This window comes from Agelaius tricolor, unplaced genomic scaffold (assembly GCF_023055355.1).
Source record: "Agelaius tricolor isolate 1412-34295 unplaced genomic scaffold, bAgeTri1.0.p SCAF_7, whole genome shotgun sequence".
Taxonomy (NCBI): Eukaryota; Metazoa; Chordata; class Aves; order Passeriformes; family Icteridae; genus Agelaius; species Agelaius tricolor.
Genome location: NW_027269267.1, coordinates 232,260 through 298,524, shown reverse-complemented (window position 1 = coordinate 298,524; position 66,265 = coordinate 232,260). Strand labels below are relative to the sequence as shown.

General features: G+C 56.2%; 7 protein-coding genes and 1 long non-coding RNA gene across 15 annotated transcripts; 4 read left to right on the top strand and 4 right to left on the bottom strand.

The window, feature by feature from the left end:
* Window positions 1-1,869: 1,869 nt before the first annotated feature.
* Window positions 1,870-2,996, top strand: LOC139591449 (olfactory receptor 51G2-like). The gene has a single exon (XM_071430002.1). It carries the CDS (start codon window positions 1,892-1,894, stop codon window positions 2,864-2,866), a length of 975 nt encoding a protein of 324 aa, XP_071286103.1. The 5' UTR covers window positions 1,870-1,891; the 3' UTR covers window positions 2,867-2,996.
* Window positions 2,997-7,082: 4,086 nt separating this feature from the next.
* On the top strand, window positions 7,083-10,456 carry LOC139591458 (olfactory receptor 51E2-like). The gene has a single exon (XM_071430031.1). It carries the CDS (start codon window positions 7,083-7,085, stop codon window positions 8,031-8,033), a length of 951 nt encoding a protein of 316 aa, XP_071286132.1. The 3' UTR covers window positions 8,034-10,456.
* Window positions 10,457-10,509: 53 nt separating this feature from the next.
* LOC139591459 (hemoglobin subunit epsilon-like) lies at window positions 10,510-27,404 on the bottom strand. 4 transcript variants are annotated; one of them, XM_071430032.1, is made up of 4 exons: window positions 27,387-27,404; window positions 25,775-25,871; window positions 25,472-25,694; window positions 10,510-11,387 (listed from the first exon to the last, which is right to left on the bottom strand). In XM_071430032.1, the coding sequence occupies exons 2-4, from the start codon at window positions 25,864-25,866 to the stop codon at window positions 11,202-11,204; spliced, it is 501 nt and encodes a 166-aa protein (XP_071286133.1). In that variant the 5' UTR covers window positions 25,867-25,871; window positions 27,387-27,404; the 3' UTR covers window positions 10,510-11,201. The 4 variants fall into 4 exon arrangements, with proteins under 4 accessions (XP_071286133.1, XP_071286134.1, XP_071286136.1 ...); XM_071430033.1 differs by having other exon boundaries at window positions 10,510-11,384; XM_071430035.1 differs by lacking the exon at window positions 10,510-11,387 and adding an exon at window positions 15,011-15,094.
* A 1,925-nt stretch (window positions 27,405-29,329) lies between these two features.
* LOC139591463 (hemoglobin subunit beta) lies at window positions 29,330-30,838 on the bottom strand. Its single transcript, XM_071430044.1, has 3 exons — window positions 30,670-30,838; window positions 30,354-30,576; window positions 29,330-29,529 (listed from the first exon to the last, which is right to left on the bottom strand). Exons 1-3 carry the CDS (start codon window positions 30,759-30,761, stop codon window positions 29,401-29,403), a joined length of 444 nt encoding a protein of 147 aa, XP_071286145.1. The 5' UTR covers window positions 30,762-30,838; the 3' UTR covers window positions 29,330-29,400.
* A 112-nt stretch (window positions 30,839-30,950) lies between these two features.
* Window positions 30,951-37,135, top strand: LOC139591465 (uncharacterized). The gene is made up of 2 exons (XR_011679651.1): window positions 30,951-31,834; window positions 37,024-37,135. It is a non-coding gene; the product is annotated as an uncharacterized lncRNA (long non-coding RNA).
* Window positions 32,548-34,573, bottom strand: LOC139591464 (hemoglobin subunit beta-like). The gene is made up of 3 exons (XM_071430045.1): window positions 34,432-34,573; window positions 34,065-34,287; window positions 32,548-32,774 (listed from the first exon to the last, which is right to left on the bottom strand). The coding sequence occupies exons 1-3, from the start codon at window positions 34,521-34,523 to the stop codon at window positions 32,646-32,648; spliced, it is 444 nt and encodes a 147-aa protein (XP_071286146.1). The 5' UTR covers window positions 34,524-34,573; the 3' UTR covers window positions 32,548-32,645.
* Window positions 37,136-37,396: 261 nt separating the features above from the next.
* LOC139591461 (hemoglobin subunit rho) lies at window positions 37,397-47,174 on the bottom strand. 5 transcript variants are annotated; one of them, XM_071430038.1, is made up of 5 exons: window positions 45,385-45,449; window positions 41,757-41,964; window positions 38,501-38,597; window positions 38,198-38,420; window positions 37,397-37,579 (listed from the first exon to the last, which is right to left on the bottom strand). In XM_071430038.1, exons 1-5 carry the CDS (start codon window positions 45,388-45,390, stop codon window positions 37,451-37,453), a joined length of 663 nt encoding a protein of 220 aa, XP_071286139.1. In that variant the 5' UTR covers window positions 45,391-45,449; the 3' UTR covers window positions 37,397-37,450. The 5 variants fall into 5 exon arrangements, with proteins under 5 accessions (XP_071286139.1, XP_071286140.1, XP_071286143.1 ...); XM_071430039.1 differs by having other exon boundaries at window positions 41,757-41,961; window positions 45,385-45,405; XM_071430042.1 differs by lacking the exon at window positions 45,385-45,449 and adding an exon at window positions 42,632-42,724.
* A 13,936-nt stretch (window positions 47,175-61,110) lies between these two features.
* LOC139591448 (folate receptor gamma-like) lies at window positions 61,111-64,474 on the top strand. The gene is made up of 4 exons (XM_071430001.1): window positions 61,111-61,638; window positions 62,203-62,391; window positions 62,820-62,955; window positions 63,818-64,474. Exons 1-4 carry the CDS (start codon window positions 61,471-61,473, stop codon window positions 64,183-64,185), a joined length of 861 nt encoding a protein of 286 aa, XP_071286102.1. The 5' UTR covers window positions 61,111-61,470; the 3' UTR covers window positions 64,186-64,474.
* Window positions 64,475-66,265: the final 1,791 nt, after the last annotated feature.

Sequence of the window (66,265 nt, the reverse complement as noted above, 5' to 3'; positions counted from 1 at the left end):
AAACCTTCCCTTCTCAGGGCTGGACTCGCCTCTTTCCTGGATCATTCCCGGGCATTCTCCACCCCACCTGTGTCACTGACATCCTGCTGAGCTGGAGCAGACACTGCCAGATCTCTGCCAATCCCCTCTGCTCTGGATCCCTGTGTAAAACACCCCCACATTCCTCCCCTCCAGTTCATCCCCAGAGACTTTCCCAGGGTCCTCCCAGGGCTCTGAGCCTGGAACATCTTGGGCTTTGCCTTGTGCTTTGCCTTGTGCTTGCCTGTTCCCAACAGGCGTCCCAGGGGTTGGGGAAGATGAAACAGGAAAGCCTTATAAATGTGATTGCCTGGCAAAAGATTGTAAGAATATGGAAACTATCAGCGAGATTGAAATGAAAGCAAGCTGTGAGATCCCTCAGTTACTGAACAACTGGAAAACAATGGTGTAGCTGGCTGAAGGTGATCCCCTTTTGATGGAACAACACCCTCTGCTTGCAGACAGCTCCAGGGGTCAGAGCAGACCCTGCAGCTTGGCAGAGGGGGGCCAAAGAGGAGTTTGTAGGGTTTAAAATGTAACACAGTGTGGTAATGTAATGATTCTTATAGGCTGTATGTAAATGCTATAGGATTTGTATATTGTACTAGATTGGTTAGTGAGAATCAGAATATTCAACACAGAAGAAGATTTATTGTATTGGAATGGGAACCTCGCCCTCTTACCCCTTTTTACTCTCTCACCCTCTCTCCCCCTCTCTTCTCTCAGGCCTGCTCTGAGCTGTGTCTGGCAGCTCCAGCAGGGCCCTGTCCCCAGGCCCTTTGCAATGAACCCCAAGTTCCAGCCCTGGCTGCAGGGATCTCTCATCTCCATCCGTCCCAGCTGTCCTATCCCCCAATGCTCCTACACCAGGCCCCACACAGAGCCTGTGTCCGTGTGGGGTTTGCTCATTTATTCCCCTCCACCAGGGAGGAAGGCTGTGAAAAGAGCAGGGCTTGGCTGTGAGTACCTCTGAAAATCCACCTTGCCCTGGGAACCATCTTCTGAGCTGAGAGCAGGAGGCTCTGAGTGGCTGGTTCTCTGTTCTGCTGGAAATCGTGGAATCCCAGGCTGGTTCAGGCAGGGAGGGGCATTAAAGACCATCCTGTTCCACCCCTGCCACGGGCAGGGACCTTCCACTGGCCCAGCTGCTCCAATCTGGCAGTGAACACTTGCAGGGATGGGGCAGCTGCAGCTTCTCTGGGCAGCCACAGCCAGTGCCAACAAATTTTGCATTTGTTTCCAGTGTTGATTTCCTAAATAAGAAGTGTCAGGGTTAATCTTTCACAATTTTCACACCCTTTGATCTTCAGTTGGCATAAAAAAGCAGCCTTGGCTTAGCAGCTTGGCCGTGGTTGGATGAGCATGGAAAAGGCATTTGCTCACTCCACAGAGCATCTCAAACCCTGGAATTTGGAGGTGACTCTGAAATAGTGGAATGCTTTCCTTTTCATTCTGAAGCATTGCAAGTATTTCTTTTTTTCCCCCTCCTTATCAACAAAATCTATCCATCCTTTTCCTTCAGTTTGGGGTTTAATGGGTGAACAGAAGTGCAGCTCTGTGTTTGGGGTTTAATGGATGAACAGGAGCTGTGTGTTTGGGGTTTAATGGGTGTGCAGGAGCTCTGTGTTTGGGGTTTAATGGATGAACAGGAGCTGTCTGTTTGGGGTTTAATGGATGAGCAGGAGCTGTGTGTTTGGGGTTTAATGGGTGAGCAGGAGCTGTGTGTGGCACCGCTCCCAGCCAGCTCAGGGATCCCTGCAGAGGCTGGTGGGCAGCTGAGGGATGTGCAGCTCCTCTGCTCAGCACAGAGTCCAGCTGTGTGGGGTTTGTGTTGGTTTGTTTTAGGTCTAGGCCATGTGAGAGCTGAGCTGGGATGGAGCATGACTCACGCACCCCGTGGGAATTCAATGGCTCCTTCTATCAGCCTTCAGCTTTCCTCATGATGGGCATCCCGGGCCTGGAGGCCCTTCACCCCTGGATCTCCATCCCCTTCTGTGCCCTGTACCTCTCTGCTCTGCTGGGGAACTGCGTGATCCTGTTCATCGTCAGGAGGACCCCGAGCCTGCACGAGCCCATGTACTATTTCCTGTGCATGCTGGCCCTCACGGACCTGGGGCTGGCCCTGTGCACCCTGCCCACCACCCTGGGCCTCTTCTGGTTCGGCGCGCGCCGCATCGGCTTCGACGCCTGCCTCACGCAGATGTACTTCATCCACATCCTGTCCTTCATCGAGTCCTCCGTGCTGCTGGCCATGGCCTTCGACCGCTTCATGGCCATCTCGCACCCGCTGCGGCACCCGGCCATCCTCACCAGGAGCACCGTGCTGAAGATAGGCCTGGCCATCGTGCTCAGGGGCATGCTCTCGCTGCTGCCCATCCCCTTCCTGCTCAAGAGGCTGACCTACTGCGGCAGGACCGAGCTGTCCCACTCCTTCTGCTTCCACCCCGACATCATGAACCTGGCCTGCGCAGACATAAAGGTCAACGTCTTCTACGGCATGATCATCCTCCTGTCCACGGTGGGCACGGACTTCATCTTCATCGTGCTGTCCTACATCCTCATCCTCAGAACCGTCGTCAGCCTCACCACCAGGGAGGAGTGCCTGAAGGCTCTGAACACCTTAGTGTCCCACATCTGTGCTGTCCTCGTGTTCTTCATCCCCATGATCGGGCTGTCCATGATCCATCGCTTCGGGAAGAACGTTCCTCCCCTGGTGAACACCTTGGTGGCCTACACCTACCTCATCATCCCCCCTGCCCTCAACCCTGTCATCTACAGCATCAAATCCACCCACATCCGGGAGGCTCTGCTCAGGGCCCTGTGCAGAAAGCGGGGCTCTCACTGGTAGCTTCCTCCTCCAGAGGTTCTGCCAGAAGGTGCTGATGGACTGCGCTGTGTGTCAGAGCTTTGGGCTGGGCTGTGTGTCTGTCAGAGCTCTGGGATGGGCTGTGTGTCTGTCAGAGCTCTGGGATGGGCTGTGTGTCTGTCAGAGCTCTGGGATGGGCTGTGTGTCAGAGCTCTGGGATGGACTCTCTGTCTGTCAGACCCCTGGGACTGGGCTGTGTGTCAGACCTCTGGGATGGGCTGTCTGTCTGTCTGTCTGTCAGAGCTCTGGCTCTGGGCTCTGTCAGACCCCTGGCTCTGGGCTCTCTCTCAGAGCTCTGGGACTGGGCTGTCTGTCTGTCTGTCTGTCAGACCCCTGGCACTGGGCTCTCTGTCAGAGCTTTGGGACTGGTTCCTTGTTCAGAGCTCTTGGCCTGGTTTCCCAGCCAGAGCTGGTGGACTGCTCTCTTGGTGCTCCATCCATGCAGTCACTGCCAGAGGAAAGAGCTGCAGATCCACTGGGGTGCTGTCCCCCAGCCCAGAGCTGTGAGCTTTCATGTTATGCCCTGGCATGGTGCTTTCCTCCCTTCCTTGCACAGAGCATTGCTCATTAGGCCTTGTTGGGGGGCCCAGAGCACTCTCAGCCCCTCTGAAAAACGTGCTCAGCCATCATCCATGTGTTCAGAGTGCTGTGCCCATCCCCAGTGAGAAAACAGCTGCTTGTGCATCTCTTTTGGAAGCCTTTGAGTCTTACCAGTGTGCCAAGTCTAATTAATGTCCCATTCATTGTTCTGCATTGAGTGTCATGTATGTGCAGCATCTGCAATAAAATCCATCTACTCCTTGTGAAAGGTCATAAGATTTGAGGAAGCCTTTTTTTGTTTCTATAAGATGCAGAAAGATGAGGTTGGAGTTGCCTGAAATCTTCAGGGTGTGCTGCAGGTGAGCAGGACTGGATGAGCCAGGTGTGCCTCTGGATGAGCTGCGGGGTTTGCTGGGGCTGGAAGCTCTCTTGCAAAAAAAAGAGAGGAGTTCAAAAACATTGTAGGAATGGCTAAACTTCCTGACAGTCAGGCCTACATGGTGCTGCTGCCTTCCCTCTGAGCTCTGCTGGTGCTGGCTGTGCCCCTCAGGGATGGGAGCAGATCCCCAGGGACAGCCTCAGGTGGGAGATGACAGCATGCCCAGCTCCTCCTTGCTCTGCTGGAGGCTGGGTCTGACCAGGCAGGCAGAGGTTTCATGGCTCTTCATGGTTCTCCTGGCTCCCACAGACAGAACAAAGTGTCTCAAAATCACAGAACAGAATCACAGAACCACCAGGGCTGGAAAAGTCCTCCCAGACCTGTGACTGATCCCCCACCTTGTCACTCAGACCAGAGCACTGAGAGCCACGTCCAGCTGTAAATATTTCACTCTCCAAATGGCAGAGCTGTAGTTCTGTTAGTCTCAAACCACCTTTTGGCCAGTCTGGAGCACGGTGGAGAAGAAGCAGCAGCAGGCAGTGTTTGCCTGGGAGGGATGAAGCTGCAAAGGCACCAGGACAGGATCCCAGCCCTGGACTGTCCTGGTTTTGCCTGGCACTGAGCACTTCACCAGCCCAGATCAAACTTTCTGTTCTGCTCCACATGTGCAGTAGCTGGAGAGAAAAAAATGGAGAGAAAAAAATGATGCGGAAACAGCTCCATAAAAAAGCAGAAAGAGGGCAGGGAGGATTCCTGAGGGGAGGATTCCCAGGCCACTGCCTGCTCTGTGTTGTGCTCATTATCTCGCTGTGTCCCAGGCTCCCTGCCCAGGGTGAGACACCAACAGCCCCCAGGAGCTCAGCTTGGGGAGCAGCTCCCACTGGCACTGGGAAGGGGAGAGCTCTGCTCAAATACCTCTGACCTAAACTGGAGCTTGCACGAAAAATTTACAGAACAACAACCAGGAGAAGAGAGCTTTGCTGTGGAGAGGCCTGGCTTGCAGCATCCTCACAGGAGATTCTGAAATTGAGACTTCTAAGAAGATTCTGAGTCTGCTCCCATTCTGAAAACTTCCAGAGTTCATCCCTGGATGTCCGTGTTTCCTGGCTGCTGCTGTTCTCCAAAACAGCTCTGAAACAAAAACCCTGAGGAGCCTCTGCCACAGTAAGGATATGTTTGTGGGGGAGTTGGAGAGCAAAGTGTGGGGCATTTATCAGCACATCTGTCAGCACAGCTGGAGAGCAGGGTGGAGGGGCAATGAAAAAGGAAGAGATAAAGGTTGGAGGGGAGAGGAAGGGGAAGAAGGAGAAGGCAGAGAAGGAGAAAGAAGGAGAAGAAAGATGGGAGAGCTGGGCTGGTTCAGCCTGGAGAGGAGAAGCTCCAGGGAGAGCTCAGAGCCCCTGGCAGGGCCTGAAGGGGCTCCAGGAGAGCTGCAGAGGGACTGGGGACAAGGCCTGCAGGGACAGCACCCAGGGAATGGCAGCCAGTGCCAGAGGGCAGGGCTGGATGGGATCTTGGCAATGAGGAATTGTTCCCTGGCAGGGTGGGCAGGCCCTGGCACAGGGTGCCCAGAGCAGCTGGGGCTGCCCCTGCATCCCTGGCAGTGCCCAAGGCCAGGCTGGGCACTGGGGACAGTGGGAGGTGTCCCTGCCATGGCACAGGTGGGATGGGATGAGGTTTAAGGTTCCTCCCAACCCAAACCATTCCATGGTTCTTCAGTGAGGTGGGGATTGGTCAAAGGTTGGACTCAATGATCCTGGATTTCCAGCCTCAGTGATTCTGTGAGTTACTGCTGGGGGTGCTGCTTGGGTCCCCCTAAGAAAATGAATCTGCATTTAGTGGTGTTTCAAAGACATGGATGCAGTCTCCATCTCTGCAGAAATCCAGGCCCTCACAGCACCCGCTCAGCAATCCCAAATCCTGAGCCACTGATGGAAACCTGACTGCATCTATCAGTGCCAGAGAATTAGAGATGAGCTGAAGCACCAGGGGTTGTTTCAGTGCCTGTCTCACAGCCCCACTCCCTCAGGGAAATGATCAGGAGGGCGGGATTTTCCAGTGGGACTCAGGTAATTCCGTCAGGGCTGGCAGCTGAGGTGCCTCAGTACCTGCTGGTGATCACTGAGGCTCCTTGTTCGTTCCATTTGTGTCTAAATCCAAGTGCTTGGCTGACAGCGTCATCCCTGGAATAGATTTTGGGCACAGTGACAGCAGCAGTCCTCCCACACTGTGTGTAAATCGGGTATAAAAAGCTACAATGTGAGTGCTCCTTGTTGTACATCCGAGATGGAAAAGCCCCACATCAGGAGAATAAAGCCTGATGCTATTTTAGTCCTTCAGCACAGATGTGCAGTAAAAACCCCATGTTTCCCAACCCAACATTACTTATAAAATAACTCCATTAATAACCTGCCGAGCTTGCCATAAAGCCACTTTGCATTGTTGATTTGCGCAGATTGGGCACAAAGGAATAACCAGAAAGTCCAGGTTGAGCTTGACCTTGTGCTGCCCATCCAGGGCAGGAGGGATGGTGGGTTTATTTCAGCACAGGTACTGGCTTGCTGCCTGAAAATAGAAAGGTACCTAAAGCAAAGCTTTTTCTGTATCTTCAGGCCATCATCCTTGGAGCACAGCACTCCTGGAAAATCTACAAACACAGAATAAGGTAAATAATCTGATTATTTTTTTCTACAGATATTCTGTTTTTTCCATACATGTTTTTCATTGGATGAAAATCCAATTTGTATGTGAAAAACATTTGAAAGATCCATGTCTTCCTGTGCCTGTGAGCTGTTCTGGGGAGGGCTGGGTCGTGGGAGGCAGCACTGCCAGCTCCAGCCTCACTGAGCACATTTCTGACAGGCCACCACAGCACATATGGAAAAAATCAGGCAGCACTGAAGTATTACAGAAAGCACTAAAAATCTGCCGGGTTTCTTTGTTATAATTTTAATTTTGTCCTTTAAAAAGAAAAGCAAACAAGTTCAGCTGATGGGTTTGTTATTCAAAAGGTTGATTTTACGGTGGTCTGCCTTTTAGAGAATTCAGGCAATTCTTGAATTCAAATGTCAGCATTTTGTCACCGCATATGTTGTTGCACAGAGCCATAACGGGGTAAAAAACCCAGAGAGGAGCTGCTCCATCAGCGTGGCAGCTCTGAGAATCCCCGGAATGGCCCTGTGGGATCCCGAGCCATGGGAAAGGGCTCATAAAAAATCCCCTTTGTGTTTCCCTCGCAGCAGGAAGCGCCCGGGCCTGGCATGAGTGTCCCTGGGGGCCATGCCCTTCTCCAACAGCTCTGAGCTCAGCCCGTCCTTCCTGCTGGCCGGGCTGCCGGGGCTGGAGGGAGCCCACTCCTGGCTGGCCACGGCGCTGTGCTTGGCCTACGTGCTGGCCGTGCTGGCCAACGGCGCCGTGCTGCTGGCCGTGCGCGCCGAGCCGGGCCTGCACGCGCCCATGTACCTCTTCCTGTGCATGCTGGCCGCCATCGACCTGGCGCTGGCCTCGGCCACTGTGCCGCGCACCCTCTGCCTCTACTGGCTGGGCAGCCGCCGCATCGGCTTCGGCGCCTGCCTCACGCAGATGTTCCTGATCCACGCGCTCTCGGCCGCCGAGTCCACCGTGCTGCTGGCCATGGCGGCCGACCGCTACGTGGCCATCTGCCACCCGCTGCGCCACGCCGCCGTGCTCGGCGGCCGCGCCACGGCCAAGGTGGGCCTGCTGGCCCTGGCCCGCGGCGTGCTCTTCTTCCTGCCGCTGCCCCTGCTGCTCCTGCCGCTGCCCTTCTGCGGGCCCCGCCGCCTGTCCCACTCCTTCTGCCTGCACCAGGACGTGATGAACCTGGCCTGCGCCAACACCACCCCCAGCGTGGTGTACGGGCTCACCGCCATCCTGCTGGTCATGGGGCTGGACGCCGTGCTCATCTGCCTCTCCTACCTGCTCATCCTCAGGGCCGTGCTGCGCCTGGCGGCCTGGAGGGAGCGCCTCAAGGTGTTCAGCACCTGCGTCGCCCACATCTGCGTGGTGCTGGCCTTCTACGTGCCCCTGATCGGGCTCTCCGTGGTGCACAGGTTCGGCAAGGACCTGGCTCCGCTGGTCCACATCATCATGGGCAACGTCTACATCCTGGTGCCCGCTGTGCTCAACCCCATCATCTATGGGGTGAGGACCAAGCAGATCCAGAGGACGATCCTGAGCTTGATCCGCGTCACTGACAGAGCTCCCCAGTGACCCGAGCCCAGCTGCTGCCCCGTGCCCTCACCCTGGCTCACCTCATTTTACACTCAGAGCCTTTGGTGCCAGACTGTCCTCTGCGTGTGCTCTGAGGTGCTGCCAGCAGGCTTGTAAACTCCTCCCAAGAGTGTTTGCCCTCACCAAACTCAGAGAGAAATGGCTGCAATGATCTAAACCCAATCCCACTCTCACCAAACTCAGAGAAATGGCTGCAATGATCTAAACCCAATCCCAGTCTCACCAAACTCAGAGAGAAATGGCTGCAATGATCTAAACTCAGTCCCAATCTCAGCAAACTCAGAAAAATGGCTGCAATGATCTAAACCCAATCCCACTCTCACCAAACTCACAGAGAAATGACTGCAATGATCTAAACCCAATCCCAATCTCACCAAACTCACAGAGAAATGGCTGCAATGATCTAAACCCAGTCCCAATCTCACCAAACTCAGAAATGGCTTCAATGATCTAAACCCAATCTCACTCTCACCAAACTCAGAGAAATGGTTGCAATGATCTAAACCCAATCCTATTCTCACCAAACTCACAGAGAAATGACTGCAATGATCTAAATCCAAGCCCAACCTGGCAGGATCCACAAGAAGGGAAAAGTGACTCAGCAAACTTACACAGATGTCCCAACATTGCTCCTCTGGGTTCCCTTCTCACCTCTAACTGTGGCAGAGCAGAGGAAATGCAGGATGGTTTGGGATGATTTAGTTAATTCCTGTTTTCACATGGGGCACAGTCACATTCCAGAAGTTTTGCCAGAAAGTTTGCATATAGCATCATTCTTTAAGTAAAATAATTCCAGGACACCTGTCCAAAGTGACATTACAGATGCAGAAATGCATTTCAGAGAAAGAACATCCACTTCTGTGGTCTTGTTCTGACCTGCTGGGTGGGGCAGGTCTTGACAGAAAGTCTTGACCTTCTGTCAAGACCCCTCAACCTCCTCATAGCAGATGCTGTGGAAAAACTTCAGACTCAGAGTTACTGGTAGAACTTGTAAAACTAATTTAAATTAGTAATTGCATTCAATAAAATGAAAACTTCTCAAGGGAAAAAAATAAGCAAGCTGTAAATGTCAGTGATGATTCCAAGCTGAAGGAAGTCTCATTGCCAAGCCAAAGGTGTTCCACACTGGGAACTCCTGAAACATCCTGTCACTAGCACCACTGAGCAGAGTGCGGCACCATCCTTGGGCACTTGGAGAGGAGTGGATGGATTGATGGGAGCCCTCTCAGTGCTCTCATTACCATGAACTGTGGTTTCACACTCGAGGTGAAATCAGGGATGTTCCCACTGGGGCAGACACAGAGATCCCTCAGGGAGGGGCTGCAGGGCTGAGCTCCCCTTTGGTCACCGTGAGTTTGGCTGTCCCAGGGGTGGCACAAGGCCCTGCCCAGACCTTTCTGGGGAGCTGCACAGCCCTGGTTTGACCTGCACTCCATCAAACCCCAGTGTCTCCGTTAGCATCCCAGAATCCCCAAATCCCTGGGGCTGGCCCAGCCCTGCCAGCCCATGCAGTGCCAGCTGTGCCCCATGGGCACCTTGTCCCCAGCCCAGAGCACTCAGTGCCACCTGCAGGGGACACCTGCAGGGCTGGGCACTGCAAAGCTCCCTGGGCAGCCCCTGCCAAGGCCTGAGCTCCCTTGCCATGGGCAAATTGCTGCTGCTGTCCAAGCTGAGCCTGCCCTGGCCCAGCCTGAGGCCGTTCCCTCTGCTCCTGTCCCTGTGCCCTGGGAGCAGAGCCCGACCCCCCCGGCTGTGCCCTCCTGGCAGGGACTTGTGCAGAGCCACAAGGGCCCCTGAGCCTCCTTTGCTCCAGCCCCAGCCCCTGCCCAGCTCCCTCAGGGATTCTGCAGCCCCTGCCCAGCTCCCTCAGCCATTCCCCATGGTCTGGCTCTCCAGGACAGAGGCCAGCTCCCAGAGCCCAGAGTCCTTGTCCATCTCTAGGTGGGAGATGTCACCAAAAGCTCTGCCAGGCCCCCAGTGCTGCAGTGTTTGTGCTGTTTGGTGCAGTTTCTTCCCAGTTCCAATGAATGCTGAGAGTAAAAGAAGCCTCATTTTTGTAGTCTGTGCTGGTACAGCTTCAGTCTTGGCATAACCTTTTCTGCTAAATCAAACCCCAATTTATTTCAAAATAAATTCTTTCATTTAGGTGAGCTGCAAACGGTTCTCATCTGGGACTTCAAGGCAATTCTGTCTCCTGTCATTTTTGGCATATTCTGGTTTAATAGATCTTGGAAGGGTAAAAAAATCCGTAAAAATGAAAACAATCTGTACCTGCCTAATGTGATTTGGGAAATGTGAATGAATTTTTCAGAGGCATTATGGGTCTAAACCCTTTTCAGGTGGCCATGGCACTGAGAAATGGCTCCTGCTCATTCCCCATATGTTCCTTTTTTTCCTCTTGTGCTGAGAAAAAAATTAATAAAGAAAAATGAATGAACTACCCCGGAATGCTGTATTGTATTTTCTAGTCATTTATTTCTCAGAGAGTTAATAGAGGCTCGGAGCAGGAAGGCATGCTGGATTGATTTCTCCTGGGTGCAGATAAAACTCACTCACATCTTGTTTTCCAAAGTTCAGTCCTGGACTGTTGCTTTGCTGGGGAACAGAACATGCTGGAACGTGGCACTTGTCTCTGCCAAAGAACACAGCAGCCACCTTGCTCCTGGAATGTCCAGTGCTGAGGGCCCAGGGCACCTCTCCTGCAGCAGAAGGAGAACCTCAGCCACACCATGGGGACACCCAGCCCACATCTCCTCTGTGAGCAGGGCCAGAGCCAGAGCTGGGGCTGGCCCAGCTCAGCTGGGAAGGGTTGGGATCATTGACTGGAAAGGGAAGGGTTGGTGGGAAGGAGGGAGGAGAAAGGAGGATGGGAGAGGTGGGATGAGGACTGGGAGTCACAGGAGACTGGAGGTGGCAATAGAGGCAACAAGGACACACACAGGGCTGTAGCAGTTGGAGATCTCCTGGTATCCTAGCTTCTCCTAGAAGATCTCCTCTGACCTCCAAGTCTTCTCTTCTCTTCTCTTCTCTTCTCTTCTCTTCTCTTCTCTTCTCTTCTCTTCTCTTCTCTTCTCTTCTCTTCTCTTCTCTTCTCTTCTCTTCTCTTCTCTTCTCTCCTCTCCTCTCCTCTCCTCTCCTCTCCTCTCCTCAGCCCAGGGGGTGCAGGATGACACCCAGCACCAAGTGAACTGAACAAGCACGGTTCAGGTTCCCAAATCTGCCTCCTTGCATCATCATCCTCCATCTGTGCCATGTGTCTGGTGCTCTGACTTCCCTCTCCACGCCTGGATTAGAGCTGGGGATGAGAAGCAGCCGGGCAGGGGTAGATTGCTGCTGTTTGGAAAGGATCATTAGTACATACTGCAACAGTCTTAATTGCAAACCCAGCAATTAAACCTTCAATTAACCTTGAACCGCCCAGAGAAGGGCAATGGAGCTGGGGAAGGGTAGGGTGGGGATCAGGCTCTGCTCCCAGGGCACAGGGACAGGAGCAGAGGGAACGGCCTCAGGCTGGGCCAGGGCAGGCTCAGCTTGGACAGCAGCAGCAATTTGCCCATGGCAAGGGAGCTCAGGCCTTGGCAGGGGCTGCCCAGGGAGCTTTGCAGTGCCCAGCCCTGCAGGTGTCCCCTGCAGGTGGCACTGAGTGCTCTGGGCTGGGGACAAGGTGCCCATGGGGCACAGCTGGCACTGCATGGGCTGGCAGGGCTGGGCCAGCACCAGGGATTTTGGTGTTCTGGTCTAGTGGAGGGTGTCCCTGCCCATGGCAGGGGGTTGGAACTTGATGATCCATCAGGTTCCTCCCAACACAAGCCCTTCTATAACTCTATGATGGCTCTTGGATCTCCTCCAAATCAAACACTGGAACAAACCAGGTACAGAACAGCAAAACTCAGCCCTGTTTGTGAGGTTATCAGCACTGAGTGGGTTAAAAACTGCCACCTTCTCTGGCTTCTGTCTCTAATTAGCCTGAAGTAGCGGGGGAGATGCAGAACTCCCTGCTGGGATTGATGTGTCAGGCAGAAAAACATCTCAGGTCTCTGCAGAGCAGAGTTCTCTGGAGACCCAGGGAGTGTTCAGGGCTGGGGCAGCAATCCTGCTCTGCAGGAAGGGCTCTGGGCCATGGGGCAGCCCCACTCCTGCCTTTTCCTGGGAGCTGTGTCCCCTGTGCTCCCACAGATGGGTGAACTCTTAGGTAGAGCACCATCAGCAGAGGCAGCTGCCTGGGAGGAGCAGAGAAGAAAATGGCCAGGACTCCTGGGATGTTTAAATCCACATGGGAAAAAATGGGGAATGTCCCCAGAGTGCAGGTGGCCCCATACAAAGCACCTGTGAGGGTTCCAGCTCCAGCTGGGACTGGTGGCCGTGCTGGGATGGTCACAGGGTGACAGGGGTGACATCTGTGGGGATGCAGCAGGACCAGAGCCCAGCCCGGCTGCACCAAACCCTGGGGAGATCCACGAGACCAGAATCCCCAAATCCCTGGGGCTGGCCCAGCCCTGGCAGCCCATGCAGTGCCAGCTGTGCCCCATGGGCACCTTGTCCCTAGCCCAGAGCACTCAGTGCCACCTGCAGGGGACACCTGCAGGGCTGGGCACTGCAAAGCCTGGCTCTGTCCTGGGACACTGCCCATCCCTCTGCTGCCTGCAGGTCTCCATCAGCTGCAGGAAGGTTCCATGTGATGGTGCTCACAGGGGTCCCAGGATGAGGGGAGAGAGGAGGATCTGACTCCATGATTCAGGAGGCTGATTTATTATTTTATCAAATATATTATATTAAAACTATACTAAAAGAGTAGAAGAAAGGATTTCATCAGAAGGCTGGCTAAGAATAGAATAGGAATGATAACAAAGGCTTGTGGCTCGGACAGAGAGTCCCCAAGCCAGCTGGGCTGTGATTGGCCATTAATTAGAAACAACCACATGAGCCCAATCCCAGATGCACCTGTTGCATTCCACAGCAGCAGATAACCATTGGTGACATTTTGTTCCTGAGGCCTCTCAGCTTCTCAGGAGGAAAAATCCTGAGGAAAGGATTTTCCATAAAATGTGTCTATGACAGTTCCAAAGCTCCAGTCAGGCTGGGGACATCAGCCTGGTGGGCACTGCAGGGCTCCTGAAGGGATCCTTGCTGCTGGCATGAGGGGGAATTGAGCAGTGTGCAGGGTGTGAGCGAGTCCCTGTCCTTTGGCACCACTGCAGCGCGGGCCTGTGGGCCAGGGGGCTGCCAGATGCTCTGACACTGGCCCTGTTGGCCTGAAATCCATTGCTTCTTGACCAAGACAAGCTCTTGGCAGCTCAGTGTACACTGAGGAGCAGCACAGTGCTGTCCTGCCTGCCCAGCTGGGTAAATGGGTGTGAAACCTTCTCCTCCAGCATGCAGGAGTCTCTCCTGGGCAGCACAGGGAGCTGCCAGAGCTCTCCCCTCCAGGAGAGGGTGATGTGGTTATTGCTGACTTCATTCCTGCTGGAAAACTCCAGTTTGTACAGCTGAGCCCAAAACCTGCCACCCCTGGGCTGGCAGCTGTTCCCAGAGCTGCTTTTTGGCTGGCAGATGCCCCCAGAGCTGCTTTTTGGCTGGCAGATGTCCCCAGAGCTCTTTTTGGCTGGCAGATGTCCCCAGAGCTGCTTTTTGGCTGGCAGATGCCCCCAGAGCTCTTTTTGGCACCCACAAGCTCAGGGCTGGTGACAAGGATGCCTCTCCCCACTAACCACACCTCAGGAAGGTTTACTCCAGGCCAGCTCTGCTCTGGCCTCCTGGGCTGGTCACCCTTGGACACTGGACAGTAGCAAGGGTGCATCTCGGGAATCCTGCTGCTCAGTTCATCCAGGAGGAATCCAGTGAGCTCCAGGAGAGCCCCAGGAGGGACAGGACACCTCAGGGGGAGCTGTCAGGACCCTCATTTCACAGGCAAGCAGGGGCCAAAGGCTGTGGGGAAATCTCAGCTTCCAGACCCCCCTCTGCCCCTGGCCAGGTCAGCTCCAGAGTGCTGGATGCTCTTTTCCTTCCCACAGGACAGAAAGGCCCCAGCACAGGCAGCAGCCAAGCAGGGTTCATGTCTCTGAGCAGCCAAGCAGGGTTCATGACTCTGAGCATGCACCCCCTCCTGCCCCTCTGCACTTCTTCCTGCCCCTCTGCACCCGTTCCTGCCCCTCTGCACCCGTTCCTGCCCCTCTGCACCTGTTCCTGCCCCATCTGCACCTCTTCCTGCCCCTCTGCACCTGTTCCTGCCCCATCTGCACCCATTCCTGCCCCATCTGCACCTCTTCCTGCCCCTCTGCACCTCTTCCTGCCCCTCTGCACCCCCTCCTGCCCCACTCTGAGCCCCACTGTGTGAGCAGCTCTGGGACAGGGTGCTCATCCTCTTCCAGCACCTGACCCAGATGGGTTTGACTCGATCACTCTAAAGGCTTTCCCCACCTTTTTTATTCTGTATGTGCCTCAAACTGTGCTCAGTTTCCTGCAGCTGTGTGGAAACTCAACGAGGGATGGCACTGTGAGTGTTCAGGGAGGAATCTCCCTCCCTACCCCGAGTTTCAGAGATCCATCCATGCAGAAATCACTTGATTCTCTGCTCTGTCACCACTGCCCAGGAGGTTTCATCAATGGTGGGATGAAAGTTGGCATAAAAGCATTCAATCTGCACCTCTGGGAATGCAGAGTTCGCCCCTCACAGGGTGAACTCATCACTGCTAAAATCCTTTCACAATTAAAAAAACCAAACCCTCTCCTGACGAATTATTGTCACTGTAAGGCTGAGTGGTTGTGAAAGACCTTCCTGCAGCAGATTTCATCTCACACAGAGCGTTCCTGCACTGTGTGGTGGCATTCAAAAGCCCCAGAAGAAGGGGCACTCACACCTCTCCTTCCTGTCCCCACAAAGGCTCTGCCAGGAATGTTTCCTCCTGCCTGAACTCCCCTAAATAAACCAGCACCACCTTCCCACCCTGCTTTGGGATCATTCCCAGGCCTGTTCAGCTCCTGGTGCCAGCCCAAGGCAGCCCCACAGCAGCTCCAGCTGGACACTGGGGTTCACTCAGGAGCTGTTTGCATCAACCCCTCTGGCACAGCAGATCAGCCAAAAAAATAAAAAAAAAGAAGAAGAAGAGGAAGAGGAAGAGGAGGAGGAAGAAGAAGAAGAAGAAAAGAAGAAGGAGAAGAAGGAGAAGAAGGAGAAGAAGGAGAAGGAGGAGAAGGAGAAGGAGGAGAAGGAGGAGAAGGAGGAGAAGGAGGAGAAGGAGGAGAAGGAGGAGGAGAAGGAGGAGGAGAAGGAGGAGAAGAAGGAGGAGAAGGAGAAGGAGAAGGAGAAGGAGAAGGAGAAGGAGAAGGAGAAGGAGAAGGAGAAGGAGAAGGAGAAGAAGAAGAAGAAGAAGAAGAAGAAGAGAATGAGCCTGGGATTCCTGGGGGACCCTGTGGAGGGGGATGCAAAGGCATTCCCTGGCAGCCTGGAGGGAAGATGCTCAGGCAGCTCCTGTTTGAGTTTGGCTATAGAATATCTATTTCAATATTTGTATTTCAGGCAGGTTATCTGGGCTTTTCCGTGCTGCTTTTCAGCTGCCAGCCCTGGACAAACACCAGCTCCCCCTGGCAGTGCTGCTGTGGGGACAGTGGGGATCAGTGTCACAGGGAGGGTGGCCCTGTCACCCAGAGCTGCTGCCCCCAGACCCTTTTTCCCTGTCAGGGAGAGCTGTGCACCCCATTAATCCAGCCAGGGCACGGCAGGGGTGGCACACACTGCCCGTGGCAGTGCCAGATGTGCCAGATGTGCCAGATGTGCCACGGTGTCATCAATGGGGCCTGACAACCACCTGAGGCTGCTTCCCTCAGATCAGGGACCTGCAGCAGGGGCCAGACACCCCTGAGCAAGGACAGTCCTTGCCCATTGTCCAGCCTGCCCAGGTGGGTAAATGGGGCAGAATCTCTCGGGGTCTCTGCTGCTCTCAGTGACCCCAGGATGTGTCACAAAGTCTCTGTTCCCAGCCCGGCAGCCAAAGAAGCAGTCAGAGCTCTTCAGTTCTCATTCTCAAGGCTGTTCATTGTTTCTTATCTATAAAATTATTTCTCCTGACCTGCAGAGGTCTGTTCAGCAGGACAGACAGAGGCACACTGCCCACCCTCAGAGGCAGTGTTGTATTTTATACTAAAAACTGTGTGTGCAATATTTACAATTCCTTCCCAATACCTATCACCTATGTTAGACAGTGAGCTTCTACCCTAAACCAATCCCAAAGTGCCACCATCACAGCAGAAGATGGGGGCCAAGAAGAAGAAGAAGGAGGAGAAAGGCTGGACACACCCAGATCCCTCCATGTTGCCCCCCTGAACCCCCATTCTAAATCCCCAAAAAATCTATTTTTCACCCTGTGACAAACTAATTATTATTCTACTTGGACTGTTGTGGCTTGCAGATCCTCATATTAGGTTGGTAATTTTTTCCATGGGTCATAATCAAAGGCACAGGGGTCTGGGGCTCTGTGCCAGGGTCTCTGAGCCCCCGGCAGGGGTTTGGGCAGTCCAGGACAGCCACAGGGATGTCCTGAATTCCAGCAGAAACCTTCTCTTCCAGCGTGCAGGAGTCACTCCCTGAGCACAGGGAGCTGCCAGAGCTCTCCCCTCCAGGAGAGGGTGGTGTGGTTATTGCTGACTTCATTCCTGCTGGAAAGCAGCACTCCAGTTTGTGCAGCTGAGCCCAAATCTGCCACCCCTGGGCTGGCAGCTGTTCCCAGAGCTCTTTTTGGCACCCACAGGCTGCTGGGTGCTTGGCAAAGCCTGGCTGCCCTGCCTGGGCTCTCAGCTGTGCTCAGCTCTGAGATGCACAAACCGCCTGGCACAGAGGCTCTTCCCCCAGCCTCTGCTGCCAAGGGTACTTTTGGGGAAGGAAAAGATCATTGTGGGGCTTTTTCACAGAAAGGAGGAAAACAGAGGTGCAAATGATTTTAAATAATAATAATAATAATAATAATAATAATAATAATAGTGACAAAAACAGATCTGAAGTGAGGATGAGGCTCCCTGCCAGCAGAGAAGTTGTGCTCTGCAGCACCCACCCAGAAGGGATCCAGGAATCTCCTCCATAAAGCACCGACCCCACACTCAGGTCCCCAGGGCAGGGACATCTCCAGGTGATGTCTGAGCCAGGTCCTGGTGTGCACAGGGTTCTCCTCTGGGCCTGGGAGGCCAGAGCAAGGAGCAGGGGGCTCCCAGCATGTTGGAACCCAGGACATTGCTCTGGGTGCCCTGGAGGGCTCCAGACCCTGGCAGGGGGCTCAGAGACCTTGGCACAGAGTCACAAACACCTGGGCCTTTGATTTTAACCCATGGAAACAATTATCAACTGTGTGTGAGGAGTTACAAGCCACAAGGGTTTGAGTAGAATGACAGTGAATTTATCACAGGGTGAAAACGTAGAATTTTGGGGATTTAGAATGGGGGTTCAAGAGGCAGGGTGGAGGAATCTGGGCATGTCCTGTCCTCCTTCTTCTTGTCCTCCATCTTCTGCTGGGATGGTGGCACTTCTGGACTGCTTTAGAGTAGAGACAGCAGCAGAAGGGGTGTTGGGGCTGCTCTGAGCTTGGTGCAGCAGAAGGAAGCACGTGTTCCATGTGGAGCTGAGGGTTTCACACCCCTGTCCCAACACAGAGGGCAGCTCTGTGTCACCAGCGCAGAGCCTGGCCTGGCGTCCTGGGGCAGCTCTGGGAGTGCCCTCCACGCGCTCCCTGGTGACAGCACAGAGCAAACCGAGTCCTGCAGCAGCCCCAGCGTCCCCATTCCCCCTACAAGGGATTCATTGGAAGCATCTGGTCCTGGGATTTGGGACATCCATGGTGTGGGGGCCCCTGCCCCTGGAGCCACTCGGGCAGGGTCCAGAGCAGGGCCCTGTCCATGGCTGGGGGGAACAGGAGGAGCTTTAGGGTCCCTCCCAGCCTGACCCATTCCATGATTTCACTGCTCCTCCTGTCCCCAGCTGCCCCCTTTGCTGTCTGCCCTCACACCCTTCAGGGGAAGCAAGGGGGGAGGCTCCAGCTGTGTCCCTGTTTGGGTCTGTGCAGCACCTGGCACTGTGGGGCTGCTGCAGAAACGGCAGCAATTACCACAATTTACCTGTCATCCACACTGCCCCCGAGGGCACAGGTCTCTCTCACAGGTCTAAGGCTTTGGCAAATCCAGGATTTTTGTTTCCCTTCATTTCCAGTCCATTCACCATCCCAGCTGCTGCTGCTGCCACTGCTGTAACCTCAGCTGCTCCCAGTGCCGGGCATTTCAGTCCATATTTATCAGGAAAACAAATAACAGCAACTATAACACAGCAACTAAATAACACAGCAAATAAATAACACAGCAACTCTGATTCTTATCAGGAATGCTGATATTGCAGCCACAGCTGCGAGGAGAATTGGGCAGCACGTGCCCAAACCCAGAGCTCTCCCTGGACAGAGCCAGCCCAGAGCCATGAGGGGATGCTGGGCTCTGGAATACAAATCACAAAAACACAGCTCAGGAGTGTGACCGTGTTCACAGGGGCCTCAGGATGAGGCAAGAGACCAGGATCTGACTCCATGTTTCAGAAGGCTTGATTCATTATTTTATGATATATGTTATATTAAAACTATACTAAAAGAATAGAAGAAATTATTTCATCAGAAGGCTGGCTAAGAATAGAATAGGAAGGAATGAATAAACAAAGGTTTGTGTCTCGGACAGAGTCTCCAAGCCAGCTGACTGTGATTGGCCATTAATTAGAAACAACCACATGAGACCAATCCCAGATGCACCTGTTGCATTCCACAGCAGCAGATAACCATTGTTTGCATTCTGTTCCTGAGGCCTCTCAGCTTCTCAGGAGGAACAATCCTAAGGAAAGGATTTTCCATAAACTGTGTCTGTGAGACAGGAGAGATGCTGAAAGGGCTCAAGCCTCCAATCCAGAACGGTGCCCTTGGGCTTGTAAGGAAAAATTGAAAGCAAGCTATAAAATGCCCCACAGGCTGACACTGAGGAGCTCCTGACCTGCCCCATGCTCTTTTTAGGGGCTGGCGTGGGAGAAGTTAAACTTTTCCAGCCCCCAGCACCCAAGGAAGCCACACTCAATCAATCTCTCTGCGTGGACAGGGAGCTTGGCATTGTTTAGCTGAGGGCTGCACCCATCAGCATGCCATGAGAAATGGAACCGGTGTGGTTTCAGCTGCCCCACGTCCCAGACAAAGCTCCAGACATCTGTGCCCGCTCCTCACCCCAGCAGCTCAGTAATTAGCTGGATAGGTTAAATTAGCAGCAGCTTCCCAGCGTGCTCCAATGGCCTTCAGCACAGAAATACAGATTCAGGTATTGGAATGGGAGTGTGCAAATTGAGACCAGCATGGCATCCTCATCCTCTGCAGCACCCCCAAAACAAGCAGATGATTTATTCATCCTGGGCATCACCACTGCTCTGAGTGAGGGATGGGCAGGTCCCATCCTGCCCCCACGGGGTGCCCAGGGCACAGACCCTGCCCAGCCTTGGGCCTGCCCAGCTGCACTGCTGCCCAGCCAGGCCAGCCAGGGGCCCTGCTCAGCCCTGCTGCCCGTGCCCGTGGGTCACAGCACCAGTGACAGCCGGGCAGTGCCACAGTGACAGCCAGGCAGTGCCACAGTGGGTGCCAGGCTGTGCCACAGTGGGTGCCAGGCAGTGCCACAGTGGGTGCCAGGCTGTGCCACAGTGGGTGCCAGGCAGTGCCACAGTGGGTGCCAGGCTGTGCCACAGTGGGTGCCAGGCAGTGCCAGCAGTGCCAGGTGGTGCCACAGTGGGTGCCAGGCAGTGCCAGCAGTGCCAGGCAGTGCCACAGGGGGTGCCAGGCAGTGCCACAGTGGGTGCCAGGCTGTGCCACAGTGGGTGCCAGGCTGTGCCACAGTGACAGCCAGGCAGTGCCACAGGGGGTGCCAGGCAGTGCCAGCAGTGCCAGGCAGTGCCAGCAGTGGGTGCCTGGCAGTGCCAGCAGTGAGAGCCAGGCAGTGCCAGCAGTGCCAGGCAGTTCCCAGCAGTGCCTGGCAGTGCCAGCAGTGGGTGCCAGGCAGTGCCAGCAGTGCCAGGCAGTGCCACAATGGGTGCCTGGCAGTGCCACAGAGGGTGCCAGGCGGTGCCACAGTGGGTGCCAGGCACAGTGAGCCCCCAGCCCCCGGGCGCTGCTGTGCTGGAGCAGAGATCCTCAGGGCTGGGCAGCTCCTGGCCCTGGGCAGCCCCAGCCCTCCCAGCCAGGCTGCCCGTGAGGCCAGAGCAGCTGGGCACTGTGAAAAACGCCAATCACTTGTTTTTAAAATGTTAAAAGTTTAATAGTAACGAAATGGTTATAAAAATAGCAATGTAATTACAGTAATAATAATTTGGACAATTTGGATTAGGACAATATGAGACAATAAAAACAAAGAGTTACAGACATCCAGGTGCCTTTTCTGGGCAGCATAAGCCCGAAAAAGACCCCACGTTAACAGAGGATTAACCCTTAAAAGCAACAGCCTGTTGCATATTCCTACACCTCACACATGATGCATAAATTCCATTCAAACACAGGATTCTGGCTGGGCACTGTCAGCTGCTTCCTCTGAACCCTGACGGTGTCATCATGGCTGAGTGAGGCAGGAAGAAGTTCATTTCTCCTGATAATGGGGCAATAAATTCTCTTTCTCTGAAAGATTCAGGTGTCCCGTGGCTGTTATCTCAGTGTGAGTCCTTTCTTTAAAAAAGTATCTTACATAGCAGAGTTTCTATTTTAACATTTTGTTATAACCTAAAACTATATTTAACACACTACTTAAGAGAATTAACACAGCATAACTTTCTAACATAACACATATAATATTCTGTTTAATATTTGCGAAAAGCCAATCATAAAATACCCATTTTTCACAGGCACCATCTCCAGCCACAGCTGGCCAGCTGGGATCTGTCACAGCTGGGGCTCTGTGACCTTGGAGGAGTTTTCCAGCCTCAGTGGCTCTGGGATTGGGGTCGCTGCAAAAGCCTCACGCTCCCTTCTCCACGTGCTAGACCAGAGTCAGGCTTTGGCAAGAGCTTGACCAGAGTCAGGCTTTCCATGGCAAAACTTTGTGCAGAGAGGACTGGGGGAGGCCTGAGGAGGAGGAGGAGGAGAAGGAGAAGGAGAAGGAGGAGGAGGAGGAGGAGGAGGAGGAGAGGGGTGCCCTGTCTGCACAGCAGCCTCAGCTGACCTGGGCAAAGAGAGGTGCAGGGGATGCCCTGTGAGGCTGAGCCACAGCAGAGGCTGGGCAGAGCCACAGAATAAAGCAGGGATTGATTCAAAGCATCTCCTCCATGGATGCACCTTGGGCAGCACCAGAGCCCAGCCAGGGCTGCACCCAAGATGAACCAAAATGGCCCCAAAATGCACGGCCGGGCACGGGCTCTCTCCCTGGGATCAGTTCTGCTCCATTTGCACCTTGCAGTTCATTGTCCCATCCCAGCTTTAGCCCCTGCAGTCCCACCCTGCTTGTTTTTCTCTCTCCAGCCCACGGGGTTTGTGCTCTGGGGCTGAGATTTGGGTCATTTGTCCTTGGTGCCCAGCTGGAGCAGGAATTGTTTTGTCTCCCTGCTCTGTGCACAGAGCTCAGCATCCCAGAATATGAACCCAGACCCACACACTAAAGCAGCACAGAACCTGAAAAATAGAAAAGCCAAACCTGAGGCATCAGAGGGAGATGCCATAAAAACACAACTCAAAGAGCAGGAGGGTCTGGTCTCTGGGGTCAGTGTGCAGGCAGTGAGATCCTGCATTCACCCCAAGTCAGGTGAGACTCAGGGGCAGGAAAGAGAAACCAGCAGCAGCTCAGAAATGTGATTGCTGCACGTGTGTGGGTCTTTGCTGCAGAGAATTTGGGCTAGAAGGGCACTGACAGAGGGGGGAGGAGGCACGGGGGTGGAACAATGAGGCAAATCAGCTCTGACAAGTCCCTCTGGGGCTTCCAACCTTCCTTCCTCCAAAGTCACCAAGGGATCAAAAATCTTTTCACATCCCCATGCTATTTCTGAGGGGCTTTGCAGCTCTGCTGCAGTTGCCATGACACCAGAGAGTGGCAGTGAGGGAGGAAAAGGTTGGGATCCTGCAGATCCCCTTCCTGCAGCCTCACCTGTGCTCTGGCCAGGTGCATTGAGGAAAGCTGCAAGGACCCCTTTGTGCCACAGGCAAAGAGATTTTCTGTCCAAATATCCCCGAGGCATGAGACGGCATCAAAAGCTGAAACAGGCCCTGCAGGAGCAGAGATTCTCTGGGCAAGTCGGGAATGTCCACTCAGTTCCTGGAGAAAACAACATCTTTATTTACCTCCCCAAAGCCATGAAGCATCTTTTAAACATTAGAGCAGTGCAGCGGCAGTGCCCTCCTTGCAGCAGTGTCAAACACAGCACACACATCCCAGGGCAGCTGGTGTTGGGACTGCAGCCCAACCCCACCAGCTCCAGCTCCTGGAATGCTCCTGAGCTGCCACTCTGACAGAATTCCCCTGAGAGGTGTAAAATCCTGTCTATAAATACAGGAAAATAACCCCGGCAGGGGCAGCACGGAGCTGCCTAAAGAGTATTTCTGGCTTGTGCTAAGGAGTGAACTGGGGACTTTTTCTGCTCCAGCAATTTTGATAAGTGTGGGGATAAGGCCAAGATAAAAATAATTACATCTGATAGTCCCCTGGTTCACCTGCCCCTGACTAACCTTTGAATAAAAATTCTCTAAAAGATGCTGGGAGTTGCAGTCAGCACAGATTTGATTCAGGTCTGATTTAGAAAAGGTGGAAAACTCCTGAGTCCCTCTGAATGCAGCTCAGGAATGGTGGGAAGTTCAGCCCAGCAGGATGATGGATTGTGCTCCCACAGCATCACAGAACTGTGATGAATGAGCTGCACATGGCACTGCCTGGGACAGAAAGGAAGGGAATGTCCACAACAGCAGAGAGTAATGACTGAGCAGAATTCAGGAGAGGAGGATTGCTCTGTGGCAAAATGGGCAGGAAAAGGCATTGGGAAAGTGTTAAACTATAGAAATCACAGTTGTGGGAGATGGCACCTCTCCTCCTGGAGCCCATCACAAAAATCCCAGACTGGTTTGGGCTGGAGGGACCCCAAATCCCACCCAGAGCCACCCCTGCCATGGCAGGGACACCTCCCACTGTCCCCAGTGCCCAGCCTGGCCTTGGGCACTGCCAGGGATGCAGGGGCAGCCCCAGCTGCTCTGGGCACCCTGTGCCAGGGCCTGCCCACCCTGCCAGGGAACAATTCCTCATGGCCAAGATCCCATCCAGCCCTGCCCTCTGGCACTGGCAGCCATTCCCTGGGTGCTGTCCCTGCAGGCCTTGTCCCCAGTCCCTCTGCAGCATCTTCTGAGCCCTGCAGAGCTGAGGAACCCCAGGCTGCCCCAGCCCTGCAGGGTTTGGGGATCCTGGGCTGTCCCAGCCCCCAGCCTGGGGGTCACTGGTGGGTGCCCTTGCAGTCCCAGGCCAGCCCAGCCCCTCCCTGCCCAGCACAGACACACAGACACTGCACAGGAGTGATGGATGGGTTTATTGGAGGGTTTCTTGGAGGGTGATCAGGGTCAGGGGCTCCCCGTGGGGCTAGGGCTGGCCCAGGCTCCTGCTCTCCCCAGGGTGGTCAGTGGTACTTGTGGGCCAGAGCGTGGGCCACCACACCCACGAGCTTCTGCCAGGCACACTGGCACACAGGGGTGAAATCCCTGCCCAAGTGGGACGCCAGGACGATGACAAGGACATCCCCGAGGAGCTGAGGAGAGAGGGACAGGCGGGTCAGTGCTGCTGGGAGCTGCTGGTGAGCTGGAGCTGCTAGACAGCCCAGCCCTGCTCAGCCAGAGAGAGCCCCTGCTCAGCCACACAGAGCCCCTGCTCAGCCCCTGCCCAGCCAGAGAGAGCCCCTGCTCAGCCAGAGAGAGCCCCTGCTCAGCCAGAGAGAGCCCCTGCTCAGCCACACAGAGCCCCTGCTCAGCCCCTGCCCAGCCCCTGCTCAGCCAGAGAGAGCCCCTGCTCAGCCCCTGCTCAGCCCCTGCCCCTGCTCAGCCCCTGCCCCTGCTCAGCCCCTGCCCCTGCTCAGCCCCTGCTCAGCCCCTGCTCAGCCCCTGCTCAGCCTCAGCCCCTGCTCAGCCCCAGCCCCTGCTCAGCCCCTGCCCCTGCCCAGCCCCAGCCCCTGCTCAGCCCCTGCCCCTGCTCAGCCCCAGCCCCTGCTCAGCCCCTGCTCAGCCTCAGCCCCTGCTCAGCCCCAGCCCCTGCTCAGCCTCAGCCCCTGCTCAGCCCCAGCCCCTGCTCAGCCCCTGCCCCTGCCCAGCCCCTGCTCAGCCCCTGCCCAGCCCCAGCCCCTGCTCAGCCCCTGCCCCTGCTCAGCCCCTGCTCAGCCCCTGCTCAGCCCCTGCTCAGCCCCTGCCCCTGCTCAGCCCCAGCCCCTGCTCAGCCCCAGCCCCTGCCCAGCCCCAGCAGAGCAGCAGCTCCGGCTGTCCAGGCTGGGGCTGACCTGCCAGACCCGCTGTCACCAAGGCTCTGCTGGCACTGGAACCCCCTCAGCACCAGCAGCTCCTCCTTTGTGTCTCCTTGGCGTTTCTGTGCAGATTTTCCCCCTCTGCAGTCCCTGTCCCCCCCAGACCCCTCCTGCAGCCCCGTTTTCCTCCCCCGACTTCTCCCTGAGGCAGAATTGCCCTCCTGAAGGGCTCCCACACCCTGCACACTCCTCCTCCTCCTCTTCCTCCTCAGCCCTGGTTAGGGGCATGGCTCACTCCCTGCTCCCTGCCACAGTAGAGTTCTCAGTCTTCCCACAGACAGCTCTGGGTTTTGGAAAACAGTATTTGTTTCATTCTTAAAAATAAAACAAAACCAGAAAGAAAGAACTTCAAACTAGTTCCCCATTTTTGGAATGCTGAAGCATTTGGATTTGGCCTGAAACTCACCCTGAAAAACACAATGTTTTTTTCTTTAGACATAAATGAAGAGAATGATCCTTCTTAATTTAAAAGTGTTGGAGGAGGAGGGACTGCGCCATGCCCGTGCTGGGCAAGGCAGGACTCTGCTGCTTGGTTCTGCCAGTCTTGCTGTGGAATTTGGGTTTCCTGAAATGCTCTGCTGAGCTTCCCTCTGCTCTGAGCCCTGCAGCCCAGGCTGCACCTTCCCCAGGGGCTGTTCCCCAGCCAGATCTCCCCAGGTAACCATCCCTCCTGCAGGGAACACCAGGCTCCTCCTGGTGTTCTCTCCATACCTGCCCCTCCCTTGAGCTGTGCTGCCACTAAAAATGGGACTTTTGAGGGAGAAAGTCAGACACCATTGCAAAGACCCTTGTACAAACCGTGACCTCTCTTGGGTGCTACCCAGGGATTGTTCCCCAGCAGCCCCAGGAATGTCCCTGGACAGAGCAGCAGCCAGGTCTGGCTGGGACTGCAAGCACAGCTCACCCTGAAGTTCTCGGGGTCCACGTGCAGCTTGTCACAGTGCAGCTCCGACAGCTTGGAGTAGGTGCCCTTGAGGTTGTCCAGGTTCTTGATGGCCTCCCCGAAGGAGGTCAGCACCTTCTTGCCATGGGCACGCACCTTGGGGTTGCCGATGATGGCCGTGGGGCTGGACAGGTTCCCGAAGTCAGAGAAGAACCTCTGGGTCCAGGGGTAGACGATCAGCAGCCTGGGGAGAGACACGGGCAGGTGAAGCTGCCTGACTCAGGGCTTCCCTGCAGCGCAGGGCCCTCGCGCAGCTGCACCCACCTGGCCAGGGCCTCGGCGCCGCATTCCTCCACGTTGACCTTGGCCCACACGCTGGTGATGAGCTGCTTCTCCTCGGCTGACCAGTGCACCATGGTGGCTGCAGGAGGACACTGAGCTGAGCTGAGCCCTGAGCTGGGGCCGGGTTTTATGGCCTGGGCCAGCCCCTGGCCGGCCCCTGCAGCGGGGCCATTGGCTGGCACGGGCGGGGGTCCCCACCAGGGCAGGAGGGGGTGGCCAGGGTGGGGCCCCCGAGAAGGGGCCTCTGGTTATCCTGAGCTCCAGAGCTCTGTCCCCTGTGGAGCTTTATCCCAGCCCCTCTGGGGCAGCTCCTTCCCCTTCCAGCGTGGGCATGCAGAGCAGGGGCTGCAGGAGCCCCAGCCGTGCTCCATCCCCACTGGCCACAGGCAGGGGCTCAGGGATGGCCCCTGTGAGCCCTGAGCTCGTGCCCCAGCTCTTTGCACACTGGGCTCTGCCTGGCATCAGTGAGGTGCTGAATGCTCCAAATGCAGAGCCATGCAGAGGGGTTGGTCACCAGCAAACCCTGCAGGTCCTGCCCTGCCCAAGGGCTTGGGGGTCCTTGCACCACCAGGAGCTGCTCAGAGGATGCTCAGGCTCTGCAGCCAAATCTGCATTAACCCCAATATCCTTCTCCTGTAATAGGACTTGACCACTTTGATTTATTTGTGCCTTTTGGAGCAGGAGTAATTATAGTTGGACTTTGGAGTCCAACTTCTGAGCTGGACTTCAATTACCATGGTAGATCCTTTCCAACTGGAGATATTCTAAGACAGAGTGTCAGAATGCTTTGGGTTGGAAGGACCATGAAGCTCACCCATGTTGTGCGAGGCCCACCCAGACGTTGTCCCCTCAGCTGTGACAGGATGAGCCCGCTGCAGTGCTCTGGGCAGGAGCAGGGGCCGAGCAGCATCACCCATTCCTGCCTTCAGCCACCTCCCTGAGGAGCACTGCAACAGCCTTGGAACACAGGGTTTGCTGCTGCAGGTTCTGCTGTGGGCTCTAAAACCTGCACAGGCTCAGCTCAGGGATGTCCAGGTGGTGGGGCAACCCCAGTTCCCCATGTCCCTGCCACGTTCAGCCAGGCCAGGCTTTGCTGGGGGAGAGGTTTGGATTCCCCTGGCACACCCTGGAGCTGCCAGGGCTGCAGCCCCTCACCAGGAGCAGAGCCCCAGGGAGATTTCCTCTTTTGTTTTCTGCATGAAGCCCCAGGTAACACCATTCTTACTGAAATCAGCCCAGGGTTTGATGCCAAGGTGCCAGGGTCAGTGCACTGTTTTCCTGTTGTTTCCCAGAGGGTTTGGCTGGGCTGAGGAAGAGCTGCTGGGTCCTGCAGAGACTGGGGATGATGGGTGAGGGCATGACCAGGATGCAGCAGAGCTGCAGGGCTGACCAAGCTCCTCTCACACATCAGTACTTCCTCCAGGGACCATCTCCTGCTCAGTGTCTTTTGCACTGAAAACATGGCAGGAAAAGCAATTAAAAGAAAGCAAATAGCAAGGGAGGTCTCCAGCCTGACAATATCTTTCCCCTCCACTAGTTGTAGACTCTTTTTTTAGTGGAATAGGAATGAATAATCTTCATTAGATTTGCTTACATTTGCCTTTTCTCCAGAAAATCCAGTCCCCAGAGCTGGGGGGCTGGACCATGATGGCAAATGAAGCCAAGCTCAGCCTGGCACGGGCAGGAAGAGGGGATAGGCAGGGAAAAGGCTTCCAGGGCTGCCCACCCTCCTGCACCCCCTTATCAGCCCCTGCAGGACCTGGGTGCTGCCAGTGCTGCACTGGGCACCGCCCAAGGGGTGCTGGCACCCACAGGGACGTTCTGACACCATGGAATGGGAGCAGGAAAAGCAGCATGGGGAGAGGGCACCCCACAGGATGTGTGTGCTGGGGGCACTTGGAGCAGGCTGGGAATGGAGGTGGGAGTGAAGCCACAAGGCAGCAGCAGCGAGGGCTGCTCCCATCCTGCTGTGTCTCAGGGAATGCCAGGGGGTCTGCTCGGGCTGTGGGATCATGGAATGATAGAATGGGTTGGGATGGAGGGACCCTAAAGCCCACCCAGTGCCACCCCTGCCCTGGCAGGGACACCTCCCACTGTCCCCAGTGCCCAGCCTGGCCTTGGGCACTGCCAGGGATGCAGGGGCAGCCCCAGCTGCTCTGGGCACCCTGTGCCAGGGCCTGCCCACCCTGCCAGGGAACAATTCCTCATGGCCAAGATCCCACCCAGCCCTGCCCTCTGGCACTGGCAGCCATTCCCTGGGTGCTGTCCCTGCAGGCCTTGTCCCCAGTCCCTGTCCAGCTCTGCTGTCCTTCCCAGCCCCAGACACGCTGCTGGCAGGAGGAGACCTGCTCATCCACACAGGTCACTCCTTTCTGCCTGAAGCCCATGAACAATCACCTTCATGGGAAACCACTCATATCTGTCATGAAGCCTATGAAAAGTCATGAAATACTTGGGGGTTGGTGACTCTGTGCCTGCCCAGTCTCCTTGCAGGAAAAAAAAAACCTTTTGGAACTTGCTGTGAATCATCTTCTCTCCCTCTCAGTGTGTACCTTGCCAGCAGGAACAACATGCCTCTTTCTTTGGGTGTCGTGACTGAGAAAGGGCATTTATGGGTCACAGGGGGCTTCCAACACCTTCCTGTGGGTCAGGGGCAGAGAGTGAGTGCCCAGAGATGTGGGTGAGGCACAGAGAGAGAGCACGGTGCAACCTGGCTGCCAGAAACCCTGGTTTGAATAGCTTTGCCCAGTATTTTCCCTTAGATGTGGCACATCCTTTCGGCCAAGCATCTCTTTTGCTTCGTCATGCTGTGCTCAGATGTGCTTCCCATGCCAAGAACAAACCCTACCCAAAGAGCCCTGCTCTGCAGACACCCAAACCCACCCAAAACTCCCATCCAGGAAATTAAGTCCCTGCTCTTGGCAGAATGGGCCCCCCCCCAATTGCAGAGTGGGCGGCGCAGGGTGGGAGGGATGTGAATAAACAAAGTCTGCTCAGGCCTCGATAGCAAAATGTTTATCTAAAACCTGCCCCCACCCAGCTGGCTGCTGGGCCTGGGTGACTCAGCTGATTTTGGGTAGGTTTTATGCCAGGGATGAGCCAGGCTAGATTAAAGTCTTCCATTTGTTTATCTTCCCCCTGAAAAACATGAATCCTCTCAATTTCCCTGGTCTAGGAGAGACATGCAGGTTTTACAGTAAAATTCTGAGCAGTTCTCCGTGCAAAGCCTTTGGTGTGACCCCCGAGGTGGCAGGATTCTATGAACCCCATTATCTTCCCCCCCGAAAAACATGAATCCTCTCAATTTCCCTGGTCTAGGAGAGACATGCAGGTTTTACAGTAAAATTCTGAGCACCCCTGGTATGACCCCAGGGGTGGCAGGACTCTACCAACCCCACATCCTGCAGGCACAATTTCCAGAGGCCAACCCCACAGAAAGCACCAGACCCACCCAGAAGGAAGGCAGGGGTATTTTCTGCACAGCCAGCCGTGCCCCCAAGCCCTGGCTGCCCTGAGGGACACACGGAGCAGGCAGAGTTCACAGGATGAGCTTTATTTGGCTGTTAGAAGCGGTTGGGCAGCGGGTGCTGCCGCGCTGCCGCGGCTCCTCAGTGGTACTTGCGGGCCAGGGCGTGGGCCACCACACGCACCAGCTTCTGCCAGGCAGCCTGGCACTCGGGGGTGAAGTCCTTGCCGAAGTGGGCGGCCAGGACGACGACCAGGATGTCACCCAGGAGCTGTGGGGACAAGAGCAGCCTCAGCTTAGCACAGCCCCACACAAGCACTCACACTGCACCCAGGGGAGCCTCGGGAAATCTGCAGCCCTAAAAACCTCCCCCAGTTAGTCCTTTCTAATATGCACCTTAAACCTGGTCTCTGCTCTTGCTCTAAATCCTGCTACCGTAGCCAAAAATTCTCCAGAGTACTTTGGAGTAAATTTTTCTTTGTCCCTTCTGGCTTTGTTTTGGAGTTTCTCTCAGGCAGAAGGGCCGGCCGAGCTCCCAGCACAGCAGGAGACAGCACTTGGCCCCACAGAGCACAAACAAGGAGCTCACACTGACACAGGGGCATTTCTGCCAGCCCCAGCCCAGGGACAAATGGTGGGGTTAATTCCCCACTGAGACGCTCCCAGGCAAAGTTTTCTCTCTGTAGATCCTCTTTGACTTCTGGCATCCAGCTGCCATCTCCTGCTCCTCACTCATCTCTCTGTTCTCCTCTGTGCCAAACTTTGCTCTTGCTCCTTCTCTCTTCCCCCTTGGCTCAAACCTCTTCCTGCTCAACAACTGCTCTCACTTTGTTGTCCCCCTCCATTCCCTAACTGGAACCACATCCTCCCCTCCGCTGCCCCCTGCCCACCGCCCCTGTCACCTCTCAGCCCGTGCGGTGCCTCCCCTCGGGCTGCACTGGGTCCCTTCCCTCCCTGTCCCTCTGCACCTCACCCCCATGCCAGCCCCAGCCCCTCTTCCTCCCGCTCTGCCCTGGCTGGGCAAATCCCTCTGGGGGTGAGGACCAGGCTCTGGGCACCCCCTGCACCGGGGAGGGCAGTCAGGGCAGGACTCACCCTGAAGTTCTCGGGGTCCACGTGCAGCTTGTCACAGTGCAGCTCGGACAGCGCGGAGAAGGTGTTCTTGATGCCATCCAGGTTCTTGACGGCCTCCCCGAAGGAGGTCAGCACCTTCTTGCCATGGGCCTGCACCTTGGGGTTGCCAAGGACAGCGGTGGCACCGGACAGGTTCCCGAAGGAGGCAAAGAACCTCTGGGTCCAGGGGTAGACGATCAGCAGCCTGGGGAGAGACAGACAGACAGACAGAGTCACATCAGCGCTCCCATGGCTGGAGTGTTTCCCTCGGCAGGGGCAGGTCTGGAGCTGCACCTACCTGGCCAGGGCCTCGCCACCGCACTCGGCGACGTTGACCTTGCCCCAGAGGCCGGTGATGAACTGCTTCTCCTCAGCTGTCCACTGCACCATGGTGTCGGCAGGAGGGCTGCGTGTCGCACGAGGAACTCAGGCTCTGGCTCCCGGAGGATCGCACGCTGGGGAGCCGCTGCCCGGCCCCGCTTTTATCCCTGCGCGGGGCCCCTCCTCTGCCCCCTGCACCCCGTCATTGGCTGCGCCCCCGGGGGGGCCCTGGCACGGGGAGGGGACCCAGCATCGCCCAGCGCAGGGTGGGGCCCAGGCAAGGTGCCCAGAGCACCCCGGGCCTGGCTGGCCCGCCGCCCTCGCCGTCCCTGATTTCCAGCCCTGCTCGAGGGGCCATTATCTCCCCACAGAGCCCCAGCACGGCCCCGTGCGCGTTCTGCTGCAGCTCCCCTCTGGGGAAGGTGCCAGCCCTGGCGCCCCTTGGGTGTGCCAGCCCCTGAGGCAGGAGACACCAACCCGGGGCTCCTGGGTTCTCCCTCTGAATGCAGGAGGTTCTCCTTTTCCTTTTCCTGCAGGACCGGTCAGGTTTTGGCCGCTCCCTTTGCTTTCCCATCAGCTCTTTAGGAGTTTGATTAACTTCAGGATGACACTGCTAAAACTATGGCAAGGCCTCGCAGCCAAGAGGGAGCTCCTGTCTCCAAGAACCTCTTGGGAAAGGTCAGGCAGGGCTGGAAGGAGATGTTATAACCCAGGGCAAACCAGCTCCCAGTTGGCTCACAGGGCGTGAGGAGAGGTGGGAACACTGGGATTACTGGGATCCCACAGAATCCCCAAATCCCCGGGGCTGGCCCAGCCCTGCCAGCCCATGCAGTGCCAGCTGTGCCCCATGGGCACCTTGTCCCCAGCCCAGAGCACTCAGTGCCACCTGCAGGGGACACCTGCAGGGCTGGGCACTGCAAAGCTCCCTGGGCAGCCCCTGCCAAGGCCTGAGCACCCTTTCCAGGAAGAAAAAACATCTGCACAGATAAACATCTTCCTTTCCAGGAAGAAAAAGCATCTGCACAGATGTGCAACCTGACAGCGCCTGGCCCAGGGGTTCAGCAGCCTGAGGATCAGTGGAGGCCTGAGAGCTGGGAGAGGCAGCTGGCTCTCTGCTCTTCTGCTCCTGTGCCCAGCTGAAGGTGGGAGGGGTGCAGGGGGCAGGCATGGAGCTCATGGGGCACGGGAATGCCCTGCTGGGGTCTGGGTGACCTTGGAGCAGAGCGTTTGTGTTTGTTCCTGCTCACTGCAGGAGGGGCTGGGCCAAAGGACCCTGGCCAGGCTGGGGGTGACACTGCTTCCTCTGCAAGCAGCACTGGTGTTTCATGGAATCACAGAACCCAGACTGGGCTGGGCTGGAAGGGACCCAAAATCTCATCCAGTCCCATCCCCTGCCATGGGAGGGACACCTTCCACTGTCCCAGGCTTTTTCCAAGTCCCATCTAACCAAGTGTTGAGGGTTGTGTCTGTTACCTTCTGCCTTTGTTAACCTAAGAATCTTGGGAGTTTTAAAAACCCCAAGCCAACAAAACCCCACATGCAGGAAGTTACACGCCATGGCCCCAATCTCCCTGTCACTTCTCACACTGCACATTTTCTACTCCACTCACTTTGTGAAAGTTTTCAAACATTAAACCAAGCAATGTCACCTGATGTCTCCAAAAAGTGCCAGACTGTTCCTGTTTGTTCCTGTTTTTTCAGGTTTTGTCCTGAACACCCCCCTGGGATTTCCATCTGAGACAAGTTTCACTTGCCTGAAGGAGATCATGGCTCAGTTATCCCCTGTTTGTGAACATTTGCTCCCCCAGCCCCTGTCCCTCCCTCCCCATTCCCACAAAGAACCAGACATCTCCTGTTTGCTGGAGCAGCTGGTGTTTATTGGGTGGTTAGAGCCCAGCAGGACCCGAGGAGATTCCCCAGGAGTGTCTCCAGGCAGGGAGGCTCCCAGGAGGCTCAGTGGTACTCGTGGGCCAGGGCGTGGGCCACCACACGCACCAGCTTCTGCCAGGCAGCCTGGCACTCGGGGGTGAAGTCCTTGCCGAAGTGGGAGGCCAGGACCACGATGAGGATGTCACCCAGGAGCTGTGGGGAGGGAGCAGGAGCTGTCAGTGGTGCTGTCCCCAGACCCATTCCCCAGCAGGATCTGTCAGTGCTGCTGTCCCCAGAGCCCTCCCCAGCAGGATCTGTCAGTGCTGCTGTCCCCAGACCCATTCCCCAGCAGGATCTGTCAGTGCTGCTGTCCCCAGAGCCCTCCCCAGCAGGATCTGTCAGTGCTGCTGTCCCCAGAGCCCTCCCCAGCAGGATCTGTCAGTGGTGCTGCCCCCAGAGCCCACAGGAGCAGGATCTGTCAGTGGTGCTGTCCCCAGAGCCATTCCCCAGCAGGATCTGTCAGTGCTGCTGTCCCCAGAGCCCTCCCCAGCAGGATCTGTCAGTGGTGCTGTCCCCAGAGCCATTCCCCAGCAGGATCTGTCAGTGCTGCTGTCCCCAGAGCCCTCCCCAGCAGGATCTGTCAGTGGTGCTGCCCCCAGAGCCCACAGGAGCAGGATCTGTCAGTGCTGCTGTCCCCAGAGCCCTCCCCAGCAGGATCTGTCAGTGGTGCTGCCCCCAGAGCCCTCCCCACAGGAGCAGGATCTGTCAGTGCTGCTGCCCCCAGAGCCCTCCCCAGCAGGATCTGTCAGTGGTGCTGCCCCCAGAGCCCACAGGAGCAGGATCTGTCAGTGCTGCTGTCCCCAGAGCCCTCCCCATGCCCTCTGCTCTCTGGGCAGCTCACAGCACAGCAAGGAGCAGATTGTCCTGGCCCCATCCATGCACTGGGCTCCCAGCACAGCTCAGGGTCTGGCCAAGAGGGACCCCTGGGTGTGCTGGAGCCTCCCCCAGCACCTTCCTGTGCCTGCTCTGCAGGGTCCTCCCTCAGCTTCTACTGGCTTTCCTCCTTCCTTTCCCATCCCTTGCACCCTGGCTGTCCCTGGGCTCAGAAGCCTCCTGCCAGAGTGGCTGTGGTTTTCCCTTCTGGTTTAACCACTCCCTCACAGCCAAGCCCAGCTCTTCCCTCTAAACCCTGTCTCAGCTCCTTCCCTCTGGCTGCTCCAGGATGTTTCCTCTGACCAGGGCACACTGGTCTGTGCATTTCTGCCCTCTCACCTCGCCTGCCTGGCTGCCTCCCCTCACAGATCCCAGCCCCAGAGCTCCTCTCTGCTCCCCCCAGATATGACTCTCCTTTCCCCTCCACTGCCCCTACCCTCCACAGGCTCTTGGGCAGCCCCAGGGTTTCTCTCAAGGTCTCAGGGACTGTCAGACCCCTCTGAGGCCCCTGAAGCCCCTCCTGAGCTCAGCCCCTCTGCCCGGCCGAGGCTGGAGCTGAGCGTGGCTCACCCTGAAGTTCTCGGGGTCCACGTGCAGCTTGTCGCAGTGCAGTTTGCTCAGTGGAGCAAAGCATTTCTTGATGCTGTCCAGGCTCTTGATGGCCTCGCCGAAGGAGGTCAGCACCTTCTTGCCATGGGCACGGACCATGGGGTTGCCAGAGACAGCAGTGGGGCTGGACAGGTTCCCGAAGGAGGCAAAGAACCTCTGGGTCCAGGGGTAGACGATCAGCAGCCTGGAGAGAGGTGGAGGGACAGACAGACAGACACAGAGACGTTGATGTTCCAGTGATGGGAGTGTTTCCCTGCAGTGCAGGGGCAGGAGTGATTCCAGGAGTGATTCCCTGCAGAAGCAGGGGCAGGTCTGGAGCTGCACTTACCTGGCCAGGGCCTCGCCGCCGCACTCAGCGACGTTGACCTTGGCCCAGAGGCCGGTGATGAGCTGCTTCTCCTCAGCTGTCCAGTTCACCATGGTGTTGGCAGGAGGTTCCCCGAGCTTCCCTGAGCAATGCCGAGGATGTGGCTGCCGAGGCTGCCCCGGGGATTTTTATACACGGCTCAGCCTAATCTCAGTGCACGGAGGCACTGCTTGGGGCCAGGGAGGGAGCAGGGCTGCACGAGGGGAGATAGTGGCTTTGACAGCTGTCCAAGGGGGAGAGAGGCCCTGTCCCCCTCTGTCTGAGTGGGGACAAGCATCACCTCAGCCCCGAGCACAGGGGGAGCTGCCGGCCCACTGGGGGCTCCGGGCTGCGTCCCTGCTGGGGAACATCATCCCCTCGTGCCAAGTGATCCTTCACGGTGCTTTGCACATGGAATCATGGAATCCCACACCACTCTGGGCTGGGAGGCTCCTTAAAGCCCTGGAGTGCCACCCCCTGCCATGGCAGGGACACCTTCCACTGCCCCAGGCTGCTCCAGCCCGGCCTTGGGCACTGCCAGGGCAGCCACAGCTTCCCCGGGCACCCAGAGCCTCAGGGCACTCACCAGCTAAAAACATGAGTTTAAACTCCCTGAGAAAGAATTCCAAGGGCTTCTAAATTTGAGGATTATGGAGCATGGAAAAATCCGAAGGAAGTGTGCTGTGCTGGGCTGGCCCAGGGGCTGTTTGTAGCAGTGGCCACTGGTCCAAGCACCGTGCACCATGAGGCAGTGGGGGCCTGAGTCACCGGTCCCAGTGAGGCAGACACAGCCCCCAGGTGCCTGCCAGGGTGGCAGGGTGGGTGAGCCTGGTCAGGACTGCACCAGCTCTCAGCAGTCCTGCAGAGACCTGGCAAAAACCAAGGCAAGCACAGCCCGGAGTGCCAGCCTTGGGCTCACCCTGGTGCTCCATTCAATTTTATTAGAGTTAATTTTCATTATGATTGAAAATCACCTGCTTTCTGCCTTGGGGGCAGCAGGCAGCAGCCTGCCTGGGGGATTTGGGAGCTCAGGGAGTTCTCTGGGACACAGGCTGGGAGGGGAAATGTTCACCTCCATGTGCTGAGCAGGGGCAATTTCTGTAGCTCTTTTTGAGTCTGCAGAGTCAAAGGGACATCTCCTTTCCCCAGTGCAAGCCCAGCAGCACCTGACAGCTATTGCCAGCTGGTTCCCAGACAGAAAAGCAGGCCCTGATCTCTGCCTGGGATGGATTTCACTATGCTCAGGACCCTTCCCTCCAGCATCCTTCCAGGGCTGTTCCCTTTGGTGTGGATGGAAGATCTCTGAACTCCTGGAATCACAGGATCATGGAATGGTTAAGGTTGGAAGGGATTTTCAGGAGATATCATTCTCTCATTCCACCCCCCCCTGCCACAGGCAGGGAACCTTCTACTGGACCAGGTCTTGGCCGCACACTTGCCCCCTTCCCTGGACAAGAACCTTCCCTTTGGAGACAAACCATCCCAACGAGGGCCACAGGCAGCTCCAGTGAGGGCCCTCCTGCCCCAAGCAGAGTTCCTTGGTCCCTGATTGCGGCAATGTGCCTGCCAAGCTTTACAGAGCCCTTATCAGCAGCAGTGGCATCTGTGCCCAGGCTCTGTTCTGGAGCCAGGCCAGCCTCCACGCTCCTCCAGGGAGTGCAGGGCCTTGTGTCTTATCCAGCAGGTCCTGAGGGTGTCTTTGTTCCTCTTTTAAAATCCCAGAAGGTTTGCACTGGGAGGGACCTCACAGCCCACCCAGTGCCACCAGTGCCATGGCAGGGACACCTCCCACTGTCCCAGGTGCTCCCAGCCCCAGTGTCCAGCCTGGCCTTGGGCACTGCCAGGGATCCAGGGCATCCTGCATGCAGGGCTCTCCTGTACTCTCCTGACCTGTTTTTGGGTCAGGGGGCTGGCGGTAGCTGTGACTTTGCTCTGTCACAGCAGAGAGGGACAGCTGTCACTGGGAGAGGGGGACACTCTGGCTCTGTGACACAGGCATCACCCCCTTGTCACCGTCCCTAGCCCTGGACAACAGGACTGCCCAGGCACTGGTCAGAGAGCAGGATGTGCTCCACAGCACCACTGGGACATGTCCAGAGGAGAGGAGCAGCAGAATGGTCACAATGAGATCATTCATTGGGGTGGAAGGTCCCTGCTGAGGTCCCCGGCCCCTGCCCTGGGTGCTGACCCAGCCTGGGCAGCCCCAGGCCAGGGTGCTGCTGTGCACCCACCACCCAGCGCTGAGTGCTGGAAAGTTCCACAGCTCTGAACTGAACAGCTCGTGAGGAATGGTCTCACCTCCTGCCATCCTGCTGAAATGCCCTTTACTGGTGAAAGAAGCTGTGCTGCAGGGAAGCTGGATTCGAATTTTGGGCTTTTTTCCTAATTCTTTTCCTCCAGCCCCTCAGTGCTGCTGACAGGGCTGGACCTTGCCTGCCTGGCTGTGCAGGACGGAGGGGTGAATGCATATCCCTGCTAGATCAGGAGAAAGGCAGAATATTTATTCCTAAAACATGCAAAACATGTATTTCCTCATTCTGAGACACCAACATGTCTCTCCTTGTTGCTTTTTAGGCTGTTCCTGAAAAAACATTGCTGAAACTGAGATGCCTACAAACAATCTTTCAATTCCACTGAAAAGATGTGCTTCATTAAGCCAAAATGAGTAAAAAAAGTCTCTAACCCATCCTGTGTGAGAGCTGCCCTCATCCCCTTCTCTTGGGATCTTACACATTTCAAATATCAAACTCTGACCAAGATGCACCAATCCTGCACCATCACTGATGCAGAAAATGCTTTTAATCAACTTAATACATCAGTAGGAAACTATGGAGGGGTAAATTCCTGCCTAATCAGTGAATCTCTATGAATTTATATCCTTTCAGATATGCCAGGAGGAGAGGCCCAGGGCCCACAGGCAGCCACAGAGACACAGAACACAAAGAAATCCAGAAAATGAGGTTTTTATTGCCCATTACAGACACGGGTGCCTCCCGAGGCCTCAGTGGTACTTGCGGGCCAGGGCGTGGGCCACCAGCCCCACCAACTTCTGCCACGTGGCCTGGCAGGCAGGGGTGAAGTCCTTGGTGAAGTGGGCGGCCAGGACGATGACCAGGATGTCACCCAGGAGCTGCAAGGGGAAGGCAAGAGGGAAATCAGGTCAGCAGAGTGCTGGGCACCCCTGGCCCTGCACAGCACCCGGGCCCAGGGAGCTCAGCTCCCCCGTGGGTGCGGGGCCGTGGCCCAGGGAAGCTCTGCCAGCTGCAGGACAAGAGCCCTGTGCTGGCTGTGGGCATGAGTGCCCACCTGCTCCAGCTCTGCTTCCTCACACGTTTTCCAGCCACTAGACATTTTTCTGCCTTTCCTTTTTCTGCTGTGAAACCTCACACCTACTTCAGCTGAGGGTCAGTGCGAGGCCCACCTTCTACACCCCAGAGCCAGGCTTAAACAGGAGCTGGAGCAGAGGCCAACATCCTGCTCCTCTTCTCCAGCCATGCCTGCACGAGCCCCCAGGCTTTTAGAGAATCCTCCTATGTGTGTCACCACATTTGTCCTTGCAGGCCAGAGCCCAGTATTACCCTGCACTATGGAATTCCCAGCCTTCCCCTGTCCCCCAGCTCCCACTCCAGTCAGCCAGGTCCTGTTTGGTAACTAAAACACAAGCTAGTGATGCCTGTTGGAAACCCCCCAGGCACTGAGGTGCTCTGAGGAAGGAGGGACAGAGGGCAAAGCTCCAAGCACAGCTCACCCTGAAGTTCTCGGGGTCCACGTGCAGCTTGTCACAGTGCAGCTCCGACAGCTTGGAGTAGGTGCCCTTGAGGTTGTCCAGGTTCTTGATGGCCTCCCCGAAGGAGGTCAGCACCTTCTTGCCATGGGCACGCACCTTGGGGTTGCCGATGATGGCCGTGGGGCTGGACAGGTTCCCGAAGTCAGAGAAGAACCTCTGGGTCCAGGGGTAGACGATCAGCAGCCTGGGGAGAGACACGGGCAGGTGAAGCTGCCTGACTCAGGGCTTCCCTGCAGCGCAGGGCCCTCGCGCAGCTGCACCCACCTGGCCAGGGCCTCGGCGCCGCATTCCTCCACGTTGACCTTGGCCCACACGCTGGTGATGAGCTGCTTCTCCTCGGCTGACCAGTGCACCATGGTGGCTGCAGGAGGACACTGAGCTGAGCTGAGCCCTGAGCTGGGGCCGGGTTTTATGGCCTGGGCCAGCCCCTGGCCGGCCCCTGCAGCGGGGTCATTGGCTGGCACGGGCGGGGGTCCCCACCGGGGGTCCCCATGCAGTGGTCACTCTGCACTGAGGTGTGGTCACTGAGGAAAGCCTGTGAGTCCCTTAACAGACCAGGCCAGAACACAGGATCCTCTTATCTCTGTCTCCCTCAGCCCTGGCTGCTGTTCACCACAGGCATGGACATTCCGCCCATCCCTGAACAGGCACAGACCCCTCCGAGAGGTGCTTCAGAATCACAGAATTCTCTGTGTTGGAAAGCACTTTAAAGCTCTTTAAAGCTCTTTAAAGCACTTCTTTTTCTCTCCCCTGCCATGGACAGGGCACCTTCCACTATCCCAGGCTGCTCCAAGCCCTGTCTGGCCTTGGACACTTGCAGGTGTTGCTGAAGCAGAGGTCACCGTGCTCTGACTGCTCCAGCTTGACCTTCATGCCATGGAATCATAGAAACATGGACTATCCTGAGCTGAAAGGGACAGAGTCCCAGGATCCCTGGTGCTGGAAAAGCCCTCCCAGCTCCAGGTTTCCAAGAATAGCTGTGTGGGATGCCAGGCTGGGCTGCAGCTGTGAACAGGCCCCTCTGCTCTGCCCACGAGTGGGCAGTGTGAGCCCTTCAGGGGTCTCTCCCTGCTGGGAGTGAAAGGCCTTGCACAGGGACAGGGGGACCCTGCCCTGTCACAGCCCCAGCAGCAGCATCCATTTCCACGAGGACAAGCTCTGCCTACAGGCTTTTGATTGACTCTGGCTGACACCTGCATAGGTGTTTTCCTGGTTTCCACGCCTCCAGTGAAGCTGTGCCCCTGTACTCAGAAAGGCAAAGCCAGGATGCTTGAGCTGTCAGGCATCCAGACACAACCATGGACATGGAATTGTTCCAGGCCAGGCTGGATGGGGCTTGGAACAGCCTGCTCTGGGAGAATGTGTCCCTGCCCAGTGCAGGGAGCTGGAACTGGCTGATTATCCAACCCAAACCATTCCAGGATTCTTTGAATCCGTGGCTTTGGGTCTGACTCTGGGATGTTTAGGAAATCTCATCCAGACCTCTGAAATCTTCCAGTTACAGACTGATACTGGTCCATTGATCTGGGAAGGCTGGAGGGGGACTTCTTACATGGGGAGGCAGAAATAGGACAAGGGAGAATGGCTTCCCACTGCCAGAGGGCAGGGCTGGATGGGATCTTGGCAATGAGGAATTGTTCCCTGGCAGGGTGGGCACAGGGTGCCCAGAGCAGCTGGGGCTGCCCCTGCATCCCTGGCAGTGCCCAAGGCCAGGTTGGACACTGGGACTGGGAGCACGTGGGACAGTGGGAGGTGTCCCTGCCATGGCAGAGGTGGCCCTGGTGAGGTTTAAGGTCCCTCCCAAGCTGCACCAGTCGGGCATTGTGTGATCTCACTGGAGACACAGTGGCACGAGCCCATCACCGTGATCCCCTTGGGGCATTCACATCTGCAGGCACATTTAACTTCTCACCACAGGGTTCTATGAGACATTATTAATTTTTTCCACTCCTGGGCCATGGGAGAGGCATTTCCAGCAGCCCCAGGCAGGCTCTGATAGCCCGGGCAGTGGGGCTGTGTGGGGCAGATAAAAGTATCAGCAGGGCCTGGTGCTGCCTGGGCTCCTCACCTGCAGAGCAGACACACGGCACACCCCTGCTTCTCAGCAGATCTGGGCACTCCAGAAGGTGACAAATTCACCCTACAGAGCTACAAGGAGTGTGATGGAGTAGAGCAGCCCTGAATTCCCAGGCAGGCATTCCCATTCCGAGGCAGCAACTGCTCACCCAGCTGGGGATGACAATAAACGGCCTCAGTGGCCTCTGCATTTATTACCTCTCTGCAGCCTGAATTGCCTGCCATTGAAATTAAACCCAGGCTGCATCTGGGGCTGATCTTAGCAATGCACTCGCCTCGCCTCTGATAGGAGATTCATTTCAGCTCTGCAAGGCCAAGCTTGAAAAGGGAAAAGATAATGATGCTTCTCTGCTGCATCTGAACCAGCAGCAGGGGAATGCTCAGGGAGGGGCAGCAGGAGGGTGAGCTGGGACACGCAGCACAACATCAAAAACAGGCTGGAGGGGAGTGTTGACTGCAGCATTAATAGTATTTTTAAAATGTGGTTAATAAATGCTGGGTTTTTGGAGCCAGTTGAAACAGGCAGAGATATGGCTTGTGGTGAGAAGCCTGCAAGCCTGGACCCACGCTGTGACCCATCAGGGCCTGGTTTTACTGGTGTTTTTACTGTTTACTGGTGGTTTTACTGGGTTTTACTGGTGTGGGAGCAAGATGACTTTTCATGGATGAGTAATGATGGCCATAAAGAGCTGAGGGGGAAGGAGGAAGGCAGAGGAAACAGGAGGAAGAGAGGCAGAAGTAATTTCCATTCAGACAGGCCCACTCCATGCCGCTCCCCTGTTCTGATCCCTCTAATGGTTGGTTTTATCCCCACAGCAGCTCTTTAACCTCTAAATCCCTTCAGATGGGCACAACAGCAAAGGAATAACAGCAGGTGAATCAGCCTCTTAATCGTATTAGGGTCTTGTCCCTGTGCCTGGGGACTGTCTGACATGGCAGTGGCCTTTTGCAGCCACTCTGTAAATTTACACCTCAGCTCCAGCCCCTCCTGCCCCACAGGTCCCACTGGCCCATTTGGCTGTGGACAGTCTGGGCTGGCTTGAGGGCAGAGGTGATTTCCCACCACACTGCTGCTGCAGGCACCCAGGAAGGGCTGGCTACAGAATGGAGCTCAGGGCAGCAGGGGATGTCAGGAACCCCTGGAAAACTGGAGAGGGGCTGGGGACAAGGCCTGCAGGGACAGCACCCAGGGAATGGCTGCCAGTGCCAGAGGGCAGGGCTGGGTGGGATCTTGGCCATGAGGAATTGTTCCCTGGCAGGGTGGGCAGCCCTGGCACAGAGAAGCAGAGCAAAGCCAGATGGTCCCAGAATTTATGGAAGGGGCAGAGCAGGTGCTCTAAGCCCATGCAGGATGTGGTCAGTGATGAATGCAGGGAAATGCAGAACGAGTGTGTCTGAATCACCACAACTTGTACAACTCCCCCTGGCTGGGACTGGTTGTTACCTGAACATGGTGGAAAAGACTTTCTGGAAATGCAGTTTTCTCCATAGAAGGAGAGGGATACTGGGAGACACCACAGGCAGCAGAGGTGTGGGGGCTCCACAGTGGAGACCCCCAGCAGGATGGAATTGTAGAGCAGGCTGGAATTGTAGTGCCATCCCCACCGAGGGACTCTGCTCTCAGCACAAGGACATTCCTGTTTGTTTCTCTGCTGTAACAAGCAGGGGAAATGCAGCGGAGGTTAAATTAATTCCTCTCTGCCCCTAAAAAACTCCTCTCATTTCAGGATCCAGATTTAACCCTTTTAGGTCTGACTGCAAGAGGTGTGGAGCACCCCTTGCTCTGACTGCTCCAGCTTGATCTTCATGCCATGTAATCACAGAAAAATTTAATATCCTGAGCTGAAAGGGACAATATCCCAGGAAAATCCCATGGAGTTCCAGCTGTGCCCCATGGGCACCTTGTCCCCAGCCCAGAGCACTCAGTGCCACCTGCAGGGGACACCTGCAGGGCTGGGCACTGCAAAGCTCCCTGGGCAGCCCCTGCCAAGGCCTGAGCTCCCTTGCCATGGGCAAATTCCTCCTGACAAAGGACCTACAAAGATCATTGTGTCCAGCTTCGGGCCCTGCAGAGGACCACCCCAGGAATACCAACATGTGCCTCACTTCTCATACAAACATGTTTTGATTGACTTGGAGCCTTTCATGGTATTGCTTTAATTTTATAGGAAATCTGTGTCTGGAATGTGGGTCCTGGGTGACACTGCTGGGGCTGGATGCAACATAAATGCCCAGGAACCTGCTGGGCACAGCAAGAGACCTGTCCCAACCCTCTTTGTTTGTCCATCCCTGTCCCTGTGTCCCTGCAAAGGGACCCACCAGGATGTGGCACTGGAGCCCCAGTGCCACGGGCTCGAGGTCCAGAGCTGCTCCAGAGGGTGGTGACAGGGCGAGAGGCACAGGGTGAGGCCTAAGGGCCAGGATGACTGGGGAAAAGCTAAATTTTAGTGAATCTGCTTCCCAGTTATCCCTCAGCACAAGAACTCAGCAAAACCACCCAGAAAGGGGCAAAAGCAGGATTTTCATTGCAGACAGGCTCCTGCAGGACAGGCTCGCTGAGGGCAGAGCTTTCCTGGAGGGTTTGCTCTGTTCCTGGCCCTGGCTGGGCTCCATCTCAGCACAGGAGGGACCTGGGCTAGAGGGGACACTGAGGGGACACTGAGGGGAGATTGAGGGGGCACTGAGGGGGACACTGAGGGGAGATTGAGGGGGCACTGAGGGGGACACTGAGGGAGGGACACTGAGGAGGCATTGAGGAGACACTGAGGGGACACTGAGGGGAGACACCAAGGGAGGGACACTGAGGGGGCATTGAGGGGACACTGAGGGATGCTGAGGGGACACTGAGGGATGTTGAGGGGACACTGAGGGGACCCTGAGTGGGACACTGAGGGGACACTGAGGGAGGGCCACGCTGGCCAGGGAGGGCAGGCAGGGCTGAGGGAGGCAGGCGGGTTTGCCAGCTGTGCCCCCCAGCCCCATGCCCACCATGGAGCTGTCCCAGCCCCGGCCCATCCCGGGCTATCAGCCGGGACCCCCGCCCTGGCCAGCCCCCGGGGCTCCCCCCTATCGGCCCGGGCAGCCCAGAGCCCCTCCCCGGGGCCGGCCCCGATAGCCCCGGGCTGCAGCCCCAGATAAGCCCGGCCCAGGCAGCTCCGGTTGTTTGGGGCCGGCAGGGTCAGCACGGGGGTGGACAGACGGATGGACAGATCTCCATCCACACAGGATGCAGTTCTGCTATGGAATCATGCAGTGCTTTGGGCTGGAGGGACCTCACAGAGTCACCCCTGCCATGGCAGGGACAGCTCCCACTGTCCCCAGTGTCCAGCCTGGCCTTGGGCACTGCCAGGGATGCAGGGGCAGCCCCAGCTGCTCTGGGCACCCTGTGCCAGGGCCTGCCCACCCTGCCAGGGAACAATTCCTCATGGCCAAGATCCCACCCAGCCCTGCCCTCTGGCACTGGCAGCCATTCCCTGGGTGCTGTCCCTGCTGGCCTTGTCCCCAGTCCCTCTGCAGCTCTCCTGGAGCCCCTGCAGGCCCTGCCAGGGGCTCTGAGCTCTGCCTGGAGCTTCTCCTCTCCTGTCCATGGGGTACATTGAGTTTTCCTATCATGTTTTCCTCTCAGGGCAGCTGAGAGCTGTTCCAGAACAGGGGTTCAGGGTCTCCTCCATCTTTGCCCGGTGCCCCCAGTCAGGATTCACATGAACCAGGAGGATGGGACAGGACTCTCCTCAGGACCCTTCCCTCTGCTCCTGCAGCCATGGCACTGCTCTCCCCCTCCCAGAGCTCCTGTCCCCCATGGCCCCTGGGGGAGCTCCATGGACAGCCTGAGCCAAGCCCTGCTGCAGGAAAAGCACCTGAACCATGCCTGGTTGTGCTGTGGTGGCAGCAGGGGGTGCAGAGCAGGTACCCTCAGCCAGGTACCTCCAGACCCCTCAGAGTGAGGGCCTTGCTTTGCCTCAGCAGCTCCAGCACCCTTTGTGCCAGGCCAGGTGAGCTCTGAGGGGTCTCACAGTGGTGCCAGCACTGCACCTGCCACAGGCCCAGCTGGCTCTGCCTCTCACTGCTTTGCAGAAGGTTCCCTCCATCACACACCCCCAAAAAAATCCCAGCGTTGTCTGGGAACCACGAGAGCTGTCCTGGACCTCACAGGGCTGGGGCACATGCTAACAAAAGGTTTTCTGTGTGTAAGGATGGCTCCAGGTCAGGCAAGGCCTTTTCTCCTCCTGCTCATGGCATGGCACCAGCTGGGTCAGGACATTTTTTATGGGTCTTGTTCTGCCTTTACTGCCTTAAAGCTGGCAATGGATAGAGCCAGACTGTTCCATGTTGGGGCTGGTTTGGGGAGGGCAGACCTGCCCTGACTCCACATCTGATCCCAACCTGCCACTAGGTTCTTATTCAAGTACCAAAAGGGGCTCTGAAAATGGGGTAGAACCTGGGGAAGTCCCCCTGCAGAGGCTGAGGGGTTGTTTGGGGGCTGGAGGGAAGCTCTCCCTGCTCCAGGTGAGGCACTGGACCTGGTCCCTGGGGCAGCCCCTGGCAGAGCCTCTCCCACTGCCCCAACAGAGACCATGGGGCTCATCCCAGAACCTCAGGGGTCCGAGGGCTGTGAGTGAGTCAGGGCTGGCCTGAGCTCCATCACTCACTCTGCTCAGCTCTGCCCTGCACCAGCACTGGGCAGAACCAGGGAGCCCCAAACAGCAGCTGAGCTGAGGTGGGCTCAGGGCACAGAGCCCACAGACCCCGGGCATGCTCCTGTCTGAGGCTCCTCTTCACACACCCAGGCAGAAGGGGAGCTCTGAGACCCGGGCCAGGACTGGGACCAGGGTCAGGATCAGTTCCAGGATCAGGATCAGACTCAGGGCCAGGGTCAGGATCAGGACCAGGGTCAGGATCAGACTCAGGGCCAGGGTCAGGATCAGGACCAGGATTGGGACCAGGGCCAGGATCAGTTCCAAGATCAGGATCAGGGCCAGGGTCAGGATCAGGAGCAGGGTCAGGATCAGGATCAGGGTCAGGACCAGGGTCAGGGCCAGGGTCAGAGTTGGGATCAAGCTGAGGGGTCTCACCCCCATGCCCAGGACTGGAGCCCGTTCTCTGCAGTTTATGGGATGTTTATGGGCTCTGCCATGACAGACTGGTGGGATGAGTTTGCAGAGGCTCAGGGTGCTGAGTCACGGTGCTGGCCCCAGCCTGGCCGTGCTCAGGGGTGATAACTGGGGTGGCACAAACAGGAGCCTTGTGGGCAGTGATAAGGCAGCCCCTGGCCCCAGGGCAGTGTCCCCTTTCTGCTGAGTCAGACTCTGACACAGCAGAAAACATTTCTGCTGAGCCAGAGGGGCAGCCAGGGGAAAACAGACAGCTTTTTAAATGGATTCTTTATTTTGCTTAGCAGAACCAGGCGGGCAGCTCTGGACTCCCCAGCACAGGCTGCTGACTGCTGTGTCAGTGAGGGGCTCAGGACCCTCCTCTGTCTGTGGGGCAGAGCCCATGGCAGGCTCAGGAGCTCTGCATTCCCAGAGGGATGGTGGGACACGTCCTGAGACCCAGCCCCTCCTCTCCATCCCCCTTCTGCTGCCCTGCTGCAGGTCTGGGGGCAGGGGGTGTGGAAGGTGCCAGCTGCTGCTGAAGACTTCCCTGTTTCCCTGAGAGAGGGAATTTCACACCTTGTCCTCCTCCTCCCCTGCTCCCCCTGTGCTGGCCACAGGCAGGGCTCCCTTGGGGAAACTGAGGCACAAAGCAGAGTGGCTGCTGTCCAGAAATGCCATGAAATGCTCATGGCAGGGGCAGATGCGCTTCAGGACAGGGCCATGTTTGCTGTCCCATGTACTGCTCCTAGCCAGGGACACAGCAAGATAAAGTCTTCCTCAGAATGAATAGAACTCCTTAAAATGTTTATGATTCTTTAATTAGAATCATGGATGGCATCATGGCATCCCAGACTGGTTTGGGTTGGAAGGAACCTTAAAGCCCATCCATTTCTTCCCCCCCTGCCATGGACAGGGACACCTTCCACTGTCCCAGGCTGCTCCAAGCCCTGTCCAGGCTGGAGGTTCTGACTGGACAGTGATGCCCAGCCAGCCTGGGGGTGGGGGTGTAGCCAGGTGTGCCCTAGCCAAGCTCCTGCTGCGCTCCCAACCCAGCCTTTTCCACTGGGACTGGGCAGCTTTTGGGTCTGTGTGGTTCAGGGTGACCCACAGCACAAAGTGACTGTGTTTGGAAGCATGCAGCTGTCCAGGCTGAGCTCCATGGATTCAAAGGCACAACATTCACCCAGGATCTCCTGTGACCACAGCAGCTTGTGTTTTTCACAAGTCCCTTCCAAACAGGCCCTGAGAGGGGGTCTGGAGGCACCAGCACTGCCCCAGGAAGCTGCCACATTCCTAGCAGAAAGGAAAAGGCACTTCCTGGGGCAGTCACCTGTCACCTTCCAATCCACTGTTCACTTTTGAAAATCTATAAATGTTAGAATCAGGAATTAAACACTCTCTTTTTTACCTCAGAGAGCTGCATGTCCGTGTTGTTTTATTTTAAAAGCTGCCACATTCCTAGCAGACAGGAAAAGGCACTTCCTGGGGCAGCCTCTGCTGGTTCATGCCCAGGGAACCACGGACCTCTGGGGGATGCAAAAGGACCCACAGACCCTCGGGATGAGGCAAAAGCACCAACCGATTTTTTGTTGACACAAACAGCAGCAAATCCGCTTTTCCAGGCAGGGAAACTGAGGCAGGGAGGGAAGACCAGCAGGAGTGACTGGGGCAGACCCAGTTTGTTCTCCTGGGACACTCACCTGCCGTGAGACCCTGCTGCTCCCATCAGTGCCTGGGATTTCCTGCAGAGGTGCTGGGCTTTGGCTGCTCCAAGCCCATGCCTTGGCTGTTGGTTTTCTGCCAGGCAGGGTTTGGTGCTGAGCTCTGCTGTTTCTCCACCCTCAGAGGTAAAACCTGGGTGGGATCCTGGTGTGGTGAGAGGCAGAGGGAGCAGAGCAGAGCTGGGGGTGAGCTTCCCTACCCTACAAGGCTCACTTTACCCCACTCAGTTCCAGAGGTGTCCCAGGCACGAGGCTGGAGCTACGGGGCAGCTGCTCCCCAGGGTTTGCAGCTTCCAGGTGTGGGAAGCACCTGCACCCCTGTCCCAAAAACCCCTCCCTAAATCTCCTTGTTCTGCACTGTCCCAGCCCCAGTGCCCTGGGGAACTTCCTCCGTGCCCAGCTGGTCCATCCCTGCTAGGAGCCCAGTAAATAACTCTGTGATTTGAGGCTGCACCCGCCGGCCCCAGCCCTGGTGTGCGGCACAAAAGGGGCTGAGATAAGGCCCTTGCCCAGCTCCCTGCAGCATCCAGCACGGGCTGTGCAGAGCTGGGGCCAGGGGGGACAGGGATGGGGCACGGCAGAGGTTTGGGGCACTCAGGGCTGGCCTCTGGCCACTCCTGTCTCTCGGGCTGGACACTGCACTGTAGCTGTGCTGCTCTCACTGGCCCTGTCAGGTGCTGCGGCCTGAAGGTGACTTCTCCTCCTCCTTCCATTCTGTGTCATGTGGGGATGGTTGTGGGAGAACCTTCCCCACGTCACAGCCAGCAGCTCAGTGCAGGCCCAGGTCAGCCCTGCAGGGCAGCAGGCATGGCTGGGAGGGGAGCTGTCCCTTTGTTCTTTTTAAGTTTTTCTGAACCTCCTGATGTTTACATCCTTGTAATGAACTTTCTCACGCACTTTATGCAAACAACTCATTGTTTTGCATTCTTTTATAGAGGAAAATAAATTTGATGGACTGTTGGTTTGTCCAGTGTCATTGGAGAGGTGGCACTGTCACCTTCCAATTCACTGTTCACTTTTGAAAATCTATAAATGTTAGAATCAGGAATTAAACACTCTCTTTTTTACCTTAGAGAGCTGCATGTCCACGTTGTTTTATTTTAAAAGTAATATAGCGACAGGGAGCAGAGGCTGGAAAGCCCCAGCTCTGGAGCTGGAAAGGGACAGTGGGGCCCAGGGCCTGGGCATGGCTCTGGACAGGCTCCTGCTCTGCCCTGGGCTGCAGAGTGCCCACAGTGATGGGACCAGGCGGGCAAGGGCCGTGTCCTGCCCGGGCCATGCCTGAGGAGCAGCAGGGCTGGCTGCTGGGGGCCATGCCCACAGGGCACTGCTGCTCTGGTGGCTCTGGGCACAGGCACAGTTCTCGGGGACGTCCTTTGGCCAGCAGGCCCCAGGCAGCCCATGGTCCCCAGCTGTTGCAGTGTGATGTCATGGTTTGCCTCAGGTACCCCGGGGTTCTCCCTGGAGATTCCTTCCCCAGGTGTGTCAGTCACCTGTCCTTTCCCCTCCCTGACCCCAGCTGAGCGCTGTCTGTCAGTCCTGGCATTCCAGAAGGCCTCGAGTGATTGGCAGGGTTCAAAGGATGCCCCCTACCCTTGGGGGGACACTGGGCCATCCAGGTGTCCTTTGTCCCCTGAGACTTCCCCCCCACACACCTGGTTGGTGGTCCCCCGTGTTCCTTCCCTCTCCCCCAGGTAAAAGGGCAAGCAAACCACACGGTTTGGGGAGTTCTGTTGGAGCTGGTGCTGGATTCAGAGGCCTGTGGGCCTGAATAAAGCTCTGGATCCAAACCCTCCATCAGAACCAACTCCTTTCCTTAAAGTTTCTCTGGCAGAGGGAAACCAGAGCTCTTGCATGCCTGCACTTGTCTCCAAGTGCCCAGCTGCAGCACCCAGCCAGCCAAAAGTGTCCCTGGGGTGAAACACCACACACCCAGCCAGCCAAAAGTGTCTGCATGGTGAAACACCACACACCCAGCCAGCCAAAAATGTCTCTGGGGTGAAACACCACACACCCAGCCAGCCAAAAATGTCTCTGGGGTGAAACACCACACACCCAGCCAGCCAGAAGTGTCTGTATGGTGAAACACCACACACCCAGCCAGCCAAAAATGTCTCTGGGGTGAAACACCACACACCCAGCCAGCCAAAAATGTCTCTGGGGTGAAACACCACACACCCAGCCAGCCAGAAGTGTCTGTATGGTGAAACACCACAGTGCCGCTGTTTGGTTGAGCACCAAGGGCCAGACAAGCTCAGGCACATCCCATCTGGCCATATTGGTAATATTCCAACACCTGGCCATCCAGGCTTGGCCCTGTGTGTGTGAGGGGCTGGGTGGGGGTCACAGCAGGAGAGGGCGGGCAGGGCCACCCTGCACACCTGGGCTGGGCTCCCAAACAGGAGCTGACACTGCAGCAGCTCCCGGGTTTGCCAAGGGACCTTCATGGAACCGTGGCTTTTGGGCTCGGCCAGTAGCCAGAAACCAGGTGGTTTCTCTTTAAAATTACACCAGTTCTGTCCTCCCTGCTTTGTCTCTGCTTCACCTGGAGTGTTCACCAGTGGCCAGCCTGCTGGAAACAGCAGTCATTCCACAATTAGCAGGCACTAATGAGGCTGCTGGAGCTTCCAGGGGATGCTGCAGTTCAGCCTCCTCAGCTGGCCCATTTAAACTGGGAATCACAGAATCACAGACAGGTTTGGGTTGGAAAGAACCTTAAAGGCCATCTCATTCCAACCCCCTGCCCTGCCATGCCATGTCCCCAAGTGCCACTTCTGAGACAATCTCTGCCCAGAGACGCTGGCAGAGCCTTGTCCACAGGTGAGAGCCCCTGTCCTGCTGCTCAGAGCTGTCCTCAGACCCCATCCCGTGGGAAGGAGCTTTGGGACACACTGTGAGTGGCAGAGGCTTCCCCACCCTCAAAAAGGAGTGAGACAAACCCAAAGGAGAGCCCTTGGGTCCCCAACGAGCCCCTGGGTCTGGCATGGGGGAGACACTGCGGGTTTTCCTTATGCCCAAAGCTTGGCTTGCAGCCCTTGGGTTCCCAAAGAGCCCCTGAGTCTGGCATGGAGGAGAAAACTGTGGATTTTCCTGTGGGTTTTCCCTGTGCCCAAAAACTGTGGATTTTCCTGTGGGTTTCCCTGTGCCCAAAAACTGTGGATTTTCCTGTGGGTTTCCCTGTGCCCAAAAACTGTGGATTTTCCTGTGTGTTTTCCTGTGGCCAGGCTGGGACGGGCAGCGCCAGCCCGAGCTCCTGGGGCAGCATCTCCAGTCTGGTACTCAAGAGGGTAACTGGGGAGCCCAGACGGTAACTGGGGAGCCACGAGGGTAACTGGGGAGCCCAGACGGTAACTGGGGAGCTCTGAGGGTAACTGGGAGCCCGGGGACACCCGCAGGGCCAGAGGCGGGTGCCGTGTGTCCCTGGCAGGGCAGGTGCGGGCCGGGGTCCCCTGGGCAGAGCCCCCTGCCCTGTGCCGGGAGCGGCCCAGCGCGGGGCCAGCGGCGGAGCGCGGCTCGATGCCTCCCTCTGCCGGGGCTGCGGCCCCAGCGGGGACCGACCGGCCCGGGGAGCGCGGGTGGGGATCGGGGAGGGGGGATGCGGGATGTGAGATGTGGAATGCGGGATGTGGGATGTGGGATGTGAAAAGTGAAATGCAGGATATGGGATGCGATGCGGGATGTGGGATATGGGATGCGGGATGTGATATGTGGGATGTGGATGTGGAATGTGGGATGCGGGATGTGAAATGTGGGATGCGGGATATGGGATGCGATGCGGGATGTGGGATGTGGGATGTGGGATGTGGGATTTGGGATGTGGATGCAGGGTGAGGGAGGCAGATGTAGAGGCAGGAGATGGGATGTGATGCAGAATCCAGGGACAGGAGGCAGATGCAGGATGCAAGAGGCAGGTGGGGGATGTGGAAAATGCAAATGCAGGAGGTGGGTGTGGATGCAGGAGGAGGGAGGTGGGATGCAGATGGGGATGCAGGAGGAGGGAGGTGGGATGCAGATGGGGATGAGGGATGCTCCAGTCCCTGCTGGCCCCGTCACCCTGTGGCCTCAGGCTGCACTGGGGGCTCCCCAGGTCACCAAGGAGAGGAACCATCTCCACAGAGTCACACAGGTTGCCCCATGCCAGATGCACCCAGAGGCTCTTGGTGCCGTGTCAGGATCTTCATGGAAAGGTTTTTTCTTCCATTCTTCTTCCTTCTGTCACATTCCTCCTTTTCCTGGAGCAGGGAGACAGCCCAGAAGTTGAGTCCCTGTGAGAGGCTGCTCTCCTGCATGGCCTCTGCAGAGGAACCTCAGCAAAGCTCAGTCAGGACCAGGACCCACGTGCCTTGGGGAGGTCTGAGGGACAACTGCCACCACCTCCCTGCCCCAAGGATCACAGAATCATTACAGTGGCAAAAGACCTCCAAGATGGAGAGAAACCATTTACAAGAGCCCAGAGGGACAGGAGCCAGGGAATGGCTGCCAGTGCCAGAGGGCAGGGCTGGATGGGATCTTGGCAGTGAGGAATTGTTCCCTGGCAGGGTGGGCAGGCCCTGGCACAGGGTGCCCAGAGCAGCTGGGGCTGCCCCTGCATCCCTGGCAGTGCCCAAGGCCAGGCTGGACACTGGGGACAGTGGGAGCTGTCCCTGCCATGGCAGGGGTGGAAGGAGATGATCCTTCAGGTCCCCTGCCACCCAAACCACTTCCTGATTCCATGATTCCCTGGTGTGCCTTTACCTTTGTGCCTACCTGGGAGCCCCAGGTAGGCCTGTGGCAAACCCACCTGGTGGTGGTCTCACAGCTTAGCCGGCCTGTCTGGGATGATGCATCAGGCAGGAATCCCACCTCGAGGTGGGGCCTCCCTCCCTTGTCAGCTCCTCTGCAGACCCTCGGAGCTGCTCCTTAAAGCTGCCAATTTCTGGGAGCTTCATTTGCTTTTCTGGTTAATCTTTAACTCCCCTTTGTGCCCACAAGAATAACTGTTCTCACTGATAACCCCTGGCTGATCCCTGTGATCCCTGTGGGCTCTGCTCCCTAATTAACTGATGGAAATCGCTGATATCCCTGGCACAATAGCGTGGATATCCAGCACTCTGCTATAGAATATTTTAGATTTTATTGAGGTATTTATTCATTCTTTTTTTAGCAAAGAAAGCAGGCACAGCCTCATTCTCCATTAGACCTTTTTGTGGGAGGGAAATCAATAAAGGAAATTATGTTTGGTTTAAATATTTATGCTGTGACATCACTCAGGGTATGGGCATTTCTCCAAATTAACCACATGAAGTGTGCAAAGCACAAGGCCACATCTGACCATAAAAAAGGCATACACAGAGCCATGGAATTGTGGAATGGTTTGGATTGGAAGGGACCTTAAAGTCCACAGAATCAGAGAATCATAGAATAGAATCATGGAGGCTGGCCCAGCCCTGCCAGCCCATGCAGTGCCAGCTGTGCCCCATGGGCACCTTGTCCCCAGCCCAGAGCACTCAGTGCCACCTGCAGGGGACACCTGCAGGGCTGGGCACTGCAAAGCTCCCTGGGCAGCCCCTGCCAAGGCTTGAGCTCCCTTGCCATGGGCAAATTGCTGCTGCTGTCCAAGCTGAGCCTGCCCTGGCCCAGCCTGAGGCTCTATCATTGTGAGAATTCACAACTCTCAGGTGGAACTTTATCACCCAAGTCTGTGCAGAAATTCCAGTTGGCACCAGGTGATGGGCTTGCCCTTCAATTTTAGCATAGTTTCTGCTGTCTTTCTGAGCTGTGTGACCCCACCACCCCTGTGAACCTCCAGCACAGACCCCCAGCTCCAGCCCAGCTCATGCCACAACTGTGGGGTCACACTTGGCTTCCTGCAGCTTTGTGGTGCTGTAGGGCTGACCCTATTTTTGCTCTGTACACAACTGGAGTCATGTTGGCCATGAGAATGTCAGCACTGTGAGAAGAATGTTTCACAAATTTGTGAATCTTGGTCAGGCTGATCACTGCAGTGCTGGGGATTAGCACAGCACAGGTGTGGGAGGCGCAGGTGTTCGAAGCCCTGCTCTCAGTGGTGGAGAAAGTGTGCATGGAATACATCTTGTCAGGGCTAAAGCAAGGAATGCATGGAAGTGTGCATGGAATACATCTTGTCAGGGCTAAAACAGGGAATGCATGGAAGTGTGCATGGAATACATCTTGTCAGGGCTAAAGCAGGGAATGCATGGAAGTGTGCATGGAATACATCTTGTCAGGGCTAAAGCAGGGAATGCATGGAAGTGTGCATGGAAAACATCTTGTCAGGGCTAAAGCAGGGAATGCATGGAAGTGTGCATGGAAAACATCTTGTCAGGGCTAAAGCAAGGAATGCATGGAAGTGTGCATGGAATACATCTTGTCAGGGCTAAAACAGGGAATGCATGGAAGTGTGCATGGAATACATCTTGTCAGGGCTAAAGCAGGGAATGCATGGAAGTGTGCATGGAATACATCTTGTCAGGGCTAAAGCAGGGAATGCATGGAAGTGTGCATGGAATACATCTTGTCAGGGCTAAAGCAGGGAATGCATGGAAGTGTGCATGGAAAACATCTTGTCAGGGCTAAAGCAAGGAATGCATGGAAGTGTGCATGGAATACATCTTGTCAGGGCTAAAACAGGGAATGCATGGAAGTGTGCATGGAATACATCTTGTCAGGGCTAAAGCAGGGAATGCATGGAAGTGTGCATGGAATACATCTTGTCAGGGCTAAAGCAGGGAATGCATGGAAGTGTGCATGGAATACATCTTGTCAGGGCTAAAGCAGGGAATGCATGGAAGTGTGCATGGAAAACATCTTGTCAGGGCTAAAGCAGGGGGATTGGCATTAAACCCCGCCGGCCGTGCAGCACCTGCAGCCCATCCCTGTCTGCTGGACTGGGGCAGCAGCCCCAGTGCTGGGCAGGACTGGGCAGTGTGGGGCTGCTGGGAGCCCAGTGCTGCCCTCTCGGGGTCTCTGCTGCTCACAGTGACCCCGGGATGTGTCACAAAGTCTCTGTCCCAGCCTGGCAGTCAAAGAAAGAGTCAGAGCTCTTCAGTTCTGGGTCTCAAGGTTGTTTATTTATCTTATCTATAAACGTCTTTCTCCTGACCTGGCAAGGTCCACTCAGCAGGACAGTCCAAAGCACTCTGCCTGCCCCAGGGCAGTGTTATCTTTTTATACAAAAAACTACGTGTGCAATATTTACAATAACATTCCAATACCTATCACCTATGTTAGACAGTGACCTTCTACTCTAAACCAATCCAAAAGTACCAACATCACAGCAGAAGATGGAGGCCAAGAAGAAGGAGAAAGGCTAGACATACCCAGATTCCTCCATCTTGCTTCCTGAACCCCCATTCTAAAAACCCCAAAAATCTATTTTTCACCCCGTGATAAGTTCACTATCATTCTACTTAAACTCTTGTGGCTGCAGATCTTCATCTAAGGTTGGTAACTTGCTCCATGGGTCATAATCAAACCCACAGGCATTCTGGGCTCTGTGCCAGGGTCTCTGAGCTCCCTGACAGGGGTCCTGGCAGTCCAGGACAGCCAGAGGGATGTCCTGAATTCCGACACTGCCCACCTGAGAGTCCCACTCAGGCTGAGATCTGCCCTGTCTGCTGGACTGGGACACCCAGCCCAGTGCTGGGCAGGACTGGGCAGTGTGGGGCTGCTGGGAGCCCAGTGCTGCCCAGCCCCACTGCCCCAGAGATCAGCCCCAGCCACCTCCCTGCAAGGTCTCCTGGTGGCCTTGGGCTCACGGGCACCCACCAGGACCCCAGGCCCTTCTCCAGTTCTCCTTTCTGGTCAGAGACTCCTCATCTGGAATAAAAGCGCCGATTAAAATGAAATTTAACCCAAAGTCTGTGGCACAGGTCTGCTCAGGCCCAAAGCCACCGCACAGCCTGTCCTCAGGCTCTGGTTTATTCCTGCTAAAATTGGTTACTGATAGCAAGGAGCTGCTGTGACTCAGCTGGGTGTTTGCATTCTGTGGGATTGACTTCCCAAGCACTCTCCCATCTCGAGCTCAGGATCTGTTTCCATGGCAGGGAGGTGATCAGTGCCCAGCTGTCCCAGGCTGCAGTGCCACCCTCAGCCCCCTCTTACAGCCCCGAGCCTCTTCAGCCTCCCACGGGAGCTGCCACCATCACAATCCTCAGGGAACACCCTCCCCCTGCCAGCTGGGAGCCCCTCTGACACAGAGACTGAAGAGATTCCTTTCTTCTCTGGAGCTTCATTTTCTTCTACTGGAAGGTGTCCCTGCCTGTGGCAGGGATGGACCTGGGTGGGTTTTAAGGTCCCTCCCAACCCAAACCCTTCTGTTGGAATACATGAAGTAAAAGCCTCTCTGAGTCCCTCAGAGACAGAAAGGAATGCAGGGATTGAACTGGAACCTCTAGAGAAACTGAAATATATTAATCCTCACAGACATGAAGTAGGAATGTAAATTCTAGTTTTAAGTAAGTAGAAAAAGATTTTAAGAGACTGTGCTAGAAGTCAAAGGCCCTAAAGCCTAGTTTAAACTTCAGTAGTGATACCTTGCACAAAATTAACTTAGCTCCAGACATCATGAAAACAGAGCAGAACAGTGCTTGCATTTCTGGAGAGAACAGATAGAGCCATTTGTGTGAGCAGATAGAGCTGTGTGTGGAGGTTCTGGGTAAGGACTGACACTGCTTTCGCACATTAGAATTAAGCCAGGAGAGGTGTAGGAAGAATGTTTTAGGATCATGTTTTTAGCTGATTAGATGATTTATGAATACAATCCCCCTGTATTGGGGTAAAAGAGGCAGTAGTACTTGCTGCTGCCTCTGCTCATCAGGACTCTGTGCCAGAAAGCTTTTAGCTTTGTTTAGCATGGGCTTGAATACTCTGAACTCTTCACCTTCGAGGCTGATGTATTAATGAAATAAACAACTTTACACCAAACAACTGCTCCTGTGTCTTTGAAGGCCCAAGACCCACTCCTAACTCAACGCCTTCCATCCTTCCATGATCCTGTGCCCAGCCTGGCTGAGAGCTGTGACACAGGTCCTGCACCCACAGCCCAGAGCACGGCCACTGCTGGCCATGGGCTCTGTGCTGCATTTGCAAGGTCTCAGGGAGCTGAGCTGTGCCAGCTTTGTTCTGTGGGCTCGTCCTGTGGGTTTGTGCTGCATTTGCAAGGTCTCAGGGAACTGAGCCGTGCCAGCTTTGCTCTGTGGGTTTGTTCCCCCAGCTTTCCTTCAGACCATGGCCATGGCCCTGCTGCTCCTCACTGCGTGGTGCAGAGGTGCCTTTGATGGGACACAGAGAGCAGCAGGACTCTGTGCTCAGGGGAGACGGTCAGGCTCCAGCACACTGAGGCAGTGCAGGGAAATGCTTACCAGGGTGGCAGAGGGGACAGGGTGGGGTACAGAGGGGAATGAGGCAGTGAGGGATGGGCACAGGCTGCTGCTGGAGACCCCATGGCTACAAGCAGCTCTGGAATGCTCACTTAAGGAAATACAAGCTCAGAGAGGGACAAAAGTGGTTTGGAGGGACAAAGAGAGCACAGAATGAGCATCTGGTGTGGGAAAATGCAGCATATTTAGGTAAGGGGGGGTGTGCAGGGATACAGGCAGAACAACAGGGAGATGGTGCAGTGTTCTGCATCATCCCATGCACAAGGACAAGGTCTGGGCATTCACATGGGACAAGCTGGAAAGTTTTTTGGGGAGATGGGGGGATCTGCACACCCATGAACCCGGTGTCTGTGCAGGGAAAGCTCACAGGAAGTGTAACTCAGGGCTGAATCACAGGTAAATGGGCAAACCCCATCCCTGGAAGTGTTCCAGGCCAGGCTGGACAGGGCTGGGAGCAACCTGGGACAGTGGGAGCTGTCCATGCCCATGCAGGGGCTGGAACTGGAGGAGCTTTAATGTCCCTCCCAGCCAAACCCTCCTTTGATTCTATGATTTCTGCTTTTCAAATGTTTTCTGGGCAAACATCAAGTCAACCAAATGGCTCCAGGACCAGCTGCAAAAATCTGCAGAAGTCCCTGGTGCAGAAGGCTGGGCAGGAAGGAGTGAAAGCATTGCTGTGCCTCAGATTCCTGATGCCCACAGGAGCAGGAAAGTTAAAGCAGGATTAGAGCAGGATGCGTCCGGGAAGGGGCAGTGCCCTCCTGGGGCAGCACCGTTTTGGGGCCAACTTCCCTGTTCTGCTCTGTGGTGGCCAAACCACACCAAGAGCAGCTCCAGGGCAGCCCTGGGGTCAGGAGAGGGCATGAGCTGCTGACTGAGAGCAGATCCAGCAGAGAGGGATCCACCAGGAGACCCCCAGAGCCCCTGGAGCTGTTTCCAGAAAGGCCCAGAAGAACAGGCTGCTCACACCAAGAGCAGGATGCTGCATGCCAGGGTGGGGAATGTTTCCTACAAAAAGTGTCCCCAAACAGGGGCAGTGCCCCAGGACCACCTGCTCGGATCAATGCTGGAGCCAGGACTGGTGATCTCCTTTCCTACCCTCTCTCCTGCCTCCCTCTTTCACTTCACTCTTTTATTTCTCTCACTACTACAACATAGGGGCAAAGCATGCATCAATTTCCACATGCATCAATTTCCACACCAAGTGTGGAGCTAGCCAATAAAACCTGGTGAGCTTTGTTTTTTGGACCCTTCTGTCTTTTGCCATTCCTTTGTGACCCTTCTTTTGGGCACCTATGACTCCTGGGTGCTCCCTTCTACACAAGAGTGGGACGTGACACCTGGCACGACTGAGTCACCGAACAATGGAACAACAGATTTCAGAGAAAAAGCAGCTGAGATGAACACACAGTGATGCACTGGGGGGAACACGTCAGATGGAAGATGACAGGCTGGTGGCTGACAATTATCTCTCAGGAACAAGCTGTCACTGCTCTGACAATGTTACAACACAGTTCAGTGATCAGCAGTTCCAAAAACAAACCAGATATTAGAAATTCCCTGGCAAGGAGCAGAAAATGTGGCCAGGACAGTGCAGGGCATCTGAAACTGCCAGAGTCCTGAGCCTCCGGGGGCAAAATTCTGCTGGTGGAGGGAGCAGGGGTGGAAAAGGGTCTGAAATGGGTGGGGAAGATCTGCTCAGGGACATCTCAGTGTGAGGGGTCGGGAGCACAAAGCTGTTTTCTACCTGCCAGGAGGGAGCAGGGACAGGAGCAGAGGGAACGGCCTCAGGCTGGGCCAGGGCAGGCTCAGCTTGGACAGCAGCAGCAATTTGCCCATGGCAAGGGAGCTCAGGCCTTGGCAGGGGCTGCCCAGGGAGCTTTGCAGTGCCCAGCCCTGCAGGTTGTGAAAGATGATCTGGAGTTCCCCAGACCGTGCCCAGGACAAACATCGGGACCCTGAGGGCCCTGATGGGAATTCTGGCCTGCCAGTGGTGGATGAATGCCAAAACTCCTGAGGGCCCTGATGGGAATTCAGGCCTGCCAAGGGATTGTTCACAGCTGTGTCTACAGCTTCTGGGAGGGCCTGCCAAGGGTGACACACCCTGTATGCTGGCACCTGTTTCCCAACAATAGCTTGAGAATTTCCCCACCTCTTGGCCTGGCTGGGCTTTTCTGGGGTAACCTTTGGTGGTCCCCCTCCCTCACAGAAAAGCCATCATCTGCTTTATGACCATTGTGATGGACAGGCTGAGATGGGAGAAGCCTCTCCCTCAAGGATTGAGCCATGAAACCCCCATGTGGAGAAGCCCCCCTCTCCCTCAAGGACTGGGACTGAAACCCTCATGTGGAGAAGCCTCTCCCTCCTTCCAAGAACTGGGATTGAAACCCCTGACCCAGGGGAGGGGGAGAGCCGACCTGACCAAAGCCAGATTTTGCCAAGCCCTACCTGATGGCTGGACCAAGAGGACAATGGCTCTCACGTACTGCTGAGAACATGGACTACCTGTTACATCTGTTCTTTATTGTACCTGTTTCCCCCCCCTTACAATTTTCAGTAGAGTTATCATAATAAAAACCTCTGAGTTAGCCAGAGATTTCGAGATCTCCCCAACGTAACAGGCAGATCCTCAGCCAGACTGGACCAAAGGACATGGTCTCTATGTTTGGTAGCTATATCCCCCCTCTTTTGCTGTTTTTCTCTCTTTCTCTGTCTTTTCTCTCCCTTAATCCCTCAATCTCATTTGCTGTGGTCGCTCAATAAAGGTGCATTTGGTTTGATTATCACTGCAATCCCCATCCCGTGTTGTGTTTCGCACTCTGAGATCAGTGAATGAACCATCACCACCCGTGTTCCTACGAGCAGATTGTGACACAGGTGTCCCCTGGAGGTGGCACTCGGTGCTCTGGGCTGGGGACAAGGTGGGGAGGTCTCTTCCAGCCTCAGGGATTCTGTGATCCGCACAGCAGGGTCTCGCAGAGCCTGAAGTGCTCACATGTGAAATTTAGAAGGATCTGCTGCTCGGGCAGGTGATTCATCCCTGAAACAGCAGTGATGTGAGTGAAGAAAAGATGTGAGTGAAGACAAGAGCGAATCAGCCCCCCAAGCTGCTCCAGGAGGAAGATCTGTCCCCATGCTGAGGGCAGGGGCTTTCCACGGGCTCTGGTGAGGCCTTCAGCCCCAGTGGATGTGCTCAGGGGTTCCAAGGAGCTGCACTGCTGCCCCTCAGCTCTGCATTTCGGGTTTGTGGTGGGACTTGTTCTTTTCCCTCTGAGGAGCAGCCTGTGTGACATTTGCTGCCTTTTGCCTTTTTTCCATGACTTGTTCCATACCCAGAGCCCTGGGTCAGTCCCTCCTGGGCTCTTCTGCCCCGTGCAATGGGCAGATCCCAGCGAGGGGAGGAAAGAGGGTTTGTGGTGAGGGGCCAGGGCTGGGCACACACCTGCTCTGGGAAGGAAACTCTGGATTTCTCCAGGCTGGAGCAGCCACTGCCACCCAAACATTGTCCCTGTGCTGACAAATGCTGGCACCAGCCACAGCTCCTCAAAGAGAGGGGGCAGTTCCTCCCCAGGGCAGCACCTGTGCCAGCAGCTCTGCTGTTAAAGCTGCCCCAGGAAGCTGCTGGGCTGCCTCTGAGTGCTGGAGAGGGTGCAGAGGCTTTTCAGGCTGGTAAGGCTGACACTGATTTGGGGGCATAAATGCAGTTATAATGCAAGTTAGCTACTTCCCAGCTCTCAGGCTTCTGTGTCTGTCTCCTCAGGCCTGTAGCTGCTTTTTCTGGGGCATTTTGTGCTATTTTAATGCTGGAAATGCTTTGTCTTGCTTCTGTGTTTTGCAAAGTTCTTCTTCAAATGTATCTGGTTCAGATCCTTGTGCTGTGTCAACGAGGAATGGGAAGGAATTTTCTTGGTTAAGTCTTGATCTTGGTTGATTGGTGTGGGGTTGTTTTTTGGGGTTTTTTAGAAAATGGCTATAAAATTGGTCCCAGCCTCTAGGCAGGCAGAGGAGGCCGAGGCACAGCATGTGAAATGTCTTTTATTGCTCAAATCAGAGCAGGCTGGAGCACACTGGGGTGGTGGGAGGTGACCCTGCCCATGGCAGGGGTGGAATGAGATGGGCTTTGAGATTCCTCCCAGCCTTCTGTGATGCTCTGGTGATTCAGCTCTCCACTGGAGACCTCAGGAGAGGGTGTCCAAGTCTCAGATAAAGAAAATGTTTTCCTGTCTTAGCATAGTCCTGAAGTCACCATGGGCCTCCTGCAGCTCCTGGCCCACCCAAGGTGCCGTGTCTGGTGCACTCCCTGAACTCAGGAGAGACATCCCTGCACTCCCTGAACTCAGGAGAGACATCCCTGCACTCCCCCTGCCTTGGTGCACCAGGGCTGGGGCTGGCAGCTCCTCTCTGAAGCACTGGGGAGGCAGAAGGACCCCGAAGGTTGCGGGTGTCCCCGAGCCCCCCTCCTGGCTCAGGGCTGATGGAGAGCCCAGCCCCAGCTCTCCCAGGGCTGTTTGTCCCCACCGTGGTGCTGTCCTGGTGACAACGGTGCCCGACCTTGCAGCCTGCCTGGGGGGGCTGCTGCGTGTCCTTGGTGCCATCAAGATGTGTTGTATTGTCCCTGGAGGAGCTGCCCGGCTGCACAGCACCTCCCTCGCTGCTGCCTGCGACAAACCCTCTCCTGGGCTCTCCCCTCTCCTGGGCTCTCCCCTCTCCTGGGCTGTCCCTCTGTCCCCTCTCCTGGGCTCTCCCCTCTCCTGGGCTGTCCCTCTGTCCCCCCTCTCCCCAGCCCTGTCCCCTCTCCTGGGCTGTCCCTCTGTCCTCTCTCCCAGCACTGTCCCCTCTCTGCCCAGCTTTGTCCCCTCTGTCCCCTCTGCCCAGCCCTGTCCCCTCTCCTGGGCTGTCCCCTCTCTCCCCTCTCTGTCCCCTGTCCCCCAGCGCTGTCCCCTCTCTCGCAGCCCGTTCCCGGCATGGCAGTGGCTCGGGCAGTGGCTCAGGCGGTGGCCCTGGCGGTGGCGCTGGCGGTGGCGCTGCTGCCGCTGGCAGCCGAGGCGGGGAAGGAGCCGCTGCTGAACGTCTGCATGGATGCCAAGCACCACAAGAGCGAGCCGGGCCCCGAGGGCAAGCTCTACGAGCAGGTAGGAGCGGGGCTGGGCTGGCACACCTGGCTGGGCACCTGCACACCTGGCTGGGCACCTGCACACCTGGCTGGCACACCTGGCTGGGTAGTGGCACACCTGGATGAGTACCCCAGAGCACAGTGGGGAGAGGAAGGAAGGAAGGAAGGAAGGAAGGAAGGAAGGAAGGAAGGAAGGAAGGAAGGAAGGAAGGAAGGAAGGAAGGAAGGAAGGAAGGAAGGAAGGAAGGAAGGAAGGAGAGGAAGGAGAGGAAGGAGAGGAAGGAGAGGAAGGAGAGGAAGGAGAGGAAGGAAGGAGAGGAAGGAAGGAGAGGAAGGGCTCTCCTCTGCTCCCTCAGTGTGGGACACCCTCCTTGCTCTGCCCCAGCCCCTCAGCAGAGGAAGGGGGTTTGTTTGTGTCCCTGGGCTGGCACAATTCCTGCTGAGGAGCTGATCTGCTGCCCCAGCTCTGCCTTGCTGCAGTGCCCAGCTCCTGAGTGACCAGGAGTTTGCTGGAGAGGACAAAGTGCTGTGGTTGCTGTGGGCTCTGCCCCCGGAGCTGCTGCCTGTCCCCTCTGTGCTGCAGTGCTCCCCCTGGAAGGACAACGCCTGCTGCACGGCCAACACCAGCCTGGAGGCGCACAAGGACCAGTCCTACCTCTACAACTTCAACTGGAACCACTGCGGGGTGATGCCACCCAAGTGCAAGCGCCACTTCATCCAGGACACGTGCCTGTACGAGTGCTCCCCCAACCTGGGGCCCTGGATCCAGCAGGTGGGCTCAGACCCGGGATCCTGGGACTCTTGGCGTTGGGAGGGACATTAAAACTCGGCCTGTGCCACCCTGCCATGGCAGGGACACCTCCCACTGTCCCCAGTGTCCAACCTGGCCTTGGGCACTGCCAGGGATGCAGGGGCAGCCCCAGCTGCTCTGGCAATTCCATCCCAGCCCCTGCCCACCCTGCCAGGGAAGGATTTCTCTTCCATATCTAGGCTGTCTCAGCTTTCCCCACAGGACAGAAAGATTCCAAGGACGTTTCTGGCCTCTGACTGATGGAAGAATTCCTTGTGTCAGGACCCACCTGTGCTGGGCTGAGGCTCCTCTGGGACCAGCCGTGGCCCTGGGAGGGGCTGGGGGGATCTGGGGTGTGGCAGAGCCTCCAGGTCACACCTGCCCAGCGTGCCTGGCCCTGTGCCCTGCAGGTGGACAGCAGCTGGAGGAGGGAGAGGATCCTGCACGTGCCCCTGTGCAGGGAGGACTGCGAGGAGTGGTGGCAGGACTGCAAGGATGCCCTCACCTGCAAGGAGAACTGGCACAAGGGCTGGAACTGGGCCACAGGTTGGTGGGCTCTGGGAGCCTGTCCTCACCCCTGGCAGGTCACTGGCAGTGCCACTGCTGCCAGGAGCCCTCTTGTCAGAGCCCAGGACATTGCTCTGGCTGCCCTGGAGGGCTCCAGACCCTGGCAGGGGGCTCAGAGACCTTGGCATGGAGTCAAAGACCCCTGTGCCTTTGATTTTAACCCATGGAAAGAATTACTAACTGTGTGTGAGGAGTTACAAGCCACAAGAGTTTGAGTGGAATGATAGTGAATTTATCACAGGGTGAAAAAGTAGAATTTTGGGGTTTTTAGAATGGGAGTTCAAGAGGCAAGATGGAGGAATCTGGGTGTATCCTGTCTTCCTCCTTCTTCTTCTCCTTCTCCTTTTCTTTTCCTCCAATCTTCTGCTGTGATGGTGGCACTTTTGGATTGGTTTAGAGTAGAAGCTCACTGTCTAACACAGGTGATAGGTATTGGGAAGTAATTGTAAATAAAGCACACGTAGTTCTTAGTATAAAAAGATAACAGCACCCCAAGGGCAGGGACTGTGCCACAACCCGACCTGCCAGACAGACCTGCGGCGGGTCAGAGAAAGAATGTTATAGATAACAGAAAATAAACAGCCTTGGGAACCAGAGCCGAGGAGTCTCGGCTTCTTCAGTGGCAGGGCTGGGAGAAACAGGACTTTCTAACACCCCAGGGGTCATCGCAGGCCCAGGCACCGAGAGCCTGTCACCTCTCTGGGGTGTCAGGGCGGTGGCCGAGCCCCCAGCGCCCAGCTCAGGTGTGACTGTGGGCTGTGGGCAGGGGCCCTGCTCCTGCCGAGGGAAGGACAGGAGGGGATGGCTGCGCTCTCACCGTGCCACGCTGCTGTGTCCCCAGGAACCAACCGCTGTCCCTGGGGCTCCGAGTGCCGGCCCTTCCACCAGGTGTTCCCCCGGCCCCAGGACCTGTGTGAGAAGATCTGGTCCGGCTCCTTCAGGCTCAGCCCCGAGCGCCGGGGCAGCGGCCGCTGCATCCAGATGTGGTTCGACCCTGCCCGAGGCAACCCCAACGTGGCCGTGGCCCGGTACTACGCCGGGATAAAGAGATCGTCCCCCGGCCAGGAGGGCACCCTGGCTCCCCAGAGCGATGGCACCGGGCGGGCTCTGCCCTGCCCTGCGCTGCTCCTGCTGCCCCTGCTGCCCCTGGCCCTGCTGCTGCTGCTGCCCCCAGAGCTGGGGGGCTCCCGGGCATGGGGCTCCCTGTGACCCCTCTGGGACAGGGCACAGCCTGCAGGAGCTGGCACAAGCAGCTCTGTCCGTCCGTCTGTCCCAGTGCTCAGCATAGGTTGTGCTGCTGAACCGTGGCACCACCTCTCTGCTGACCAGAACAGGGATTTCCCTGCCTGTGCCTCCGGGGAAGAGCAGGGCAGTCTCTGCTCTGCTATGGGAGCTGCTGCACGTCTGTTCCTCCCCTGGCTGAGCTCTGGTGTTGGTGCTTTGGGCTGCTGTGACTCCCTGAGGGGTGCCTTTGGTAATAAAGTCTGGCTCTCTTTCAGCCCTGCTGTCCTGATCTGAAATATTCCTGAGGGAGGGGAGAGTCCCGGGGGTGCTGCTGGGTGTGGGGTCTGTAAATGGAGGAATTGGCCTGGGGGGAGGAAAGATCATAAAATTATAAATGGTTTCCATTGGAAGAGATGTCAAATCTCATTTCTTTCCACTCTCCTGCCATGGCAGGGACACCTCCCACTGTCCCCAGTGCCCAGCCTGGCCTTGGGCACTGCCAGGGATACAGGGGCAGCCCCAGCTGCTCTGGGCACCCTGTGCCAGGGCCTGCCCACCCTGCCAGGGAACAATTCCTCATTGCCAAGATCCCACCCAGCCCTGCCCTCTGGCACTGGCAGCCATTCCCTGGGTGCTGTCCCTGCAGGCCTTGTCCCCAGTCCCTCTGCAGCTCTCCTGGAGCCCCTGCAGGCCCTGCCAGGAGCTCTCAGCTCCCCCTGGAGCTGCTCCTCTCCAGGTGAGCCCCCCCGGCTCCCCCAGCCTGGCTCCAGCCCCTCTGGGCACTCTCCAGCAGCCCCAGGTGCTGGCCCAGGGCTGGGGCAGAGGGGCTGAGCTGTCCCTGCTGTGCCCCTGGCCAGGGGCTGCAGCCCAGGGGAGCTCCCTCAGCCCTGCCACACCTGCCTTGGGCTCAAGGTGAAGGTTCCCAGGCTGCAGGACCTGGACAGGCCCTGCTGCTCTGCTGCTCTGGGGTTTTTCTGCCTCTGAGGCAGAAATTTCAGCAGAACCTGAGGAAGGTCCTGCAGGGAAATGCAGGGCTGGGAAGGGCTGGGTGCCCTGCCTGGACAGAGAGGGCCCTGCTGCTGCTTTAGGGGTTGGGTAAAGCAGAAGGCAGGCTGACTCCTCACCCTCAGAGCTGCATGAGTGAGGGGAAGGTGTGGCAGAGCAGGGGAAGCTGCTGAGGAAGAAGCCCCAGGGGATGATGGCACTGGGCCTTTCCCTCCAGCTGCTGAGCTGGCACGGCCCAGGGACACCTGGCTGCCACCCCAGGGCCTTGATGCCATAAAAACCCAGTCCCAGGTGCTCAATCTGGGCATCTTCCAGCACCCCTTAGCCTGGGTACCCTCTGGGGACACCCCTCAAGGTCACCTCTCAAGGCTGGGCCAGGGAGATGTGCCCTGGTCTGGGTGAGTGACATGGGCCTCTGCTCAGCAATGGGGTTTGCTGCCTCTAGCAGAACTGCCTCAGTCTTGTTTCACATATCACACTGCTATTGTAGCTGCCTGTCTGTGCAGCAAACAATGCTGATTAACCTCTTAGTCTAGCCATTACCATAATGAATTTATGTATTTATATACATGAATGAATTTGTATTATATAAATTCATATATATTTCTATATATTTTCTATGTAGAATTATATCATATATATTGTATTATTTATAATATATAATGTATATTGTATATTATATATAAAAATAGTATATAATTATACATAATATAATATATATGTTATGTCGCAGACATCTTTCATGAAAAATCCTTTCTTAGGATTTTTCCTTGTGAGAAGCTGCAGTTTCAGCAACCAAAAGTAACCAATGGTTATCTGCTGCTGTGGAATGCAACAGGTAGACCCGTGATTGGTCTCCTGTGGGTGTTTGGATTTCCTGACCACTCATGGCAGAGCTGGCTCTTGCTCTCTGTCTGAGACACAGATCTTTGTTATTCATTCTTGTCTATTCTTAGCTTAGCTAGCTTCTGAAGAAACCTTTTCCTTTCTATTTCTTTTTAGTATAGTCTTAATGTAACATATATCATAAAATAATAAATCAAGCCTTCTGATCATGGAG

Coding starts and splice junctions, on each gene's coding strand:
- LOC139591449 (XM_071430002.1), top strand. CDS start 1,892: ATGGAGCATGACTCACGCACCCCGTGGGAATTCAATGGCTCCTTCTAT.
- LOC139591458 (XM_071430031.1), top strand. CDS start 7,083: ATGCCCTTCTCCAACAGCTCTGAGCTCAGCCCGTCCTTCCTGCTGGCC.
- LOC139591459 (XM_071430032.1), bottom strand. CDS start 25,866: ATGGTGCACTGGTCAGCCGAGGAGAAGCAGCTCATCACCAGCGTGTGG. Junction 25,695..25,774: donor GGCGCCGAGGCCCTGGCCAG/GTGGGTGCAGCT, acceptor GTCTCTCCCCAG/GCTGCTGATCGTCTACCCCT. Junction 11,388..25,471: donor TGGACCCCGAGAACTTCAGG/GTGAGCTGTGCT, acceptor CTTTCCAAACAG/CAGCAATCTACCCCTGCCCG.
- LOC139591463 (XM_071430044.1), bottom strand. CDS start 30,761: ATGGTGCAGTGGACAGCTGAGGAGAAGCAGTTCATCACCGGCCTCTGG. Junction 30,577..30,669: donor GGTGGCGAGGCCCTGGCCAG/GTAGGTGCAGCT, acceptor GTCTCTCCCCAG/GCTGCTGATCGTCTACCCCT. Junction 29,530..30,353: donor TGGACCCCGAGAACTTCAGG/GTGAGTCCTGCC, acceptor TTGTCCCCACAG/CTCCTGGGTGACATCCTGGT.
- LOC139591464 (XM_071430045.1), bottom strand. CDS start 34,523: ATGGTGAACTGGACAGCTGAGGAGAAGCAGCTCATCACCGGCCTCTGG. Junction 34,288..34,431: donor GGCGGCGAGGCCCTGGCCAG/GTAAGTGCAGCT, acceptor ACCTCTCTCCAG/GCTGCTGATCGTCTACCCCT. Junction 32,775..34,064: donor TGGACCCCGAGAACTTCAGG/GTGAGCCACGCT, acceptor CCCTCCCCACAG/CTCCTGGGTGACATCCTCAT.
- LOC139591461 (XM_071430038.1), bottom strand. Junction 38,598..41,756: donor GTCTTTTCCACCATGTTCAG/GTAACAACCAGT, acceptor GTCCTCCTGCAG/CCACCATGGTGCACTGGTCA. Junction 38,421..38,500: donor GGCGCCGAGGCCCTGGCCAG/GTGGGTGCAGCT, acceptor GTCTCTCCCCAG/GCTGCTGATCGTCTACCCCT.
- LOC139591448 (XM_071430001.1), top strand. CDS start 61,471: ATGGCAGTGGCTCGGGCAGTGGCTCAGGCGGTGGCCCTGGCGGTGGCG. Junction 61,639..62,202: donor AGGGCAAGCTCTACGAGCAG/GTAGGAGCGGGG, acceptor TCTGTGCTGCAG/TGCTCCCCCTGGAAGGACAA. Junction 62,392..62,819: donor TGGGGCCCTGGATCCAGCAG/GTGGGCTCAGAC, acceptor TGTGCCCTGCAG/GTGGACAGCAGCTGGAGGAG.